Source organism: Salmo salar, chromosome 17 (assembly GCF_965601325.2).
Source record: "Salmo salar chromosome 17, fSalSal1, whole genome shotgun sequence".
NCBI lineage: Eukaryota > Metazoa > Chordata > Actinopteri > Salmoniformes > Salmonidae > Salmo > Salmo salar.
The window spans coordinates 30827268-30899356 of record NC_138307.1 but is presented as its reverse complement, the minus strand read 5'-3'; the positions used below and the strand labels follow the sequence as shown (position 1 = coordinate 30899356).

The following is a 72089-nucleotide window of genomic DNA, read 5'->3' as shown; positions in this document are numbered from 1 at the left end:
TATTGACTTTGGGGTATGGTTCAAAATAACAAAATTTAGCATCTTCAAAGTGGTAGGCATGTTGTATAAATCCAATGATACAAACCCCCAAAAAATATATTTTAATTCCAGGTTGTAAGGCAACAAAATAGAAAAAATGCCAAGGGGGGGTGAATACTTCCGCAAGCCACTGTACACATGGATTTTGTACTGTAGATATGTGGTGGTGTAGGGGCCTGAGGGTACAGAGTGTGTTGTTTTTGGGGGGGGGGGTTGGACCCCAGGAAGAGTAGCTGCAGCCTTGGCAGCAGCTAATGGGGATCCATAATAAAAACAAAAATACAGATACAACATACTATAGCGATACACATCACGCGTAACCAATCCTGCCCAGGACCTCCACATCCTGCTTCTTTACCTGGGGGGTGCTGAGGAGTATTTCTGACTGTAATAAAAATAAAACATATTTTGCATCTTCAAAGTGGTAGGCATGTTGTATAAATCAACTGATACAACCCCCCCAAAAATCTATTTTAATTCCAGGTTGTAAGGCCACAAAATAGGAAAAATGCCAAGGGGGATTGAATACTTTCGCAAGCCACTATACACATGGATCTGGTTTGCACTTAGTGGGACTATCATTTGTTTTTCAACAGGACAATGACCCAAAACCCCTCCAGGCTGTGTAAGGGCTATTTGGCCAAGAATGAGAGTGATGGAGTGCTGCATCAGATGACCTGGCCCTCCACAGTCACCCGACCTAAACCTAATTGAGATGGTTTGGGATGAGTTAGACCGCAGAGTGAAGGAAAAGCAGCCAACAAGTGCTCATCATATGTGGGAACTCCTTCAAGACTGTTGGAAAAGCATTCCAGGTGAAGCTGGTTGAGAGAATGCCAAGAGTGTGCAAAGTTGTCATCAAGGCAAAGGGTGGCTACTTTGAATAATATATTTTGATTTGTTTAACTCTTTTTTTTTTTTGGTTACTACATGATTCCATGTGTTATTTCATAGTTTGTCTTCATTGTTATTCTACAATGTAGAAAATAGTAAAAAATTAAGAAAAACCCTTGAATGAGTTGGTGTGCTAGAAAACAAATCCCTAGAATGCAGGAACATAGGAAGAAACCTAGAAAGGAACCAGACTCCGAGGGGTGGCCAGTCATCTTCTGGCTGTACCAGGTGACATATGTATTCATATCAGTAGGCTGTACAATACAGGAGAATAAAACTATTCTAAAAGAGGGTAACAGCCAGGGTTGGTGTCAATTCCATTTCAATTCCAATCAATTCAGAAAGTAAACCAAATTCCATTTCCACATGCTGCTAATTGAGAAGCATTGAAGAGAATTGGAATTTCAGTGTATTTCCTGAATTATCTGGAATTGACACCAACCCTGACAACAGTCTAAGGCAAAAGGGGTGAAAATAATTATCCATAATCATCGTCCACTCACTATCACAAGGGTTAGTAACTACACAGACTAATTTCATAGAATTTTAAAACACTGGCAGATTGTCTAGTTCTCCTCTTTAGTCTCTCCTAGCGTTAGACCTCCATAACTTACGACCCAGTCTAACTTATGAGGAACCTGCTCTTACCATGAGTAAGATATTTCCCAATCTTCTCCTCCTCTTCTTCATCTTTAATGTTGACATTCAGCTCCAGTGTTTGACTACAGTCTTCCAGCTTCACTGATGTTACTGGCCTCAGAATTAATCTGAGTCGGCCTGTAGTAATAAAGAGAAACAGACACAAAATCTTGACAGTTCTGGCACATTGTTTATCCTCAAAATATATTCTCTTTTTTGTTGTTCAATTATCTCATTTCAATAGATCAGGTAGCTAAACATTGACAACAAAACATTCATTCAAATCAGACAAAATTCCCCCTTTAAATTACATTAATAAGAGATGGATCTAAATGTACAGAATGGTTACCTGGAGAAAAATGAGGGTTATGCTTTTTCAATTTCAGTCAAGGGGAGGGTTGAGTTTAAAAAAAAAAAAACTAGTCCAGAAGAGGGTCATGTCATTTGTACTTGCTGAAATTTCTATATTTCTCAGTGTTTAAGAATTAGTTGCTTATTAGGCTTTATAAACTGGGTGGTTCGAACCCTGATTGGCTATATAGCAATGTGTGCCCGATGCCGCCCCTCATCTCTGATTCGCTGCTGGGCGCGCAATATCAAGTGTGCCTATAGGCTATTTAGTGTGGTGTCAATCAAATGATCCACAGCCTATAGGCTAAAGCAGGGCTCTCCAACCCTGTTCCTGGAGAGCTGTATGTTTACACTCCAACCATGTTCCTGGAGAGCTGTATGTTTACACTCCAACCATGTTCCTGGAGAGCTGCCCTCCTGTATGTTTACACTCCAACCATGTTCCTGGAGAGCTGCACTCCTGTATGTTTACACTCCAACCATGTTCCTGGAGAGCTGCCCTCCTGTAGGTTTACACTCCAACCATGTTCCTGGAGAGCTGCCCTCCTGTAGGTTTTAACTCCAGCCCTGTTCCTGGAGAGCTACCCTCCTGTAGGTTTTTACTCCAGCCCTGTTCCTGGAGAGCTACCCTCCTGTAGGTTTTAACTCCAGCCCTGTTCCTGGAGAGCAACCCTCCTGTAGGTTTTAACTCCAGCCCTGTTCCTGGAGAGCAACCCTCCTGTAGGTTTTAACTCCAGCCCTGTTCCTGGAGAGCTACCCTCCTGTAGGTTTTAACTCCAGCCCTGTTCCTGGAGAGCAACCCTCCTGTAGGTTTTAACTCCAGCCCTGTTCCTGGAGAGCAACCCTCCTGTAGGTTTTAACTCCAGCCCTGTTCCTGGAGAGCTACCCTCCTGTAGGTTTTAACTCCAGCCCTGTTCTTGGAGAGATAGCCTCCTGTAGGTTTTAACTCCAGCCCTGTTCTTGGAGAGATTGCCTCCTGTAGGTTTTCACTCCAAGTTTTCACTGGAGCGAAAGCCTACAGGACTGTAGCTCTCCAGGAACAGGGTTGGAGAGCCCTGGCCTATAGGATACGAAGTGCATGCTAGGAGAACCACAGAGCAAAGTTATACTGTATTTCTAACATAGTTGCTGGGATGGTGTAAATACAACTAGGCTGCATTACACACTGCAAAGGTTATTCCAACCCTGAGCCCCGGCCTGCTCTGTGCTTGTTGAGCCAAAACTTGTTTAATGCTGCCTAACCAATGGCTGTGCTGTCGGCCTATCCTAACCAATGGCTGTGCTGTGTCGGCCTATCCTAACCAATGGCTGTGCTGTGTCGGCCTATCCTAACCAATGGCTGTGCTGTGTCGGCCTATCCTAACCAATGGCTGTGCTGTGTCGGCCTATCCTAACCAATGGCTGTGCTGTGTCAGCCTATGGTGGCAGTTGAGGAAGGGAGTGAAAGGTTTCTTCACATTTTGTTGTTGTTGATTAGACCTAGTCCCCCCCAAAAATACACTATCTTGCTTGCGGACTAGCCTATTCCTCCACCTACCATGCACTCTTTAAATAGTCTACCTCCATGTCAGTGAAGGGCTGTTGAGTTAAAACCCAGACTCCACTTGAGGGGGTATGAGAGGGTATGAGGAGTTATGCCATAGGCCTCTTTTATTGAAGATGTCAAAAAGCACAGGCCTACATCTTGTTAGATTAAGATTTTGAAGAAAATAAAACTGATCTGATTATATAAAGTGATATATAACAGTGTTTTGGTCCGCACTGCTTTATGCTACAAAACAAGCTGTAAAATAACCAGGAAAGACGTGACTTTGTTTCTTTGACATTCAGTGGCTGAGATATAACCTTCTATAGCTCAGGAGACAAAACAAAAAGAAATACACAAATCTCACTAATCTAATTCTGTCACTACCAATGTATTAAGCTATCCACTTTCTGTACAATAGAAGATGTTTAAACCCAGACAGCTTTTAGGGAAATACTTGTTGGGTTAAAGACACAGAATGAGAGTAGCCAGCAGTTAGAGATTTACATTTCTCTGCTAAAAGACTCTGGATGGTCCATCCGATATCTGAAGTGGCCATACAGCATTTACTGCAGATGCATCCTCCGCAGACATCAGGGCTTTCATACTTATTGCGCTTAACGGAGCAGAGCTGTTGTCAAGGAAGTGAGTTAGAGTTTATACTGGACCTCCCGCCCACCAATCATGTCAATGCGGAGCTATACAGAGCCCTTCACATTGTTACAAAACTTGAAGAGGCACAAGGCGATGCGTTAGGAGCTTGATTTGACCTCTACCTGCGTGGGTTCAGAAATTGTGTCACACCCTCCCTAAGAAGCTTCCCAACACATTTTGGGATCAAACATGAATTGGCTTTTACTCTGTCTGGAGTGGAGAGGTAGGCCTAACTATTTAAAGTACCAGGATCAGATGGTCTCACATGTAATTATTAGTAAACCGGGACAGTTTCGTTGTAAACGAGACACATTGATTTGGCATTGGAGAAATATAAGATGAACACACAGGCCTCTCTCTCTGTCCATTCTTAGCCTGTGTGGTATTAAAACATTCTGCTAATATGTAAAATGACATAGACTTGCATGAAATGTTTATAAAAGGCTATTTTTTTCTCAGACCTGCAAATACGATGATAGATTCATGGAATGATTTTACCATGAAATAGATCTATCCACCCCTACTCTTGTTCACAGTGGTCTGTGAACCCACAACCTCCTGGCCCGCAGCCCTGTATGCTATCAAAATTCCTGCGTTGCCATGCAATGCTTACAGGATGAAGAACAGTTTCTAAAATGGCATATCTAAAGGCTCTGGTCTGTCCAAGAAGTGAGGGTAAACATGTTCTCTACTATCCACTGTTTTCATAATTATTTTGGCTACAGGGGATACTTTTTACATTTTCAGCGTTCAGGGAGGGTTTATGTCCATTTTCCTTTCAGATGTCCTTATTAAAAATAATGTTCACTACCTAAGTGCAGTTAATTTATAGTAGACTTCCTAAATTCACAAATTACTAAATAAACAGGTACTTACTTCACTCACAAAAACCAATTGTATTTCCCATTCATATTATAGTAACAATTATAGATAAATATAGAAACTGAATGTGTCTGAATCAGGGGCGGAAATCCCAGGGGGGGGGGGTCGCGGGGGACACGACCCCCCCATCCTGGGAAAAATATGATTTGTCCCCCCCAATATATCACTGAAACATAACTATGTAATTTAAATAATATTAATAATATGCAATGAAAGCAATTGTGCTGATTATAGACACTTAATAGCGCATTTTTAAGTTTCAAAAGATTGCGACCCCCCCACCCTTTGCCTCACAATGGTTTGATCCACTGCCAGTTCCTTAGCTTGCTAGGTAACGTAGAGGTCGTATCTACTGTCTGAAAGGCACTCAATGCACGTAACTGACGAGAGGTTAATCCAGTCAATCGCGCACACACACACTAGCTGAATATGCAGAGCTAGCGCGCAAATATTAACTATTAAGCTAGCTAGTACCTATTCCATTTATGTGGCGTCGTCAAACATGGAATCTTTGCTATCGTCAATTTATTCCAAGATCAGCATGCATGTAAGTTAGTGCTTCAAAGTCCTTGTGATAAGGTTAGCGATAAACTGAACAGAACTACACTCTCATCTACCATTGTTTTAAATATATTTAATGGTCTCGTTGCAAAAGCTAAATTGTCGCAAGGGAACTTTGATTTATATATTTTATTTCACCTTTATTTAACCCGGGTAGCAAAGATTATAGCAAACACCACTGAATTGGTGCTCGCTAGCTTTGCACATTCAGCTATTGTTAGAAGCCAGCCAATATGAAACAAACGATTCAAATTACAAAAGGTTGCAGCATATGTTGTGTAAATGGTGAACTCATACAGCTGTCAACTCTTGTCACTGCAATCCGTTTCACATTTGCTAGCTACCTTTTAGATCGAAGCCCATATAGAATGATAGAAGATAAGATGATAGAAGCCCATCTCCTACTGTAAATAACCTACATACTGTGTGTGTGTGTAGCCAGCCAGGTAGAAAAATGGCAGAAAAAAGACGGATATCAGAGTATTTTTAGGTACACCAAAACGCAAAGTAAGAACCCTAGTAGCCTAATATCTCAGACTAGTTGATAAAATGTTCATAAGAAAGAAGTGAAATGCTAATGTAATGTTTCACAATGATGTCATTAGGCAGAGCAGGCAACAGATGGCACACAGACAGCAGAGTTGGGGACAGATATGCAGGGACAGACTGGCAGAGACAGGGAGTCTCAGGTAAGTTTGTTGAGTCTTTGTTTGGCAACATTATGAAAGGTTCTCAATTTTTTTGACTTGTAAAATAGGAACATAATTGGAAAATGCCATGGATACCCCCACTCTCAACTTAAACTGGTGACTGAACTAAGATTTGTTAAAGGCAATGGTATTGCTGTTGTGATTAGTTGTGTAGTTTTGGGTACCGGTAGTTAGGAGTACGGCAAACACCTTATTTCTTTGGTTCCTCAATATACATTTACCATATTACAATGTAGGCTATGTGTTACAGCACTACTTTTGGTGTCCCCCTCAGGAATTGCTCTTGAGAAAATGTAATGTAATTGTCCCCTCCAAAGTTGATATCAGATTTTCGCCCCTGGTCTGAATATTGTTACAGTGACATGTAGAAATCAGATGAACATGACATTCTGCTTCTAAACAGTAGAACAACCCTGAAAGTGTCTCTCTGGTGCATCCGCACTGCCTGCAAGTCTATTGACTCAGACCGAGGCGCCGCCATTTTACCAGCTCGTGAACATATGGAAATAATCATAATAAACATGTCAAACGAACTCAGAAATCTAAAATAAATTGATTCTTTATGAAATTAGATTATTTCGTCAATGTAGATTCATTCACTGATAAAGCCAAAGTCTAAACTTAGCTAGTTAGCTAAATGTGACTTCTAAAAGTATATTTAATCACGTTCTTCATTCACTCGGTTTAGCACAAAAATAACACGTCATAAAACCTTTAACAAACGCGATAATACCTTGACGGATTTGTTACCTAACATGTTACGACATGTTCTTTCGATATTAGAAAGTTTAAACGTGCTAATGCATACCTTTAGTAATACTTTTGAAACGGACACACAAGCTATCGTCTTCAGAGAACAATTGTGTCTGGAGCCTGCCCGGAACTTCCTGTTTCCCGACTATCAAAGCGCAACAGGACTTCTTCTTCTCCGGTGGGTTTAATGGTGGTTGGCATTCAATATCTTGCATTAGTTTATTGAGTCAATATTTTCTTAACAGCACCATCAACAAGGCAGGTCCTACAGGCCCTAGTTTTGTCGCACCTGGACTACAGTTCAGTCATGTGGTCAGGTGCCACAAAAAAGGACTTAGGAAAATTGCAATTGGCTCAGAACAGGGCAGCATGGCTGGCCCTTGGATGTACACAGAGAGCTATTATTAATAATATGCATGTCAATCTCTCCTGGATCAAAGTGAGAGGTATTGACATGTTGAATGCACCGAGCTGTCTGTTTGAACTACTGGCACACAGCTCGGACAACCATGCATACCCCACAAGACATGCCACAAGAGGTCTCTTCACAGTACCCAAGTCCAGAACAGACTATGGGAGGTGCACAGTACCACATAGAGCCATGACTACATGGAACTAACTCTATTCCATATCAAGTAACTGATGCAAGCAGTAAAATTAGATTTTAAAAAACGGATTAAAAAAAAACACCTTATGGAACCGCGGGGACTGTGAAGCAACACAAACATAGGCGCAGACACATGCATGCATACGTACATGATAACATACGCACTATACACACGTACAGTCCCTTTTAACAGTATTCATCCCCATTGGCGGTTTTCTTATTTTGTTGCATTACAACCTGTAATTTAAATAGATTTTTATTGGATTTAATGTAATGGATATACACAAAATAGTTTAAATTGGTGAAGTGAAATGAAAAAAATTACTTGTTTCAAAAAATTACAAACGGAAAAGTGGTGCATGCATATGTATTCACCCCCTTTGCTATGAAGCCCCAAAACGAGATCTGGTGCAACCAATTACCTTCAGAAGTCACAATAATTAGTTAAATAAAGTCCACCTGTGTGCAATCTATGTGTCACATGATCTCAGTATATTTACACCTGTTCTGAAAGGCCCCAGAGTCTGCAACAGCACTAAGCAAGAGGCACCACCAAGCAAGCGGCACCATGAAGACCAAGCAGCTCTCCAAACAGGTCAGGGACAAAGTTGTGGAGAAGTACAGATCAGGGTTGGTTATAAAAAAATATCAGAAACTTTGAACATCCCACAGAGCACCATTAAATCCATTATTAAAAAATGGAAAGAATATGGAACCACAACAAACCTGCCAAGAGAGGGCCGCCTACCAAAACTCAGACCAGGCAAGGAGGGTATTAATCAGAGGCAACAAAAAGACCAAAAATAACCCTGAAGGAGCTGCAAAGCTACACAGCGGAGATTGGAGTATCTGTCCATAGGACCACTTCAAGCCGTACACTCCACAGAGTTGGGCTTTATGGAAGAGTGGCCAGAAAAAAGCCATTGCTTAAAGAAAAAAATAAGCAAACACATTTGGTGTTTGCCAAAAGGCATGTGGGACACTCCCCAAACATATGGAAGGTACTCTGGTCAGATGAGACTAAAATTGAGCTTTCTGGTCATCAAGGAAAATGCTATTTCAGGCGCAAACACAACACCTCTCATCACCCCCACAGTGCAGCATGGTGGTGGCAGCATCATGCTGTGGGGATGTTTTTCCATCGGCAGGGACTGGGAAACTGGTCAGAATTGAAGGAATGATGGATGGCACTAAATACAGGGAAATTCTTGAGGGGAAACCTGTTTCAGTCTTCCAGAGATTTGAGACTGGGCCCGGAGGTTCACCTTCCAGCAGGACAATGACCCTAAGCATTCTGCTAAAGCAACACTCGAATGGTTTAAGGGGAAACATTTAAATGTCTTGGAATGGCCTAGTCAAAGCCCAGACCTCAATCCAATTGTGAATCTGTGGTATGACTTAAAGATTGCTGTACATCAGCGGAACCCATCCAACTTGAAGGAGCTGGAGGAGCGGTTTTCCATTGAAGAATGGGCAAAAATCCCAGTGGCTAGATGTGCCAAGCTTATAGAGACATACCCCAAGAGCTGTAATTGCTGCAAAAGGTGACTCTACAAAGTATTGACTTTGGGGTATGGTTCAAAATAACAAAATTTAGCATCTTCAAAGTGGTAGGCATGTTGTATAAATCCAATGATACAAACCCCCAAAAAATATATTTTAATTCCAGGTTGTAAGGCAACAAAATAGAAAAAATGCCAAGGGGGGGTGAATACTTCCGCAAGCCACTGTACACATGGATTTTGTACTGTAGATATGTGGTGGTGTAGGGGCCTGAGGGTACAGAGTGTGTTGTTTTTGGGGGGGGGGGTTGGACCCCAGGAAGAGTAGCTGCAGCCTTGGCAGCAGCTAATGGGGATCCATAATAAAAACAAAAATACAGATACAACATACTATAGCGATACACATCACGCGTAACCAATCCTGCCCAGGACCTCCACATCCTGCTTCTTTACCTGGGGGGTGCTGAGGAGTATTTCTGACTGTAATAAAAATAAAACATATTTTGCATCTTCAAAGTGGTAGGCATGTTGTATAAATCAACTGATACAACCCCCCCAAAAATCTATTTTAATTCCAGGTTGTAAGGCCACAAAATAGGAAAAATGCCAAGGGGGATTGAATACTTTCGCAAGCCACTATACACATGGATCTGGTTTGCACTTAGTGGGACTATCATTTGTTTTTCAACAGGACAATGACCCAAAACCCCTCCAGGCTGTGTAAGGGCTATTTGGCCAAGAATGAGAGTGATGGAGTGCTGCATCAGATGACCTGGCCCTCCACAGTCACCCGACCTAAACCTAATTGAGATGGTTTGGGATGAGTTAGACCGCAGAGTGAAGGAAAAGCAGCCAACAAGTGCTCATCATATGTGGGAACTCCTTCAAGACTGTTGGAAAAGCATTCCAGGTGAAGCTGGTTGAGAGAATGCCAAGAGTGTGCAAAGTTGTCATCAAGGCAAAGGGTGGCTACTTTGAATAATATATTTTGATTTGTTTAACTCTTTTTTTTTTTTGGTTACTACATGATTCCATGTGTTATTTCATAGTTTGTCTTCATTGTTATTCTACAATGTAGAAAATAGTAAAAAATTAAGAAAAACCCTTGAATGAGTTGGTGTGCTAGAAAACAAATCCCTAGAATGCAGGAACATAGGAAGAAACCTAGAAAGGAACCAGACTCCGAGGGGTGGCCAGTCATCTTCTGGCTGTACCAGGTGACATATGTATTCATATCAGTAGGCTGTACAATACAGGAGAATAAAACTATTCTAAAAGAGGGTAACAGCCAGGGTTGGTGTCAATTCCATTTCAATTCCAATCAATTCAGAAAGTAAACCAAATTCCATTTCCACATGCTGCTAATTGAGAAGCATTGAAGAGAATTGGAATTTCAGTGTATTTCCTGAATTATCTGGAATTGACACCAACCCTGACAACAGTCTAAGGCAAAAGGGGTGAAAATAATTATCCATAATCATCGTCCACTCACTATCACAAGGGTTAGTAACTACACAGACTAATTTCATAGAATTTTAAAACACTGGCAGATTGTCTAGTTCTCCTCTTTAGTCTCTCCTAGCGTTAGACCTCCATAACTTACGACCCAGTCTAACTTATGAGGAACCTGCTCTTACCATGAGTAAGATATTTCCCAATCTTCTCCTCCTCTTCTTCATCTTTAATGTTGACATTCAGCTCCAGTGTTTGACTACAGTCTTCCAGCTTCACTGATGTTACTGGCCTCAGAATTAATCTGAGTCGGCCTGTAGTAATAAAGAGAAACAGACACAAAATCTTGACAGTTCTGGCACATTGTTTATCCTCAAAATATATTCTCTTTTTTGTTGTTCAATTATCTCATTTCAATAGATCAGGTAGCTAAACATTGACAACAAAACATTCATTCAAATCAGACAAAATTCCCCCTTTAAATTACATTAATAAGAGATGGATCTAAATGTACAGAATGGTTACCTGGAGAAAAATGAGGGTTATGCTTTTTCAATTTCAGTCAAGGGGAGGGTTGAGTTTAAAAAAAAAAAAACTAGTCCAGAAGAGGGTCATGTCATTTGTACTTGCTGAAATTTCTATATTTCTCAGTGTTTAAGAATTAGTTGCTTATTAGGCTTTATAAACTGGGTGGTTCGAACCCTGATTGGCTATATAGCAATGTGTGCCCGATGCCGCCCCTCATCTCTGATTCGCTGCTGGGCGCGCAATATCAAGTGTGCCTATAGGCTATTTAGTGTGGTGTCAATCAAATGATCCACAGCCTATAGGCTAAAGCAGGGCTCTCCAACCCTGTTCCTGGAGAGCTGTATGTTTACACTCCAACCATGTTCCTGGAGAGCTGTATGTTTACACTCCAACCATGTTCCTGGAGAGCTGCCCTCCTGTATGTTTACACTCCAACCATGTTCCTGGAGAGCTGCACTCCTGTATGTTTACACTCCAACCATGTTCCTGGAGAGCTGCCCTCCTGTAGGTTTACACTCCAACCATGTTCCTGGAGAGCTGCCCTCCTGTAGGTTTTAACTCCAGCCCTGTTCCTGGAGAGCTACCCTCCTGTAGGTTTTTACTCCAGCCCTGTTCCTGGAGAGCTACCCTCCTGTAGGTTTTAACTCCAGCCCTGTTCCTGGAGAGCAACCCTCCTGTAGGTTTTAACTCCAGCCCTGTTCCTGGAGAGCTACCCTCCTGTAGGTTTTAACTCCAGCCCTGTTCTTGGAGAGATAGCCTCCTGTAGGTTTTAACTCCAGCCCTGTTCTTGGAGAGATTGCCTCCTGTAGGTTTTCACTCCAAGTTTTCACTGGAGCGAAAGCCTACAGGACTGTAGCTCTCCAGGAACAGGGTTGGAGAGCCCTGGCCTATAGGATACGAAGTGCATGCTAGGAGAACCACAGAGCAAAGTTATACTGTATTTCTAACATAGTTGCTGGGATGGTGTAAATACAACTAGGCTGCATTACACACTGCAAAGGTTATTCCAACCCTGAGCCCCGGCCTGCTCTGTGCTTGTTGAGCCAAAACTTGTTTAATGCTGCCTAACCAATGGCTGTGCTGTCGGCCTATCCTAACCAATGGCTGTGCTGTGTCGGCCTATCCTAACCAATGGCTGTGCTGTGTCGGCCTATCCTAACCAATGGCTGTGCTGTGTCAGCCTATGGTGGCAGTTGAGGAAGGGAGTGAAAGGTTTCTTCACATTTTGTTGTTGTTGATTAGACCTAGTCCCCCCCAAAAATACACTATCTTGCTTGCGGACTAGCCTATTCCTCCACCTACCATGCACTCTTTAAATAGTCTACCTCCATGTCAGTGAAGGGCTGTTGAGTTAAAACCCAGACTCCACTTGAGGGGGTATGAGAGGGTATGAGGAGTTATGCCATAGGCCTCTTTTATTGAAGATGTCAAAAAGCACAGGCCTACATCTTGTTAGATTAAGATTTTGAAGAAAATAAAACTGATCTGATTATATAAAGTGATATATAACAGTGTTTTGGTCCGCACTGCTTTATGCTACAAAACAAGCTGTAAAATAACCAGGAAAGACGTGACTTTGTTTCTTTGACATTCAGTGGCTGAGATATAACCTTCTATAGCTCAGGAGACAAAACAAAAAGAAATACACAAATCTCACTAATCTAATTCTGTCACTACCAATGTATTAAGCTATCCACTTTCTGTACAATAGAAGATGTTTAAACCCAGACAGCTTTTAGGGAAATACTTGTTGGGTTAAAGACACAGAATGAGAGTAGCCAGCAGTTAGAGATTTACATTTCTCTGCTAAAAGACTCTGGATGGTCCATCCGATATCTGAAGTGGCCATACAGCATTTACTGCAGATGCATCCTCCGCAGACATCAGGGCTTTCATACTTATTGCGCTTAACGGAGCAGAGCTGTTGTCAAGGAAGTGAGTTAGAGTTTATACTGGACCTCCCGCCCACCAATCATGTCAATGCGGAGCTATACAGAGCCCTTCACATTGTTACAAAACTTGAAGAGGCACAAGGCGATGCGTTAGGAGCTTGATTTGACCTCTACCTGCGTGGGTTCAGAAATTGTGTCACACCCTCCCTAAGAAGCTTCCCAACACATTTTGGGATCAAACATGAATTGGCTTTTACTCTGTCTGGAGTGGAGAGGTAGGCCTAACTATTTAAAGTACCAGGATCAGATGGTCTCACATGTAATTATTAGTAAACCGGGACAGTTTCGTTGTAAACGAGACACATTGATTTGGCATTGGAGAAATATAAGATGAACACACAGGCCTCTCTCTCTGTCCATTCTTAGCCTGTGTGGTATTAAAACATTCTGCTAATATGTAAAATGACATAGACTTGCATGAAATGTTTATAAAAGGCAATTTTTTTCTCAGACCTGCAAATACGATGATAGATTCATGGAATGATTTTACCATGAAATAGATCTATCCACCCCTACTCTTGTTCACAGTGGTCTGTGAACCCACAACCTCCTGGCCCGCAGCCCTGTATGCTATCAAAATTCCTGCGTTGCCATGCAATGCTTACAGGATGAAGAACAGTTTCTAAAATGGCATATCTAAAGGCTCTGGTCTGTCCAAGAAGTGAGGGTAAACATGTTCTCTACTATCCACTGTTTTCATAATTATTTTGGCTACAGGGGATACTTTTTACATTTTCAGCGTTCAGGGAGGGTTTATGTCCATTTTCCTTTCAGATGTCCTTTTAAAAATAATGTTCACTACCTAAGTGCAGTTAATCTATAGTAGACTTCCTAAATTCACAAATTACTAAATAAACAGGTACTTACTTCACTCACAAAAAACGATTGTATTTCCCATTCACACCATACTAACAATTATAGATAAATATAGAAACTGAATGTGTCTGAATATTGTTACAGTGACATGTAGAAATCAGATGAACATGACATTCTGCTTCTAAACAGTAGAACAACCCTGAAAGTGTCTCTCTGGTGCATCCGCACTGCCTGCAAGTCTATTGACTCAGACCGAGAGGCGCCGCCATTTTACCAGCTCGTGAACATATATCAAATAAAATACATGTCAAATCAATTGATTCTTTATGAAATTACATTGACGATATAATGTACATTCATTCACTCTGACAAACCCAAAGTCTAAACTTAGCTAGCTAGATAAAATCGATTTTAATCACGTTCTTCACTCACTCGGTTTAGCACACAAATAACACGTCATAAACCTTTAACAAACGTGAAAATACCTTGACGGATTTGTTACTTAACATGTTACGACATGTTCTTTCGATATTAGAAAGTTTAAACGTGCTAATGCATACCTTTAGTAATACTTTTGAAACGAACACACAAGCTATCGTCTTCAGAGCACAGTTTCGCAGACTTCATTGTGTCTGGAGCCTGCCCGGAACTTCCTGTTTCCCGACTATATATACACAGTTGAAGTCGGAAGTTTACATACACCTTAGCCAAATACATTTGAACTCAGTTTTTCACAATTCCTGACATTTAATCCTGGTAAAAAATTCCCTGTCTTAGGTCAGTTAGGATCACCACTTTATTTTAAGAATGTGAAATGTCAGAATAATAGCAGAGATAATGATTTATTTCAGCTTTTATTTCTTTCATCACATTCCCAGTGGGTCAGAAGTTTACATACACTCAATTAGTATTTGGTAGCATTGCCTTTAAATTGTTTAATTTGGGTCAAACGTTTTGGGTAGCCTTCCACAAGCTTGCCACAATACGTTTTGTGGGAAGCTTTTGGCCCATTCCTCCTGACAGAGCTGGTGTAACTGAGTCAGGTTTGTAGGCCTCCTTGCTCGCACACGCTTTTTCAGTTCTGCCCACAAATGTTCCATAGGATAGAGGTCAGGGCTTTGTGATGGCCACTCCAATACCTTACCTTTGTTGTACTTAAGCCATTTTGCCACAACTTTGGAAGTATGCTTGGGGTCATTGTCCATTTGGAAGACCCATTTGCGACCAAGCTTTAACTTCCTGACTGATTTCTTGAGATGTTGCTTAAATATATCCACATAATTTTCCTTCCTCATGATGCCATCTATTTTGTGAAGTGCACCAGTCCCTCCTGCAGCAAAGCACCCCCACATCATGATGCTGCCACCCCCGTGCTTCACGTTTGGGATGGTGTTTTTCGGCTTGCAACCACCCCCCATTTTTCCTCCAAACATAACGACGGTAATTATGGCAAACAGTTCTATTTTTGTTTCATCAGACCAGAGGACATTTCTCCAAAAAGTACAATCTTTGTCCCCATTTGCAGTTGCAAATCGTAGTCTGGCTTTTATATGGTGGTTTTGGAGCAGTGGCTTCTTCCTTGCTGAGCGGCCTTTCAGGTTATGTTGATATAGGTCTCGTTTTACTGTGGAAATACTTTTGTACCTGTTTCCTCCAGGATCTTCACAAGGTCCTTTGCTGTTGTTCTGGGATTGATTTGCACTTTTCGCACCAAAGTACGTTTATCTCTAGGAAACAGAACGCATCTCCTTCCTGAGCGGTATGACAGCTGCGTAGTCCCATGGTGTTTAAACTTGCATACTATTGTTTGTACACATGAACGTGGTACATTCAGGCGTTTGGAAATTGCTCCCAAGGATGAACCAGACTTGTGGAGATCTACAATTTTTTTATGAAGTCCTGGCTGATTTCTTTTGATTTTCCTGTAATGTTAAGCAAAGAGGCACTGAGTTTGAAGGTAGGCCTTGAAATACATCCACAGGTACACCTCCAATTGACTCAAATGATGTCAAACCAGCCTATCAGAAGCTTCTAAAGCCATGACATAATTTTCTGGAATTTTCCAAGCTGTTTAAAGGCACAGTCAACTTAGGGTATGTAAACTTCTGACCCACTGGAATTATGAGACAGTGAATTTTAAGTGAAATAATCTGTCTGTAAACAATTGTTGGAAAAATGACTTGTGTCATGCACAAAGTAGATGTCCTAACCGACTTGCCAAAACTATAGATTGTTAACAAGACATTTGTAGATAGGTTGAAAAACGAGTTTTATTGACTCCAACCAAAGTGTATGTAAACTTCCAACTGTATATATATATATACATGAACTCTGCAAAAAAAGAAACGTCCTCACTGTCAACTGTGTTTATTTTCAGCAAAATTAACATGTGTAAATATTTGTATGAACATAAGTTTCAACTGAGACATAAACTGAACAAGTTCCACAGACATGTGACTAACATGAATGGAATAATGTGTCCCTGAACAAAGGGGGGTGTCAAAATCAAAAGTAAGTCAGTATCTGGTGTGGCCACCAGCTGCATTAAGTACTGCAGTGCATCTCCTCCTCATGGACTGCACCAGATTTGCCAGTTCTTGCTGTGAGATGTTACCTCACTCTTCCACCAAGGCACCTGCAAGTTCCCAGACATTTCTGGGGGAATGGCCCTAGCCCTCACCCTCCAATCCAACAGGTCCCAGACGTGCTCAATGGGATTGAGATCCGGGCTCTTCGCTGGCCATGGCAGAACACTGACATTCCTGTACTTGCAGGAAATCACAAACAGAACAAGCAGTATGGCTGGTGGCATTGTCATGCTGGAGGGTCATGTCAGGGTGAGCCTGCAGGAAGGATACCACATGAGGGAGAAGGATGTCTTCCCTGTAACGCACAGCATTGAGACTGCCTGCAATGACAACAAGCTCAGTCCGATGATGCTGTGACACAGCGCCCCAGACCATGACGGACCTTCCACCTCCAAATGGATCCCGCTCCAGAGTACAGGCCTCAGTGTAACGCTAATTCCTTTGACGATAAACGCGAATCCGACCATCACCCCTGGTGAGACAAAACTGCGACTTGTCAGTGAAGAGCACTTTTTGCCAGTCCTGTCTGGTCCAGCAACGGTGGGTTTGTGCACATAGGCAACGTTGTTGCCAGTGATGTCTGGTGAGGACCTGCCTTACAACAGGCCTACAAGCCCTCAGTCCAGCCTCTCTCAGCATTTTGCGGACAGTCTGAGCACTGATGGAGGGATTTTGCGTTCCTGGTGTAACTCGGGCAGTTGTTGTTGCCATCCTGTACCTGTCCCGTAGGTGTGATGTTCGGATGTACCGATCCTGTACAGGTGTTGTTACACGTGGTCTGCCACTGCGAGGACGATCAGCTGCCCGTCCTGTCTCCCTGTAGCGCTGTCTTAGGCGTCTCACAGTACGGACATTGCGATTTATTGCCGTGGCCACATCTGTAGTCCTCATGCCTCCTTTCACCATGCCTAAGGCACGTTCATGCAGATGAGCAGGGACCCTGGGCATCTTTCTTTTGGTGTTTTTCAGAGTCAGTAGAAAGGCCTCAGTGTACTAAGCTTTCATAAATGTGACCTTAATTGCCTACCGTCTGTAAGCTGTTAGTGTCTTAACGACCGTTCCACAGGTGCATGTTCATTAATTGTTTATGGTTCATTGAACAAGCATTGGAAACAGTGTTTAAACCCTTTACAATGAAGATCTGTGATGTTATTTGGATTTGTACAAATTACCTTTGAAAGACAGGGTCCTGAAAAAGGAACGTTTCTTTTTTTCCCGAGTTAATATATATGGAAATCAGTCCATTTAAATGTAATTAATTAGGCCCTAATCTATCGATTTCACATGATTGGGCAGGGATGCAGCCATGGGAGCCTTGGAGGGCAAAGGCCCACCCACTTGGGAGCCAGGCCCAGTCAATCAGAATAAGATTTTCCCCACAAAATTGCTTTATTACAGACAGAAATACTCCTCAGCAACCCCCTCAAACAATCCCGTAGGTGAAGAAGCCGGATGTGGAGGTTGTGGGCTGGCATGGTTACATGTGGTCTGCGCTTGTGAGGCCGGTTGGACAAACTGCCAAATCCTCTGAAAATGACGTTGGAGGCAGCTTATGGTAGAGAAATTAACATTAAAATATCTGGAAATAGCTCTGGTGGACATTCTTGCAGTCAGCAAGCCAACCACAAACCTTGAGACATCTGTGGCATTGTGACAAAACTTCACATTTTAATAAAGTGGCCTTTTATTGTCCAAAGCACAAGGTGCACCAGTGTAATGATCATGCTGTTTAATCAGCTTCTTGATATGCCACACCTGTGGATGGATTATCATGGCAAAGACGTAAACAAATTTGTGCACAACATTTGAGAGAAATAAGTTTTTTTTTTTTTCAGCTCATGAAACATGGGACCAACACTTTACATGTTGCATTTTATATTTTTGTTCAGTGTAGTGAGACAACCTGAACCTGTCAGTCGATAATGGGTTGCTAAAAATCAACATTCACTACAACAGTTTAAACTATTCAACAACTTACGTGCAAATGGGACATCCTGTACATTAGTCCTCCCTCTGTATCATGTGAAAGAAAACTCCTATTTCCAGGTCTGAATACATTGTATTATCCTTTTCTCCTGATTCACTACCTTTTTTAACAGCTGGTTCAAGGTTTGGTAGTGGTGGTGGATGGATGAGGCGCTTTCCTGGTGACTGGCCAGTTTTTTCCCCCTCATCAATCAACACACAATGCCCCATAATGACAAAGCAAAAACAGGTTTTTAGATATATTTTTGTTTAAAAACTCTAATATTACATTTACATAAGTATTCAGACCCTTAGTACTTTGTTGAAGCACGTTTGGCAGTGATTACAGTCTTCTTGGGTATGATGCTACAAGCTTGGCAAACCTGTATTTGAGGAGTTTCTCCCATTCTTCTCTGCAGATCCTCTCAAACTCTGTCAGGTTGGATGGGGAGCGTCACTACACAGCTATTTTCAGGTCTCTCCAGAGATGTTCAATCGGGTTCAAGTCCAGGCTCTGGCTGGGCCACACAAGGACATTCAGAGACTTGTCCTGAAGTCACTCCTGCATTGTCTTGGCTGTGTGCTTAGGGTCGTTGTGGTCCTCAGTGCTCTGGAGCAGGTTTTCATCAAGGATCTCTCTGCAATTTGCTCCGTTCACCTTTCCCTCAATCTTGACTAGTCTCCCAGTCCCTGCCGCTGAAAAACATCCCCACAGCATGATACGATCACCACCATGCTTCACCATAGGGGTGGTGACAGGTTTCCTCCAGACGTGACACTTGGCATTCAGGCCAAAGAGTACAATCTTGGTTTCATCAGACCAGAGAATCTTGTTTCTCATGGTCTGAGAGTCCTTTAGGTGCCTTTTGGCAAACTCCAAGCAGGCTGTCATGTGCCTTTTACTGAAGAGTGGCTTCCGTCTGGCCACTCTACCATAAAGGCCTGAATGGTGGAGTGCTGCAGAGATGGTTGTCCTTCTGGAAGATTCTCCCATCTCCACAGAGGAACTCTGGAGCTCTGTCAGAGTACCCACCGGTTCTTGCTCACCTTCCTGACCAAGGCCCTTCTCCCCGATTGTTCAATTTGGACGGGTGGCCAACTCTAGGAAGAGTCTTGGTGGTTCCAAACTTCTTCCATTGAAGAATGATGAAGGCCACTGTGTTCTTGGTTACCTTCTAACCTGCAGAGAGGTTTTGGTACCCTTCCCCAGATCTATGCCTCAACGCAATCCTGTTTCAGGATCTACTGACAATTCATTTGACCTCATGGCTTGATTTTTGCTCTGACATGCACTGTCAACTGTGGGACCAATATAGACAGGTGTGTGCATTTCCAAATCATGTCTGATCAATTGATTTTACCACAGGTGGCCTCCAATCATCTCAAAGATGACCAACGGAAAAGGGATGCACCTGAGCTCAATTTCAAGTCTCATAGAAAAGGGTCTGAATACTTATGTAAATAAGGTTTCTGTTTTGTATTTTTAATAAATTTGCAAAAATGTCACTATACATTTTTGAATAAGGATGTTAAAAAAAAATTGAAAAAGGGAAGGGGTCTGAATACTTTACGGATGCACCTTTTTTACCATCCAAAGTTTGGGACTGGACCTAAAACATCCGGGGCTGAAGCCCCGAAAGCCCAGGACTAGTAACGCCACTGGATGCAATTATCCAAACCCATTGATGATGAATAACTTCAATATCTAATCTAGTTTTGAAAGACAACTTAATAAACACATGTAGTTGTTTCAGAGACTGTGTATCATTAAACAAATAACTATGTAGTAAAAACCAATCCCCCCCCAAACTAATAGTGAAAACTGATCATCACACCATCTCTATCTGATGCATGTTGTGTCTACTAACTCATTCCCACAGAGAACTGATCATCACATCATCTCTATCTGATACATGTTGTGTCTACTAACTCATTCCCACAGAAAACTGATCATCACACCATCTCTATCTGATGCATGTTGTGTCTACTAACTCATTCCCACAGAGAACTGATCATCACACCATCTCTATCTGATACATGTTGTGAGTACCGGCGCTTGACTTGGGCAGGAACTTACCGGAGCGGAGTACCAGGACCTCAAGTGTTCTACTGCTTGAGCTCCTGTTCCTGTTATAGATTAGCTCAAAAATATGGTGGAGGTCCTGAAGCTAAATATAAACAGTACCGGCACCCAAAATAAGTACCGGCACATATTTCAGTTCAAGTCAAGCAATGAGATTAAAATCACTCCATCACTTAATTTTAATCTCAGCTGGTCTGAGAGAACTGACGAGGCTTCTCTCCTTTATGTATACCTTGGTGTGTTTTTAATCGGTTCTGTAGAGAAATTCTTCCCACCGACAGAGCAGTAGTAAGGCTTCTCTCCTTTATGTTTACGTTGGTGTGTTTTTAAGTTGCTCTCTTGAGAGAAACTCTTCCCACAGTCAGAGCAGTAGTAAGGCTTCTCTCCTGTGTGTATACGTCGGTGTGTTTTTAAGTTGCTCTGTTGAGAGAAACTCTTCCCACAGTCAGAGCAAGAGTATGGCTTCTCTCCTGTGTGTATACGTTGGTGTGCTTTAAAGCTACCCTGGTGAGAAAAACTCTTCCTACAGTCAGAACAGGAGTAAGGCTTCTTTCCTGTATGGGTACGTTCATGTGATTTTAAGGTATACAATCGGGAGAAATTCTTCCCACAGTCAGAGCAGGAGTATGGCTTCTCTCCTGAATGTATACGGTGGTGTGCTTTAAAGTTACACAGGTGGGAGAAACTCTTCCCACAGTCAGAGCAGATGTAAGGCTTTTCTCCAGTGTGTGTTCTCTGATGAACTGTTAGCTCAGATGATGTTGTAAAGCATTTTCCACAGTCACAGCAGGAGTAAGGCTTCTCTCCTGTGTGTAGACGTTGGTGTTTTTTGAAGTTGCTCTGTTGAGAGTAACTCTCCCCACAGTACGAGCAGTAGTAAGGTTTCTCTCCAGTGTGCACTCTCTGATGAAGTTTCAGAGCCCTTGATGTTGTGAATCTCTTCCCACAGTCAGTACAGGAATACAGATTCTCTCCTGTGTGTATTTTTAGGTGTAATTTTAGCTTTGATATAATTGGGAAAATCGCCTCACAATGTGGGCAGTGGTGAGACCTCTTAGCTCTGTGATCTTCCTGCTGTTGCTCTCTGGATGTAGAGAATGTCTCAACATGGTGTCCTGTGTGAACATCAGAAGAACCAGACAGTCGATGTGATATTCATGTCAAATGTATTTTATGAAGCTACATCTGCATTGCTTGCTCTTTGGGGATTTTAGGCTGGGTTTCTGTTAAAGCACTTTGTGACAACTGCTGATGCAAAAAGGGTTTCATAAAATAAATGTATAAGTGCTTTACAGAAACCCAGCCTAAAACCCCAAACAGCAAGCAATGCAGATGTAGAAGCACAGTGGCTAGAAAAAAACTCCCTAGAAGGCAGAAACCTAGAAAGGAACCAGGCTCTGAGCCGTGGCCAGTCATCTTCTGGGTGTACTGGGTGACATATATACTCATATCAGTAGGCTGTAAAATACAGGGGAATAAAACTATTCCAAAAGTGGGTAACAGCCAGGGTTGGGGTAAATTCCATTTAAACAAAAGTCAATTCAGAAAGTAAACCAAATTCCAATTCCACATTTTCCTAAATGAAAAGCATTGAAGAGAATTGGAATTTCTGTGTATTTCCCAAAATATCTGGAATTGCCCCGAACCCTGGTAACAGTTGAAGGCAAAAGGGTCCAAAAGGATTAAAATAATTATCCATAATCATCGTCCACTCACTATCACAAGGGTTAGTAACTACACAGACTCATTTCATAGAACTTTAAAACACTGGCAGTTTGTCTACTCACTCCACTTCTTTAGTCTACTCTCTGATCACTCCAGATAACCCAGTTGTTCAGGGATGTGTGATGTCAGAATTACAGAATTCAACCTAGCAATAGACTGGGTCATAACTTACAGACGTTTTAACTTACGAAGATAACTTACAGATAGATAGAACCAGCTCTTACCATGATTAACAGTTGTCCTAATCTTCTCCTCCTCTTCTTCATCTTTAATGTTGACATTCAGCTCCAGTGTTTGACTGCAGTCTTCCAGCTTCACTGATGCCATCTCTGGATCCTGCAGTGCAAACCTGGCTCCACTGTCACAATCAGGACCCAGTAACTGTAGGTTTGGACTCAGTGTGGAAGGAGAGAGGCAGGCTGGGTTTGTCCTCACTGTTGATGTTACCGGCCTCAGACTTAATCTGAGTCGGCCAGTCGTAATAAAGAGACACGGACACAAAAAATTATTCTCTTGACAGTTCTGGCACTTTCTTTATTCTCTAAAAATAGATGTTTTTCTTGTTCAATTATCTCATTTCAACAGATCAGGTAGCTAAACATTGACAACAAAATATTAATTCACATTAGACAAAGTTCACACTTTAAATGACCCAACGTAAGAGATGGATCTAAATGTACAGAATGGTTACCTGGAGAAAAATGAGGGTTATGCTTTTTCAATTTCAGTCAAGGGGAGGGTTTAGTATTGTTTTAATCTAGTCCAGAAGAGGGTCATGTCATTTATAATTGATGAAATGTCAATATTTCTCAGTGTTTTAGAATTAGTTGCTTATTAGGCTTTATAAACTGGGTGGATCGAACCCTGAACGCTGATTGGCTGACAGCCGTGGTATATCACACCATATACCACGGGTATGACAAAACATTACTTTTTACTGTTCTAATTACATTGGTAACCAGTTTATAATAGCAATAAGGCACCTCAAGGGTTTGTGGTGTATGTCCAATATATCAGGGATAAGGGCTGTATCCAGGCACTCCACAACAGCCCTTAGCCATGGTATATTGGACATATAACAAACCCCCTCTGGCCTTAACGCTTAAATATATCAATGTGTGGCCGATACCGCCCCTCATCTCTGATTCTCTGCTGGGCTCACAATATCAGGTGTGACTATAGGCTATTTAGTGTGATGTCAATCAAGTGATCCGTAGCCTATAGGATACGAAGTGCATGCTGGGAGAAGCACAGAGCAAAGTTATACTGTATTTCTTAGATAGTTGCTGGGATGGTGTAAATACAACTAGGCTGCATTACACACAGCAAAGGTTATTCCAACCCTGAGCCCCGGCCTGCTCTGTGTGTGTTAATCCCAAACGTGTTTAATGCTGCATAACCAATGGCTGTGCTGTGATTTTGTTGTTGATTAGGCCTAGTCCAAAAAAAATACTATTCCTCCACCCACCAGGCCTCTTTTACTGAAGAAAATGTCCAAAAGCAAGCATTCAGGGAGGGTTTAGGTCAAATATATTTTGTTGATGGGACGGCCATCCATTTTCCTTTCAGAGGTCCTTAATTGTAAATAGTGTTCACCCCCTAAGTGCACTCAATATAAAGTAGACTACCTAAATTTACGTAAATGCATAAATTACTAAATAAACAATTAATACAAGTTTGCAGTTTGTTTGAAGCAGAACTATGTACTATTTTCTACTTATTTCACTCACAAAAACCGATTGTATTTCTCATTCACACCATAGTAACAATTATAGATAAATATAGAAACTGAACGTGTCTGAATATTGTTACAGTGACATGTAGAAATCAGATGAACATGACATTCTGCTTCTAAACAGTAGAACAACCCTGAAATTGTCTCTCTGGTGCATCCGCACTGCCTGCAAGTCTATTGACTCAGACCGAGAGGCTCCGCCATTTTACCAGCTCGTGAACATATGGAAATAATAATGTAATGAAACAGCAGGGAGCAGGTCTCGAACCCTCGACCTTCTAGCCCGAAGTCCCGCGCGCTATCGACTGTTCCGCAAAAGCACGCTCGTACTGGAGAGTCGATTTCCGCGCTAATAAACCCAGGGTCGTTACAATAATAATAAACATGTCAAACGAACTCATAAATCTCAAATCAATTGATTCTTTATAAAATTACATTGACGAAATAATGTAAATTAATTCACTCTGGAAAACCCCCAAAGTCTAACGTCAGCTAGCTAACTATATGACTAACAATATTTTTTTACACGTTCTTCACTCGGTTTAACACAGAAATAACACGTCATAAAACCTTTATTAACAAACGCGATAATACCTTGACGGATTTGTGACCCGACATGTTCTATCGATATTATAAAGTTTAAACGTGCAATGACATACCTTTTAGTAATATATTTGAAACGGATATTAAAGCTATCGTCTTCAGAGAACAGTTCTGGCGCTTTCATTACGGCTTACGCCTGCCCGGAACTTCCTGTTCAGCGACGACCACAGCGCAACAGGACTTGTCCTTGTTCTTGTTCGGTGGGGTTTAATGGCGGTTGGTCGATATGCTGCAATACCACCCCCAACTGGACTTTAGTATAAACCAGGTTCCCCCCGAGCGGCACACGGGTGGTTTTATTTGGCCCCCCAAGTTTTAATGAGAAAAACAAATAAACATAATAGACTGTAAAAACACCAGGAAATCAGCTCCAAGTGATTTTAAATAGCAGTATAATAATTTGTATTTATTTACTTTTATTTAACCTTTATTTCACTAGGCAAGTCAGTTAAGAACGAATTCTTATTTACAATGAAGGCCTATGGGGGAACAGTGGGTTAACTGCCTTGTTCAGGGGCAGAATTTTTACCTTTTCAGCTCCAGTAACCTTTCGGTTACTGGCCCAAGTGGTGGAAAAAGTACCTAATTGTCATACTTGAGTAAATGTAAAGATACCTTAATAGAACATTTCTCAAGTGGAAGTCACCCAGTAAAATACTACTTGAGTAAAAGTCTAAAAGTGTTTGGTTTGAAATATACTTAAGTATCAAAAGTAAATGTAATTGATAAAATATACTTAAGTATAGAAAGTAAAAGTATAAATCATTTCAAATTCCACATATTAAACAAACCAGGCGGCACCATTTTCTTGTTTTTTAAATTTACAGATAGCCAGGGACATGCTCCAACACTCAGACATGATTTACAAACGAAACATTTGTGTTTATTGAGTCCGCCAGATCAGAGGCAATAGGGATGACCAGGAATTTTCTCATGATAAGTATGTGAATTGGACCATTTTTCTGTCCTGCTAAGCATTCAAAATGTACAAAGTACTTTTGGGTGTCAGGGAAAATGTATGGAGTAAAAAGTACATTACTTTCTTTAGGAATGTAGTGAAATAAAAGTAAAAGTTGTCAAAAATAGAAATAGTCAAGTAAAGTACAGATACCCCAAAACACTACTTAAGTAGTATTTAAAAGTATTTTTACTCAAGTACTTTACTTAAGTACTTTACCCTACACTCATTAAAACCCACTACCCTATTCCAGGTCGCAATTGTAAATGAGAACTTGTTCTCAACTTGCCTACCTGGTTAAATAAAGGTGAAATAAATAAATAAATAAATAAAAATTCCACCATTAGACCTCTATCTGGTTCTACACCAGGCCAATGGCCTGGGAGGACAGGACACGGCCACTCAACACACCTTGTAACTCTTCTGAAGTTAAATCTCATACACCCAAGTATTTCTCTGAAACTGCCACCACGACATCTATGTTCTGTGATTTACATTCCATTTCTGCTGTACATTTGATAACCATTGCTATGAACGCTAGAAGACCATCTTACTGAAGCATATTACCTATTGGCCTACAGTATCCCTCTGTATTGGTAGAGATCTACTACTCACAGGGATCCTCTCAGAATCCCTCACCCTTGATACATCCTCCTCTACTTTATTCACTGTCTCAGCATATGGCACCTTCTGCACTACTCTGACCCTGGACTGATGCACTAACTTCTTCTTCTCTGGTAAAATGACGTTCACACAAAATGTAATGTGTATGCTGCCACCTACTGTACAGTTAGTGAACTGGATAAAAAATAAACATCCATTGTCGAAAGGGGGGGGGGGGGGGGGGGATGACTTCAGACAAAATACAACAACGTGTAAATCCAACAACCATCCCACAGTGACAGTCCAATCGAGATCACATCCCTACACAGGCTCAGGGGCCTGGGAGTGGGGAACGTCTTCGGTCAGTATTCCCTGCAATGCTTCGGCTGTAAATTCCTGGTTTGTGGAAGAACTTGACAGGCCTGCACAGAGCCCTGACCTCAACCTTATCAAACACAATTGGGATGAATTGGAACGCCGACTGCAAGCCAGGCCTAAACACCCAACATCAGTTCCCGACTTTACTAATGCTCTTGTGGCTGAATGGACACAAGTCCCCGCAACAATGATCCAACATCTAGTGGAAAGCCTTCCCAGAAGAGTGGAGGCTGTTATAGCAGCAGAACCAACTTTGACTGGTTCTGCTGCTATAAATGTAGTGTATAATATATATATATATATATATATGTGTGTATACATAAATACATATATACAGTACCAGTCAAAAGTTTTTTACTATTTTGTACTTTGTAGAATAATAGTGAAGACATCATAACTAGGAAATAACACATGCAGTAACAAAAAAAGTGTTAAACAAATCAAAATATATTTTAGATTTTAGATTCTTCTGCCTTGAGGACTGCTTTGCTCACTCTTGACATTCTCTCAACCAGCTTCATGAGGAATGCTTTTCCAACAGTCTTGAATGAGTTCCCACATATGCTGAGCACTTGTTGGCTGCTTTTCCTTCACTCTGCGGTCCAACTCATCCCAAACCATCTCAATTGGGTTGAGGTCGGGTGATTGTGGAGGCCAGGTCATCTGATGCAGCACTCCATCACTCTCCTTCTTGGTCAAATCGCCCTTACACAGCCTGGAGGTGTGTTTTGGGTCATTGTCCTGTTGAAAAATAAATGATAGTCCCACTAAGCGCAAATCAAATAGATTGGTGTATCACTGCAGAATGCTGTGGTAGCCATGCTGGTTAAGTGTGCCTTGAATTCTAAATAAATCAGTGTCACCTGCAAAGCACTCCCACACCATCACACCTCCTCCTCCATGCTTCACGGTGGGAACCACGGAGATCATCCATTCACCTACTCTTCGTCTCACAAAGACGCAGTGGTTGGAAGCAAAAATCAGAAATTTGGACTCATCAGACCAAAGGACGTTATTTCCACCAGTCTAATGTCCATTGCTCGTGTCACTTGGCCCAATCAAGTCTCTTCTTATTATTGGTGTCCTTTAGTAGTGGTTTCTTTGCAGCAATTCTACCATGAAAGCCTGATTCACGCAGTCTCCTCTGAACATTTGATGTTGAGATGTGTCTGTTACTTGAACTCGGTGAAACATTTATTTGGACTGCAATCTGAGGTGCAGTTATTCTAATGAACTTATCCTATGCAGCAGAGGTAACTCTGGGTCTTCCTTTCCTGTGGCGGTCATCATGAGAAACAGTTTCATCATAGCACTTGATGGATTTTGCCACTGCACTTGAAGAAACTAACATTTCTTGAAAGGTTCTGGATTGACTGACCTTCATGTCTAAAAGCAATGATGGACTGTCATTTCGCTTTACTTATTTGAGCTGTTCTCGTCATAGTATGGACTTGGTCTTTTACCAAATAGGGATATCTTCTGTATACACCCCTACTTTGTCACAACACAACTGATTGACTCAAATGCATTAAGAAGGAAAGAAATTCCACAAGTTAACTTTTAACAAGGCACACCTGTTACCGTAATTTCCGGACTATTAAGCGCAACTGAATATAAGCCGCACCCACTGAATTTTTTATTTTTTATTATTTTGAACATAAATAAGCCGCACATGTCTATAAGCCGCAGGTGCGTACCGGTACATTGAAACAAATGAACTTTACACAGGCTTTAACGAAACACGGCTTGTAACAAAAATAAATAGTAGGGTGACCATATTTTAGTTTTCAAAAAAGAGGACATGTCCGGGAAAAAGAGGACGTATGGTCACCCTAGTATCAGCTGTCTCATTTGGAGTGTTTTTAACTTCGACTAATTTACTTTGCACACCACCATTCTTCCAATCAAAATACTGAATAAGCAGAGGGAATATTTTCACAGCACCGTGTTTGCTCCCATCAGTAGAAACACCACAGTAACGTATGTCTTCTAGTGCTTTCTGAGCTATGTCGACAGAATGTGGTGCTATCACAGCGTTAACAATTGCTTCGGTCTTAGTACGAGCGCTTGAAAATGTTCGCGCAGTCTCGGAATCAGGGAATACCTTTTTAACAAGGCAGACATGCAGTCCATTGATCTGTAGCTATTGCAGGGGCGGAAATCCCGGGGGGGACGGGGGGGACACGACCCCCCCATCCTGGGAAAAATATGATTTGTCCCCCCCAATATATCACTGAAACATAACTATGTAATTTAAATAATATTAATAATACGCAATGAAAGCAATTGTGCTGATTATAGACACTTAATAGCGTGTTTTTAAGTTTCAGAAGATTGCGACACCCCCACCCTTTGCCTCACAATGGTTTGATCCACTGCCAGTTCCTTAGCTTGCTCCGTAACAGAGAGGTCGTATCTACTGTCTGAAAGGCACTCAATGAACGTAACTGACGTGAGGTTAGCCAGTCAATCGCGCACACACACTAGCTGAATATGCAGAGGTAGCGCGCAAATATTAACTATTAAGCTAGCTAGTACCTATTCCATTTATGTGGCCTCGTCAAAGATGGAATCTTTGCTATCGTCAATTTATTCCGAAATCAGCATGCAGATGATGTAAGTTAGTGCTTCAAAGTCCCTGTGATAAGGTTAGCGATAAACTGAAATCCAAACTGAACAGGTTCTAATTTTAAGACAATGGTCTTAAATATATTTAATGGTCTCGTTGCAAAAGCTAAATTGTCGCAAGGGAACTTTTATTTATTTTATTTCAACTTTATTTAACTCGGGTAACAAAGATTATAGCAAACACCACTGAAACGGAATTGGCGCTCACTAGCTTTGCACATTCAGCTATTGTTGGAAGCCAGCCAATATGAAACAAACTATTAAAATTACAAAAGGTTGCAGCATATGTTGTGTAAATGGTGAACTCATACAGCTGTCAACTCTTGTCATTTTAATCCGTTTCACATTTGCTAGCTACCTTTTAGATCGAAGTCCATATAGAATGATAGAAGATAAGATGATAGAAGCCCATCTCCTACTGTAAATAACCTACACACTGTGTGTGTGTGTAGCCAGCCAGGTAGAAAAATGGCAGAAAAAAGAAAAAAGACGGACATCAGAGTATTTTTCAGTACACCAAAACGCAAAGTAAGAACCCTAGTAGCCTAATATCTCAAAGACTAGTTGATAAAATGTTCATAAGAAAGAAGTGAAATGCTAATAGAAATGTTTCACATTGATGTCATTAGGCAGAGCAGGCAACAGATGGCACACAGACAGCAGAGTTGGGGACAGATATGCAGGGACAGACTGGCAGAGACAGGGAGTCTCAGGTAAGTTTGTTGAGTCTTTGTTTGGCAACATTATGAAAGGTTCTAATTTTTTTGTTATCTTGTAAAATAGGGACATAATTGGAAAATGCCATAGATACCCCCACTCTCAACTTAAACTGGTGACTGAACTAAGATTTGTTAAAGGCAATGGTATTGCTGTTTTAATTAATTGTGTAGTTTTGGGTACCGGTAGTTAGGAGTACAGAATGAAATTCTGAACATCATGGCCAATACAGTCATTCAAGGCATTGCAGCTGAGATTAGGTCTCTTCCGATTGTACAATTTTCAGTAATTGTTGATGGTACTCAAGATGTCTCTGGTGCTGAACAGGAGAGTGTCTCCGTTATGTTGACCATGACCTTGTCCCTCACAAGAAGTTTATTGGGCTATACAGGGTGTCGGAGACAACAGGCGAGGGCATTGCGAAAGTGGCAACTGATGTGTTGTTGAGGCTCAATTTGCCCATGTCTGGCTTACGTGGGCAGAGCTACGATGGTGACTCTAAACATGGCAGGAAAATACACAGGTGCACAGGCAATTGTGAGGAGGCAGCAGCCATTAGCCCTCTATGTGCATTGTGGAGCACACTGTGTAATCTGATTACACAGGCTGGCTGCACAGCCTCCCCACTGATCCGGGATTCCCTTTCTTGGGTCCATCAGTTAGGTGTCCTCTATGGCCAGTCAGGAAAGTTTAAGAGCATGTTTGAATCAATTGCCACGTCCAAAGATACAAATCTGACCACCCTGAAACCCCTATGTCCAACGAGGTGGACTGTGCGGAATACTGCTATTAGAGCTGTGCTAGGGCAGTATGAGCGGGAACTAAGCAGCCTAGAGGAGATGGCAACAACTGCATCCAAGACAGCTTCAACCGCCAGTGGCTTATTCGAGCACTTCAGCAAAGGCAAGACTGTGTTGGGCCTCACACTTGCCTCTGCTGTTCTTGGAGAGCTTGAATGTCTAAACATTTCACTGCAGAAGAAAACTCAGACTGTCTCTGGTATGCAGGCTGCAGTCGAGTGTGTGCGGTCATCTCTTAGGGGCAAGAGAAATGACGAAAGCTACCTTGCACTGTATGAGAAAGCAACAACATTGATTGACTCTATTGAATCCATTGAGACACACTCAAGACGATTTGCTGGCAAAGCAGTGGATCACTATAGGGCAGAATTTTTTTGTGTTGGATGGTGTGGAGGTTCAGTTTGGCGACCGTTCTGACCAGGACAGTCTAAACGTCCTGCAAAAGTTGGAAAGAGCGCTTCTCACGGGGGAGTTGGATGAGTCTCTAGATCAGTACCCAGAGCTAAACATAGATTATCTTTCAGTGCAGATCCCTCTCTTTCACAACAAATACCCCTGTAGCAGCAGTGGAGAGGCAGCAGAGGTCCTCAGGAGGCTTTAGTACATGACAGTACACTTACTAATTATTTATTTCATGTTATTTTATTTAAAATGTCATACTTTGTGTGACATACTTGTCCATAGCTGCTGTTTGAAGAGTTGAGACACAGACTGAAGGATATTTTGGTTGATTTATTTGGGTTATTCATTGAAGTAGTTATTTTGCTTTTAGAACTGTACTTATTTTTAGCTTTTTGTTCTTGTAAAGCTATTGTAGTAGACTCAGGCCAGTGGCACATATTTAATGACTTTATAAATGTATCAGAAAAAGTAAAATTAAAAGGTCAATTCAATACGGAGAACAACTTTGTGATGTTACTCAATGGAGATTATTTTAGACGAGATCACACCATGTTCATTGTATTTACGAAAACTGCACCCATACAGTGTACAGTACCATTGCCACCTACTGGCTTTTCTTGGTATTGCTGGTTGTAAATACAAATACCTGCGGACATACTGGACTGATAAGGAACACTGCTATAACTATTATTAGTAGTAGTATTATGATGATTTAAACATTTGAACAAGTTGGGACAACCCTTCTGTTAACTACTGTACCTATCAATTATCCAGTAGTAGTAAGTATGGTTCCTCAATATACATTTAACATATTACAACGTAGGCTATGTGTTACAGCACTACTTTTGGTGTCCCCCTCAAGAATTGCTCTTGAGAAAATTTAATGTAATTGTCCCCTCCAAAGTTGATGTCAGATTTTCGCCCCTGAGCTATTGTGGTGCTTCGTGTTGTGGAATGCAAAAACTCCCTCCGCAGCAGTAACAGCATCTTCTGTTTTACCTGCTCTCACAAAATAGTCAATGAATTTACCTGACGAACTCTCTCCTTTAGCTGCAATTTAGTGTTTTGCGGAGCTTATGTGGGTTTCTAGGTCGCTAGCACCTTTATTTGACACTGACACGTACGTGCCAGCTTTGCAGGTCAAGCATTCTGCTTCACACGGATCCCGACCAAGACGAAAACACAGGAATTTTCTCTGTAAATCGTCTGTGAATTTACATATCCGTTTGGGCATTTTTGCGCTGTTCTGGAGCCATGTGTCACTGTTGACAAGCAAGCTGTTGCTCTATCTCTTGGCTGTTGCCATGGTGAGGGTAATGATTGAGATGCAGTTTGACCAATGTTTGCGTAGGCCTACATGACCCACCAATGGTGGCGTGTGAGAAGGCGGGACCTAAAGAGAAAGGTCAAAGCAATACAAAACCCCCAAAACGCACACATTGAATGGGACTGTAGAAAGCAAAAGCCGAATCCCGGACATTTTGGGCGATTTAGAAATCCCGGCCGGACGCATTTTTTTTAGGTCCAAAAAGAGGACATGTCCGGGAAAAAGAGGACGTATGGTCACCCTATAAATAGGCAATAACGAAACACGGCTTGTAACAAAAATAAATAGGCTTTAACGAAACACGACTTGTAACAAAAATAAATAGGTTTTAACGAAACACGGCTTGTAACAAAAATAAATAGGTTTTAACGAAACACGGCTTGTAACAAAAAATAAAAAATTAGCAGTAAACAGTAGCCTACCAAGAAAGTCATTGGTCACTATCTTCCTCCTCCTGTGCACTGAAGTCATCTCCTTCGGTGTCGGAGTTGAATAGCCTCAGAATTGCTTCATCCGATATTGGATCGTTTTCATTGTCGCTCTCGTCACTTTCATCCGGAGGCAAATCCCCCGCTGAGCCCTCTTCAACACGCAGCAGTCCAGCCTTTCGAAACCCGTTGATGATAGTGGATTTTTTGACAATGCTCCACGCTGTCAGGACCTACTGGCAGACTTGACCATAAGTTGCTCTTCGCATGCGGCCCGTTTTAGTGAAGGATTTTTAAAAAAAAGGGTTTCCCCCAAAAAAATTGAAAGCGGGAAAAAACCATATATTAGCCGCGTCATTGTTTAAGCCGCGAGGTTCATAGCTTGGAAAAAAAGTTGCGGCTTATAGTCCGGAAATTACGGTAATTGAAATGCATTCTAGGTGACTTCCTCAAGAAGCTGGTTGAGAGAATGCCAAGAGTGTGCAATGCTGTCATCAAGGCAAAGGGTGGCTACTTTAAAGAATCTCAAATCTCAAATATATTTTGATTTGTTTAACACTTTTTTGGTTACTTCATGATTCCATATGTGTTATTTCATCATTTTGATGTCTTCACTATTATCCTATAATGTAGAAAATAGTAAAAATTAAAAAAAAACCTTGAATGAGTAAGTGTTCTAAAACGTTTGACTGGTACTGTATATCCACAGTGTTCTGTCATCAGTCTTGCTCTGTGGAGGAACTCGTGGCTTCAGGCAACCCTACAGCTACAGCCACACATGTCAGTACAGACCTGAGTACAGTCTGAACAGCCTGTTGTCATAGCAGACATACCATCAGTAGATCAAGATTTCAGGAAATTTAAACTGCAGCCCCCTCCCCCCCTGCCCCTTAGCCCCGCCCTCTTCTATCAGTTCACAGATCTGAAAGGACAGGATAGGTGTAAACAACAACCAATAGGCTGTGTGGTGTGTGGAACCTCAAATATATATTGTTCAAAGTAAGTGACCAAACTATATCTCTACTTCTGGGACACATTGGGTTAGGCTACTAGTTCAAGAGCAATAAGAGAATTGCTCAAGAAGGGAACAGTGAAGACAGAGTTGTGTAAGTTGGCCTCCCGAGTGGCGCGGTGGTCTAAGGCACTGCATCACAGTGCTAGCTGTGCTACTAGAGATTCTGGGTTTGAGTCCAGGCTCTGTCTCAGTGGTCTAAGGCACTGCATCACAGTGCTAGCTGTGCTACTAGAGATTCTGGGTTTGAGTCCAGGCTCTGTCTCAGTGGTCTAAGACACTGCATCACTGTGCTACTAGAGATTCTGGGTTTGAGTCCAGGCTCTGTCTCAGTGGTCTAAGGCACTGCATCACAGTGCTAGCTGTGCTACTAGAGATTCTGGGTTTGAGTCCAGGCTCTGTCTCAGTGGTCTAAGGCACTGCATCACAGTGCTAGCTATGCTACTAGAGATTCTGGGTTTGAGTCCAGGCTCTGTCTCAGTGGTCTAAGACACTGCATCACAGTGCTAGCTGTGCTACTAGAGATTCTGGGTTTGAGTCCAGGCTCTGTCTCAGTGGTCTAAGACACTGCATGACTGTGCTACTAGAGATTCTGGGTTTGAGTCCAGGCTCTGTCTCAGTGGTCTAAGGCACTGCATCACAGTGCTAGCTGTGCTACTAGAGATTCTGGGTTCGAGTCCAGGCTCTGTCGCAGCTGGCCACGACTGGAAGACCCATGGGGCGGTGCACAATTGGCCCAGCGTCGTTCGGGTTAGGGGAGGGATGTCCTTGTCCCATTGCGCACTAGTGACTACCGTTGCGGGCCGGGTGCAGTGCATGCTGACACAGTTGCCAGGTGTATGGTGTTTCCTCCGACACATTGGTGTCAAGAAGTAGTGTGGCTTGGTTGGGTTGTGTTTCGGAGGACGCACTGCTCTCGACCTTCGCCTCTCCCGAGTCCGTACGGGAGTTGCAGTGATGGGACAAGACTGTAAAAAAAGCCTGGGCTATTAATAATAGACAATTCGTATGCTAGCCTACAGTGGATTTAGGTGGTCTGTGCTATGTACGCCAGAGACAAAACAATATTTTAGTCTGACGCAGGATTTTTCCTGTGAGTGGAGTGGTGTACCCAGGGAGAAAACTAAACAAATCTTCTGTCATTTCATTTGTGGCCTTATGCTGCCATCTATTGGAATTATTTAGCAACTGCTGTAGTACTGAATAAAAGTAATAATTACTCAGAATTGCAAAAGATTCAATTTCATGGAAAATTGTATGACTTATAACCATAAAAAAAACAATTTATAGCATAAAAAACTATTAAACTGACATAAACCAAAAACACCATACATTTAGTTAATTTAAACAATGTTTTTGTCTGACGCACGTTTGGTGCCTGTGAATTGAAGTTGAAAACTGGCAAATGTGTCGGTTTAATTACATTTTAAATAAAAAAGTATAGTGCCTATGTCACGGGTGTCGTTGGGTAGCGATGACCAAAACGCAGCAGGAATGTGGATGCTCATCTTGATATTTATTAAATAAAGTGAACACCAACAAAAAAAACAAAGACCGACAGAAGACAGTTTAACAGGCTATAATAACAACAACAGCAGTGCTAAAGACTACTACCCACACAGCCCCCAGGTGAAAACAAGCAACTAATATATGACTCCCAATCAGGAACAACGACGTACAGCTGTTCCTGATCGGGAGCCACACCGACCACACAGAAATAGACAAACTAGAAAACCATACAAAACACAAACCCTTCTGCCACGTCCTGACCAAATACTAATACAATTACTCCCTCTGCTGGTCAGGACGTGACAGCCTAGGCCTATTTAATGAAACCCTGGCTGTTGACCTAGGCAACAGATCGCAAAGCAGACTCCCCATTCCCCACTGAGCTTATTTTTGGAAATGGCAAGAACACTTTTTTATCCATAAACACATACAGTATCAAGTGCAACTACACTGTCCTCTGCAGCTCACACCAGCAGGATGTGGAGTCTTTTCATTAGAAGGGATGTCTACCGTGGAGGCTCAAAACAATTATTAGGATCACATTTCCTCAATTAAAATGTTAGATCTATGGGGACACCTATACATTTGGCACGGGTGATCATTGAAGCCTTTTATGATCTGGACATGATGTTGAAATATCTTTACGCCAGGCTTCCGTCATAGACTCAACTGAATGAAACCAAATTAAGAATTACAGGGGGCAGTTTAGAAAAAACGTTAAGATTGCTGAAAGGCCAGTCTCTTTGGCAATGACAAGGAGTGGCAAGGAGTGGATTGTTAAAGAGACTCGTACTCAAGCTAATTGAGCCCTGCCAACAGACAGAATAGAAAGAGAGAGAGACAGACAGAATAGAAAGAGAGAGAGAGCCCTACAGACAGATAGAATAGAGAGAGACAGAGCCCTACAGACAGACAGAATATATATAGAGCGAGAGTCCTACAGACAGACAGAATAGATAGAAAGAGCCCTACACACAGACAGAATAGAGAGAGAGCGAGCCCTACACACACAGAATAGAGAGAGAGAGAGCCCTACAGACAGACAGAATAGAGAGAGCCCTACAGACAGACAGAATAGAGAGTGAGAGAGCCCTACAGACAGAATAGAGAGTGAGAGAGCCCTACAGACAGAATAGAGAGAGAGAGAGCCCTACAGACAGAATAGAGAGAGAGAGAGCCCTACATACAGACAGAATAGAGAGAGAGAGCCCTACAGACAGACAGAATAGAGAGAGAGAGAGAGCCCTACAGACAGACAGAATAGAGAGAGAGAGAGAGAGAGCCCTACAGACAGACAGAATAGAGAGAGAGAGCCCTACAGAGACAGAATAGAGAGAGAGCCCTACAGACAGACAGAATAGAGAGAGAGAGAGCCCTACAGACAGACAGAATATATATATATATAGAGAGAGAGCCCTACAGACAGACAGAATATATATATAGAGAGAGAGAGAGCCCTACAGACAGACAGAATAGAGAGAGAGAGCCCTACAGACAGAATAGAGAGAGAGAGCCCTACAGACAGACAGAATAGATAGAAAGAGCCCTACACACAGACGGAATAGAGAGAGAGCGAGCCCTACACACACAGAATAGAGAGAGAGAGAGCCCTACAGACAGACAGAATAGAGAGAGCCCTACAGACAGACAGAATAGAGAGTGAGAGAGCCCTACAGACAGAATAGAGAGTGAGAGAGCCCTACAGACAGAATAGAGAGAGAGAGAGCCCTACAGACAGAATAGAGAGAGAGCCCTACAGACAGAATAGAGAGTGAGAGAGCCCTACAGACAGAATAGAGAGAGAGAGAGCCCTACAGACAGAATAGAGAGAGAGAGCCCTACAGACAGACAGAATAGAGAGAGAGCCCTACAGACAGACAGAATAGAGAGTGAGAGAGCCCTACAGACAGACAGAATAGAGAGTGAGAGAGCCCTACAGACAGAATAGAGAGTGAGAGAGCCCTACAGACAGAATAGAGAGAGAGAGAGCCCTACAGACAGAATAGAGAGAGAGAGCCCTACAGACAGACAGAATAGAGAGAGAGAGAGAGAGAGAGCCCTACAGACAGACAGAATAGAGAGAGAGAGAGAGAGAGAGCCCTACAGACAGACAGAATAGAGAGAGAGAGCCCTACAGAGACAGAATAGAGAGAGAGCCCTACAGACAGACAGAATAGAGAGAGAGAGAGCCCTACACACAGACAGAATAGAGAGAGAGAGAGCCCTACAGACAGACAGAATATATATATATAGAGAGAGAGAGCCCTACAGACAGACAGAATAGAGAGAGAGAGCCCTACAGACAGACAGAATAGAGAGAGAGAGCCCTACAGACAGAATAGAGAGAGCCCTACAGACAGACAGAATAGAGAGAGAGAGAGCCCTACAGACAGACAGAATAGAGAGAGAGAGCCCTACAGACAGAATAGAGAGAGAGAGAGCCCTACAGACAGACAGAATAGAGAGTGAGAGCCCTACAGACAGAATAGATAGTGGGAGAGCCCTACAGACAGAATAGAGAGAGAGAGAGCCCTACAGACAGAATAGAGAGAGAGAGAGCCCTACAGACAGAATAGAGAGAGAGAGCCCTACAGACAGACAGAATAGAGAGAGAGCCCTACAGACAGACCAAATAGAGAGAGAGAGAGAGCCCTACAGACAGACAGAATAGAGAGAGAGACAGCCCTACAGACAGACAGAATAGAGAGAGAGAGAGAGAGAGAGAGAGAGAGAGACAGCCCTACAGACAGACAGAATAGAGAGAGAGAGAGAGAGAGTGAGAGAGAGAGCCCTACAGACAGAATAGAGAGAGAGAGCCCTACAGAGACAGAATAGAGAGAGAGCCCTACAGACAGACAGAATAGAGAGAGAGAGAGCCCTACACACAGACAGAATAGAGAGAGAGAGAGCCCTACAGACAGACAGAATATATATATATATAGAGAGAGAGCCCTACAGACAGACAGAATATATATATAGAGAGAGAGAGAGCCCTACAGACAGACAGAATAGAGAGAGAGAGCCCTACAGACAGAATAGAGAGAGAGAGCCCTACAGACAGACAGAATAGAGAGAGAGAGAGCCCTACAGACAGACATAATAGAGAGAGAGAGCCCTACAGACAGACAGAATAGAGAGAGAGAGCCCTACAGACAGAATAGAGAGAGAGAGCCCTACAGACAGACAGAATAGATAGTGAGAGAGCCCTACAGACAGAATAGAGAGTGAGAGAGCCCTACAGACAGAATAGAGAGAGAGAGAGCCCTACAGACAGAATAGAGAGAGAGAGAGCCCTACAGACAGAATAGAGAGAGAGAGAGAGCCCTACAGACAGACAGAATAGAGAGAGAGCCCTACAGACAGACCAAATAGAGAGAGAGAGAGAGCCCTACAGACAGACAGAATAGAGAGAGAGAGAGAGAGAGAGAGAGAGAGAGAGCCCTACAGACAGACAGAATAGAGTGAGAGAGAGAGCCCTACAGACAGAATAGAGAGAGAGAGAGAGAGCCCTACAGACAGACAGAATAGAGAGAGAGAGAGCCATACAGAATAGAGAGAGAGAGAGAGAGAGAGAGAGAGAGAGAGAGCCATACAGAGAGAGAGAGAGAGAGAGAGAGCCATACAGAGAGAGAGAGAGAGAGAGAGAGAGAGAGAGAGAGAGAGAGAGGGAGAGAGAGAGAGAGAGAGAGAGAGAGAGAGAGAGCCATACAGACAGACAGAATAGAGAGAGAGAGAGAGAGAGAGAGAGAGAGAGAGAGAGAGAGAGAGAGAGCCATACAAACAGACAGAATAGAGAGAGAGAGAGAGAGAAGAGAGAGAGAGAGAGAGAGAGAGAGAGCCATACAAACAGACAGAAGGAGAAATGATCTAGTGAATGATTAGCTTTTAGCTGATATCTGCATTGTAAAGCTGTACAGCGGGCAGGAAGTTAGCCAGGCAGGCCCTGGGCTAGGGGTGTAAAGTTCACCACACCTTAGCCATTGTAGCGGTGGGTAGCAGCATTCTCTCTCTGTGGTTCCCTCTCTCAGTCACAACAAGACAACATCTATTGATCCTGTTCCTGATCCGTGTTAGGAGGAGGAGGAGTGGGTTCTGAGACGTCCAACTGAAAGGTAAGACTTTTGTTTCATCTGATGGGTTTTGATTGGATACAGGGCATTGTAGTGTATCTCAAATAGCTGAATTCTAAGTGGTTGCTCATGGTCAGTAAGCACTATGCTATCTTATAAAGAACACACCCACCTTATCCTGGACACACCCACCTTATCCTGGACACACCCACCTTATCCTGGACACACCCACCTTATCCTGGCAAGTACTACTAACTGCATGTACACTACAAATAGCCTATTGGATGTATAGTAACTCAGTAACTCACTGGATGTATAGTAACTCAGTAACTCACTGGATGTATAGTAACTTAGTAACTCACTGGATGTATAGTAACTTAGTAACTCACTGGATGTATAGGAACTCAGTAACTCACTGGATGTATAGTAACTCAGTAACTCACTGGATGTATAGTAACTCAGTAACTCACTGGATGTATAGTAACTCAGTAACTCACTGGATGTATAGTAACTTAGTAACTCACTGGATGTATAGGAACTCAGTAACTCACTGGATGTATAGTAACTCAGTAACTCACTGGATGTATAGTAACTCAGTAACTCACTGGATGTATAGTAACTTAGTAACTCACTGGATGTATAGGAACTCAGTAACTCACTGGATGTATAGTAACTCAGTAACTCACTGGATGTATAGTAACTCAGTAACTCACTGGATGTATAGCAACTCACTGGATGTATAGTAACTCAGTAACTCAGTGGATGTATAGTAACTCAGTAACTCACTATAGTATAGTAACTCAAAATAGCACCAGAATGACATATACTGTATACATTGTGGTGTATTTAGTCACCAAGTCATTTTATTTCTATCTTATCTACTGCTTAAGTTGTGTTGTGATGCACTTTCTATATAACCCTGCTGTTATATTAGTATTCAATTCCCCCAACCCATTCTCTCTCTCTCTCCCTCACTCTCTTTTTCCTCCCCCTTCTCATTCACCTCCACTCTCTCTCTCTCTCCCTCACTCTCTTTTTCCTCCCCCTTCTCATTCACCTCCACCCTCTCTCTCTCTCTCTCTCCCTCTCTCTTTTTCCTCCCCCTTCTCATTCACCTCCACCCTCTCTCTCTCTCTCCCTCGCTCTCTTTTTCCTCCCCCTTCTCATTCACCTCCACCCTCTCTCTCTCTCTCCCTCACTCTCTTTTTCCTCCCCCTTCTCATTCACCTCTACCTCTCTCTCTCTCTCCCTCGCTCTCTTTTTCCTCCCCCTTCTCATTCACCTCCACCTCTCTCTCTCTCTCTCTCTCTCTCTCCCTCCCTCTCTTTTTCCTCCACCTTCTCATTCACCTCCACCCTCTCTCTCTCTCCCTCCCTCTCTTTCACCTGAGGTTTTGTAAGTGTTATTCTTTGTAATTCACAGATCACAAACAGCCATACATTACCATTATTCTCTGGGTGCTGTTGGCAACACCAATACAATGATAACAAAAGGTGAGCTCTCTCATGCGAGAGAAAAAGAGAAAATTGAGATTCCAGATTCCATTTCCTCCTCCAAATTGTTAGTTTCTAGTGTCCCTCACTCTCAACCCCTCTCTGAGTTACCCTAACCCAATTATGGCTGTGTGAACAGAATAGAACAGAACAGCACCTGAATGTTTGCATAATGATATACTGGGCCTGTTCTGTAACTCTGCAGCTGGAATACACAAACACAGGACAGTGTCCCAAATGGCACCCTGTTCCCTATGTAGTGCACTACTTTGGACCAGAGGCCTATGGGGGAATAGGGAGCCATTTCAGATGCAGTCATACTGTAGGTTTAAAAAAGAGGAAGTTGTGTGCAACTGGTATTAATTAGGACATTTGATAACCTTTATTATCTCATTGGAGGACATTCATGTGGTCACATGCTTTAAAAATCACTCCCATCATTCAGAAAACACTGTCAATCATTAAAGAAATATCTTTTGGTATTTGTTTCATTAGTCCATTGTTGATATAGTCCCCAAAAAGTCAGATCAGCAGTCAAATTTTCATGATATAGAACTTTCAAAATACAGAAATACAGCCGGTATGATGCATTTTGGTCCCTTTATTTTGATCTTTTAGATTTTTTTCAGTAGAATGGAAAATGTTTCCCATTACATTTGAGCTACTTAACCGACCTATCAAAATGCCTGGAAGGAATGTTCTGTGCTACATTCATCTCTTTTGATTCTATAGATTTGCCGTCGGATCACATCTATGCGTACGCTCTGTCCAAGACTCTGATTAAAGTGTCCTCTCCTGCCACGGTGGGCCTCTACTCATCATGTCAGAACCGCATCAACATGATCCTCAGATATATAGAGGGTAGGTAGACACAACATGATCCTGTCTCATAGAGGGTAGGTAGACACAACATGATCCTCAGATATATAGAGGGTAGGTAGACACAACATGATCCTGTCTTATAGAGGGTAGGTAGACACAACATGATCCTGTCTCATAGAGGGTAGGTAGACACAACATGATCCTGTCTTATAGAGGGTAGGTAGACACAACATGATCCTGTCTCATAGAGGGTAGGTAGACAAAACATGATCCTGTCTTATAAAGGGTAGGTAGACACAACATGATCCTCAGATATATAGAGGGTAGGTTGACACAACATGATCCTGTCTTATAGAGGGTAGGTAGACACAACATGATCCTGTCTCATAGAGGGTAGGTAGACAAAACATGATCCTGTCTTATAAAGGGTAGGTAGACACAACATGATCCTCAGATATATAGAGGGTAGGTTGACACAACATGATCCTGTCTTATAGAGGGTAGGTAGACACAACATGATCCTCAGATATATAGAGGGTAGGTAGACACAACATGATCCTGTCTTATAGAGGGTAGGTAGACACAACATGATCCTCAGATATATAGAGGGTAGGTAGACACAACATGATCCTGTCTTATAGAGGGGAGGTAGACACAACATGATCCTCAGATATATAGAGGGTAGGTAGACACAACATGATCCTGTCTCATAGAGGGTAGGTAGATAAAACATGATCCTGTCTCATAGAGGGTAGTTACACATCGCATGATCCTGTCTCATAGATGGTAGTTACACACAACATGATCCTGCCTCATAGAGCATAGGTAAACACAACATGATCCTCAGATATATAGAGGGTAGGTAAACACAACATGATCCTGTATTATAGAGGGTAGGTAGACACCACATGATCCTCAGATATATAGAGGGTAGGTAGACACAACATGATCCTGTCTCATAGAGGGTAGGTAGACACAACATGATCCTCAGATATATAGAGGGTAGTTACACACAACATGATCCTGTAATATAGAGGGTAGGTGGACACAACATGATCCTGTCTCATAGAGGGTAGGTACACAAAACATGATCCTGTCTTATAGTGGGTAGGTACACACAACATGATCCTGTCTTATAGAGGGTAGGTACAATATGATCCTGTCATATAGAGGGTAGATACAACATGATCCTGTCATATAGAGTGTTGCCAATATTCATCCACTCAGGATGCTCAGCGTTAGAAAGTAGCCCTAATGCCCAGAGCTAGAAGGAACATATCCTTATCTCACTGTTCTCTTTCTCTCTCTTTCTCTCTTGCTCGCTCGCTCGCTCCTTGACTAGTCCACATGGAGCAGGAGGCAGAGAGGAGGGAGCAGAGTTACCAGGGCAGGTCCAAGCCTTGTTCCGTCAAAACCTCTATCACTGGTCTCCTAGCTCTGATCTGCAGGCTGCTGTTCTACAGACCCGTCTGGACCGAGGAGAACCAGCGACGGAAGAATGTCCGGTTCATCTATGTTCGGTTCTCCGCATGGCACTTCGCCGGGAGTGACCTCCTCTGGGCAGGGCTGGTGATGAGACTGTGCCTGGCACTGCAGGAGAGCTTCGGGAAACTTCAGGTGGGTTACCCTAGAGGTTAGAGGTTAACTTCAGGTAGGTAGCCTAGAGGTTAGAGGTCAGAGCCCAGCTAGCACATTTGGTTCCTTGGAGGTTGTGAGAACGTATGTTTTTGGTTTCCCATTGGTTCTGGGAATGAAGCCATAAGTTTCCCGACCTGTAAAACTTAACCTTTTTTTTTTTGTTACGTTCTGAGAATGGAAGTGAATGTTTTGCCTGTTCTGGGAATGTACCTTTTTAGGTTGCGGGGAGGTTCTGAGAACGCTTTACTATGGTTCCCTAAACGTTTACCTGGAAGGTTTTATTAAAGTTCTGAAAACAAAAATTATAGTTTATTTGAAGATGATGAGTTAATGTTCTGAGAACATTTCAATAAGACTTTTGATTACACTGTTAGCTTAGTTGGGGTTAACTGTTTTGCTTAGGTATCAAACACATTTATGTTTTATTGTGGCACGGCGTCAGTGAGATTCAAAGCTATGAAATTAGTCCACTGCGGTACAAGGATGGAGCTAGCATGCCATGTTGTTTTTTTATTCATACAAAGCTGTTCATTTTAGTCTGTTCTAACAGACCCCGTTTCAAAGTAAACAAGCACTCATTAAGATCAGGCGTGACTAATTTACTGGGCTCAGCCAACACAGCTGAGCACACTTAACAAGATAGAGAATAAATAGAGTCTAGTTGATGCTGAGAACAAAATGTATATGTTTCTAAATTACATTCTTAGAACGTATTTTGAACATTACTAATGTTTTTCTATGTCTTTTATGAAATTTCTTCTTAATGTTATTATAACATGACTTTAAATAGAACCATGAGGAAACCTGCAGAAAACGTTATGCTGAAGTACTGAAATTCCCACAGAAGGTTGTTTCTTAACGTTCTCGAAACAATTTGAGAACATTACTTTAAATAGAACAATGAGGAAACCTGAAGGAAATGTTATGCTGAAGTACTGAAATTCCCACCTAAGAAACATATGGTTCTCAGAACATTATGTGCTAGCTGGGTATCCTGCACCATTCCCAGATCGTTGTGGGAAGGATGTATGCAAAATAACTATAGGACGACCACACTCTCACCAAGCTCTAAGAAACATATGGTTCTCAGAACGTTAGGTGCTAGCTGGAAGGTTAGAGATAAGGATCAGAGGTTAACTTCAGGTAGGTAACCTAGAGGTTAGAGGTTGACTTCAGGTAGGTAGCCTAGAGGTTAGAGGTTAGAGGTTAACTTCAGGTAGGTAACCTAGAGGTTGACTTCAGGTAGGTAGCCTAGAGGTTAGAGGCTAACTTCAGGTAGGTGACCTCGAGGTTAGAGGTTGACTTCAGGTAGGTAACCTAGAGGTTGACTTCAGGTAGGTAACCTAGAGGTTGACTTCAGGTAGGTAGCCTAGAGTTTAGAGGTTGACTTCAGGTAGGTAACCTAGAGGTTGACTTCAGGTAGGTAACCTAGAGGTTAGAGGTTGACTTCAGGTAGGTAGCCTAGAGGTTAGAGGCTAACTTCAGGTAGGTGACCTAGAGGTTAGAGGTTAACTTCAGGTAGGTAACCTAGAGGTTGACTTCAGGTAAGTGACCTAGAGGTTAGGGGTTAACTTCAGGTAGGTAGCCTAGATGTTAGAGGTTGACTTCAGGTAGGTAACCTAGAGGTTGACTTCAGGTAGGTAACCTAGAGGTTGACTTCAGGTAGGTAACCTAGAGGTTGACTTCAGGTAGGTAACTTAGAGGTTGACTTCTGGTAGGTAACCTAGAGGTTAGAGGTTGACTTCAGGTAGGTAGCCTAGATGTTAGAGGTTTACTTCAGGTAGGTAACCTAGAAGTTGACTTCAGGTAGGTAACTTAGAGGTTGACTTCAGGTAGGTAACCCAGAGGTTAGAGGTTGACTTCAGGTTGGTAGCCTAGAGGTTGACTTCAGGTAGGTAACCTAGAGGTTCACTTCAAGTAAGTGACCTAGAGGTTAGGGGTTAACTTCAGGTAGGTAGCCTAGATGTTAGAGGTTGACTTCAGGTAGGTAACCTAGAGGTTGACTTCAGGTAGGTAACCCAGAGGTTAGAGGTTGACTTCAGGTAGGTAACATAGAGGTTAGAGGTTAACTTCAGGTAGGTAGCCTAGAGGTTAGAGGTTTACTTCAGGTAGGTAACCTAGAGGTTGACTTCAGGTAGGTAACTTAGAGGTTTACTTCAGGTAGGCAACCCAGAGGTTAGAGATTGACTTCAGGTAGGTAACCTAGAGGCTAGAGGTTGACTTCAGGTAGGTAACCTAGAGGTTAGAGGTTAACTTCAGGTAGGTAACCTAGAGGTTGACTTCAGGTAGGTAACCTAGAGGTTAGAGGTTAGAGGTTGACTTCAGGTAGGTGACCTAGAGGTTAGAGGTTAACTTCAGGTAGGTGACTTAGAGGTTAGTGGTTAACTTCAGGTAGGTAACCTAGAGGTTGACTTCTGGTAGGTAACCTAGAGGTTAGCGGTCTCCCTCATAAAATAGAACCCAGTTCTGACTGGAAACATCAAGATAATGGACAATAAAGTCTTCTTCTTGTTCTTCAGCTGGGCCTGTACCGCGTGGCGCAGCACAACGAGGAGGATGAGGTGAGGAAGAAGGTGATTGAAAACACATCGTCAGAGTGGAGATCTAAGAAGTTCTGCTGTTTCCCTACCTGGTCCCTGGTCCTGGCCTTGCTGCTGGCTGCTCTCATAGTCCTCGTCTTCCTGGTGAGGATCAGAAGGTTGTTAGAGGCTGCTTCCTAAATGGCTCCCTTTTGCCTTCAAAGTGCACTACCTTGGAGTAAAAGTAGTGCACTATGTAGGGAACAGGGTTCCAATCTGGGATAGATCCATAGTAACAAGGTCCATTCATGTTCTAGTATCCCATAATATGTTTAGCATAAATGAGGAAGAATTGTAAACAAAGGGACCAGTGAAGCAAGGTGATACAATATGACTACGAGTGAGGGAATCTTTGGCAGCATGAAAATTTCACCCATCAGCATTAAGATGGAAAATATATTTATTGTGAATTTCAGCGAACTAGTCAGTGAACACTGAATAGGACGTTGTCCTGACCTTGTGTTCCTGCACCTATAGATGAAGTATGGCTTCCCGGAGGTTCCAGAAGCACCAGAGCTGGACGGACTGGGATCAGGAAATGGAACAGGAGAAGAAGGTCAGAGTGAAGCCCAAAGAGGGGCCGGGGTGTTGGAGGGCCTGACGTTCGCTGTCTTCGGGGTTCCTGCAGCAGCAGCTATACGATTTATCTTCCAGATGGGAAAGAACCTGATCTTCAACCAGGACCTGAACGTCCGTAATGCGCTGGACAACGAGAGGGTCAGCGGCCAACTGGGGTTCATGAACGAGGTGAGAAAGGATATAATGGCACCCTATTCCCTACAGAGTGCACTACTTTAGACCAGGGCCCTATGGCACCCTATTCCCTATATAGTGAACTACTTTAGATCAATTCACCAACTTTTGACCAATGAATCAGTTCCTTAACCTGCTTTTTCCAACTTTTCTCTCTCTCCCTTCCTCCCCCCTTTCTCTCCCAGGTGAGGAAGGAGATGTGGCTGTTATCCAGGTTCATCCAGTTCATGGAGGTGTTTGAGCAGAGGAGGATCCGCGTGGTTCTGGAGATCACTAACCTGGACCGATGTGCTCCTAAGAAGATCGTTGGTGTCCTGGATGCTATCAGTATACTGCTCTCTGATGAGGAGTCCCCCTTTATCTCTCTGCTGGCAGTCAACCCTGAGGTCCTTGTTCAACAGGTACATATTGTTCCATCAGTCAACCCTGAGGTCCTGGTTCAACAGGTACATATTGTTACATCAGTCAAACCTGAGGTCCTGGTTCAACAGGTACATATTGTTCCATCAGTCAACCCTGAGGTCTTGGTTCAACAGGTACATATTGTTACATCAGTCAACCCTGAGGTCCTGGTTCAACAGGTACATATTGTATTACCAGTCAACCCTGAGGTCCTGGTTCAACAGGTACATATTATATAATCAGTCAACCCTGAGGTCCTGGTTCAACAGGTACATATTGTATTACCAGTCAACCCTGAGGTCCTGGTTCAACAGGTACATATTGTTCCATCAGTCAACCCTGAGGTCCTGGTTCAACAGGTACATATTGTATTACCAGTCAACCCTGAGGTCCTGGTTCAACAGGTACATATTTTATTATCAGTCAACCCTGAGGTCCTAGTTCAACAGGTACATATTGTATTACCAGTCAACCCTGAGGTCCTTGTTCAACAGGTACATATTGTTCTATCAGTCAACCCTGAGGTCCTAGTTCAACAGGTACATATTGTTCCATCAGTCAACCCTGAGGTCCTGGTTCAACAGGTACATATTGTTACATCAGTCAACCCTGAGGTCCTGGTTCAACAGGTACATATTTTAATATCAGTCAACCCTGAGGTCCTGGTTCAACAGGTACATATTTTAATATCAGTAAACCCTGAGGTCCTGGTTCAACAGGTACATATTTTAATATCAGTCAACCCTGAGGTCCTGGTTCAACAGGTACATATTTTAATATCAGTCAACCCTGAGGTCCTGGTTCAACAGGTACATATTGTATTATCAGTCAACCCCGAGGTCCTAGTTCAACAGGTACATATTTTAATATCAGTCAACCCTGAGGTCCTGGTTCAACAGGTACATATTTTAATATCAGTCAACCCTGAGGTCCTGGTTCAACAGGTACATATTTTAATATCAGTCAACCCTGAGGTCCTGGTTCAACAGGTACATATTGTAATACCAGTCAACCCTGAGGTCCTGGTTCAACAGGTACATATTGTATTATCAGTCAACCCTGAGGTCCTGGTTCAACAGGTACATATTGTTCCACCAGTCAACCCTGAGGTCCTGGTTCAACAGGTACATATTGTTACATCAGTCAACCCTGAGGTCCTAGTTCAACAGGTACATATTGTATTAGCAGTCAACCCTGAGGTCCTGGTTCAACAGGTATATATTGTATTACCAGTCAACCCTGAGGTCCTGGTTCAACAGGTACATATTGTTCCATCAGTCAACCCTGAGGTCCTGGTTCAACAGGTACATATTGTATTACCAGTCAACCCTGAGGTCCTGGTTCAACAGGTACATATTTTATTATCAGTCAACCCTGAGGTCCTAGTTCAACAGGTACATATTGTATTACCAGTCAACCCTGAGGTCCTTGTTCAACAGGTACATATTGTTCTATCAGTCAACCCTGAGGTCCTAGTTCAACAGGTACATATTGTTCCATCAGTCAACCCTGAGGTCCTGGTTCAACAGGTACATATTGTTACATCAGTCAACCCTGAGGTCCTGGTTCAACAGGTACATATTTTAATATCAGTCAACCCTGAGGTCCTGGTTCAACAGGTACATATTTTAATATCAGTCAACCCTGAGGTCCTGGTTCAACAGGTACATATTTTAATATCAGTCAACCCTGAGGTCCTGGTTCAACAGGTACATATTTTAATATCAGTCAACCCTGAGGTCCTGGTTCAACAGGTACATATTGTATTATCAGTCAACCCCGAGGTCCTAGTTCAACAGGTACATATTTTAATATCAGTCAACCCTGAGGTCCTGGTTCAACAGGTACATATTTTAATATCAGTCAACCCTGAGGTCCTGGTTCAACAGGTACATATTTTAATATCAGTCAACCCTGAGGTCCTGGTTCAACAGGTACATATTGTAATACCAGTCAACCCTGAGGTCCTGGTTCAACAGGTACATATTGTATTATCAGTCAACCCTGAGGTCCTGGTTCAACAGGTACATATTGTTCCACCAGTCAACCCTGAGGTCCTGGTTCAACAGGTACATATTGTTACATCAGTCGTCAACCCTGAGGTCCTAGTTCAACAGGTACATATTGTATTAGCAGTCAACCCTGAGGTCCTGGTTCAACAGGTATATATTGTTACATCAGTCAACCCTGAGGTCCTAGTTCAACAGGTACATATTGTATTATCAGTCAACCCCGAGGTCCTAGTTCAACAGGTACATATTTTAATAACAGTCAACCCTGAAGTCCTGGTTCAACAGGTACATATTTTAATATCAGTCAACCCTGAGGTCCTGGTTCAACAGGTACATATTTTAATATCAGTCAACCCTGAGGTCCTGGTTCAACAGGTACATATTGTATTATCAGTCAACCCCGAGGTCCTAGTTCAACAGGTACATATTGTAATACCAGTCAACCCTGAGGTCCTGGTTCAACAGGTACATATTGTATTATCAGTCAACCCTGAGGTCCTGGTTCAACAGGTACATATTGTTCCACCAGTCAACCCTGAGGTCCTGGTTCAACAGGTACATATTGTTACATCAGTCAACCCTGAGGTCCTAGTTCAACAGGTACATATTGTATTAGCAGTCAACCCTGAGGTCCTGGTTCAACAGGTACATATTGTTCCACCAGTCAACCCTGAGGTCCTGGTTCAACAGGTACATATTGTTACATCAGTCAACCCTGAGGTCCTAGTTCAACAGGTACATATTGTATTACCAGTCAACCCTGAGGTCCTGGTTCAACAGGTACATATTGTATAACCAGTCAACCCTGACGTCCTGGTTCAACAGGTACATATTGTTACATCAGTCAACCCTGAGGTCCTGGTTCAACAGGTACATATTGTATTATCAGTCAACCCTGAGGTCCTAGTTCAACAGGTACATATTGTATTACCAGTCAACCCTGAGGTCCTGGTTCAACAGGTACATATTGTTACATCAGTCAACCCTGAGGTCCTGGTTCAACAGGTAGATATTGTTACATCAGTCAACCCTGAGGTCCTAGTTCAACAGGTACATATTGTATTACCTCCCTAATCTTACTACATTTGCACACACTGTATATAGACTTTTCTATTGTGTTATTGACTGTACGCTTGTTTATTCCATGTGTAACTCTGTGTTATTGTTTGTGTCGCACTGCTTTGCTTTATCTTGGCCAGGTCTCAGTTGTAAATGAGAACTTGTTCTGAACTGTTCTACCTGGTTAAATAAAGGTGAAATAAAACATTTAAATAATAAAAGAGCTGAAACGTTGACTATTTAAATGATTTACAGTGGAAGAATGTGAATAGGGCAATAATGGCTTTCATTATTAACTAACACAGTTTGTTTCTCTCCAACAGGTGAACTATGCAGACGGGTGCTTCAGTCAAGAAGACAGAGCCTATGCCTTCTTGAACCGCATCGTGACCCTGGCCTTCACCATACCGCCACTCTGCCACACCTCCAAGCACAAGGTGTTCTATATGAAATGGATACATTGCATCAAATAACTCTGCCACACCTCCAAGCACAAGGTGTTCTATATGAAATGGATACATTGTATCAAATAAGTCAGCCTTTGCTGCCATTCATAATCTGTAATGCTTCCAAACTGTGTAAAAAAAACAATTCTCTCTCTCTCTCTCTCTCTCTCTTCCGCTCTCTGTTTCTCTCCGTCTCTCTCCCAAGGTGTTCTACAATATCGTTAGCGGCCAATCAGAGATCACGGAAGAAGTCAAGGGTCATGGGTCAAAGGGGATCGAGCTGAGAGAGCTGGACCTGGGCAGCCCGAAGTCATCCCTCTCCTGGATCGAGAGCACCTCCCAAACAAAGGAGACGTCAAGTTTTCTGAAGGAGGCCAGTATTCCTTTGATAGACAACAACCACATCAAGGCGGCGCACGTGGTGTTTGCGCTGAGTGAGGACGAGGTGGACAAGGCAATAGAATCTGCGTTGGAGAGCATCCTGTCCAGTAACAGAGGGAACCTCCACCACTACATCTCTGATGACACCATGTCCATGAGACGGGTCATCAACTCCATCAGGGTGACCGTGGTGCTCATGGAGGCTCTGAAGACTGAGCTGCCCCTGCCAGAGAACATCGCTGCCTGGGTACTGTAACACCCCCCTTTATGTTGTGGAGGGAGGGAGAATGAGGGAGCGAGGGAGAATGAGGGAGCGAGGGAGAATGAGGGAGCGAGGGAGAATGAGGGAGCGAGGGAGAATGAGGGAGCGAGGGGAGAGAGAGGGAGGGAGTCATACAAACGATACGATTAGAAAAACGTAAGTCGGTTGGGGCATCTGATATGTTTGTTGAACTTTACTGAAGGCATTGTGGGGATAGCTACATACATTGTTGTTCACTAGTTCTCTTGCTCAACTACTGCCTGAGTAAAACATGGAATGGAATTCTGAGTGTCAGTCTGTAATGTAATGAAAACATGGACTGGACTAACAGTAATGTTCACTACATTAGACTAAAACATGGAATGGCATTCTAAGCGACAGTTTGTAGTAGAATGAAAACATGGACTGGACTAACAGTAATGTTCACTACATTAGACTAAAACATGGAATGGCATTCTAAGCGACAGTTTGTAGTAGAATGAAAACATGGACTGGACTAACAGTAATGTTCACTACATTAGAGTAAAACATGGAATGGCATTCTAAGCGACAGTTTGTAGTAGAATGAAAACATGGACTGGACTAACAGTAATGTTCACTACATTAGACTAAAACATGGAATGGCATTCTAAGCGAGTTTGTAGTAGAATGAAAACATGGACTGGACAAACAGTAATGTTCACTACATTAGAGTAAAACATGGAATGGCATTCTAAGCGACAGTTTGTAGTAGAATGAAGACATGGACTGGACTAACAGTAATGTTCACTACATTAGAGTAAAACATGGAATGTCATTCTAAGCGACAGTTTGTAGTAGAATGAAAACATGGACTGGATTAACAGTAATGATCACTTCATTACAGGTCGTTCTTGCCAACCATTGGCCCTGTCGTCTCAGCTGGATACTACAGTGTCTGGAGGACGAGCAGCAGAGAGCAGAGATCGATGACGCTGTCGGGACGGCGACACTCGTCGACGAGTCGAAGACTTTGTGGGAGGTCTGCTAAATGGCATATATTATTATAATTAAATTCTATATTATTATTTTATATACTATTAATACATTATTATATATATTATAATAGGTGTTCAGCGATTCGAGGATGGAGCTTCACATGATGAGGGAGGAGATCGAAGACCTGCTGGAACAGGACGGAGATCCAGAGATGTTTGAGATGTTCCTCAAGGTGTGTGTCCCTTTTACGCTCCTTCGAGACAGATTTGAACCAGCGACCTGTGTGTGTGTTTGTTTGTGTGCGCGCGCATCTCTCCAACACTCAATCTTCATCTTCCAATCCTCCAGGTGCATTTCCAGTTCAGGGTGAGAGACGCGGAGAGGTTGAAGCTGACCACGGTTAACCTGGATCATTCTATCAGGAGGCAGCTGGCCCGGATCAGAGGGACCACCAGACTGAAGAATTCTGGGTGGGGGAGGAACCTGGCTCCTCTCAACATCAGGACTGTTATCAACATGACCTCTGAGGATGTCTGCAAAGCGGTAGGGGGTTGGCTGTGTCCCACATGGCACCCTATTCCCTATATAGTGCACTCCATTAGACCAGGGTCCATAGCCACCTTTAGACCTCAGATAAATCCAATAAAGATGTTTTATTTTTTTTATTTAACCAGGCAAGTCAGTTAAAAACAAATTCTTATTTACAATGAATCTCTAGGAACAGTGGGTTAACTGCCTTGTTCAGAGGTAGAACAACAGATTTTTACCTTGTCCGCTCGGGGATATGATCGAGCAACATTTCGGTTACTGGCCCAACGCTCTAGCCACTAGGTTACCTTCCTCCCCAAACATGTAAACTGAAATCTTCTTTCTATGTTCTGCATCTTTCCAAATTCCCCAAAAGCTGGCAAGGATGAATCTCCCTAAGAAGTACGCAGACATCGTCCGTAGCAATGACCTCACCGGCCAGGCGCTGGTCTTCGGTGATCCTGACGACCTCAAACAGCTGCTCCAGATGACCTTCGGGGAGTGGACAACCTTCAGACTCCACTTCCTGGGTATCGGTGGGAGGCCCCAAGGTGGAGCCAAGGCCACGTCCCTAAACCTAAACCCCAAACAACTGACCAATCAGCAGTCCAAACAACCCCAGTTCAGTTCCCATAGCCACGGGTCAACATTAAATCTGTCTTTTTCTTGATGCCGTGGCGAGATAGAGATGCATGAAAACGGATGAAATCTGATACATATACAGACAGATGATCTGTGAGAATGGCCTGTGTATTGATGTGTAGTACCCATGAGAACCTACTTACCTATTGTGTAATAACAGTGAACTGCATTCCTCTACCAGCTCCTGTTGGATCTATAGAGCTTTCAGTTGCTCAAACCAGACACTAGGTGGCGCTGCCACTGGATACATGTCAAAGGGACTTACTGTCAACCAACAAAATAAAATAACACACACAAAAATGTAAAAATGTAACAAAAAGGGTCTCTAGTTGAATACTACTCATATTACAGAGTGGTAAAACTTCGTATGACACCAAGTTTAACTTTGTAGCACCTACAGAGGAAATATAGTCTCAGAGGAGGCCTGGGTAAGGCTGAAATGTCATAAATATACAGACTTCTTTCAATTATTTATCAATTCTGCTTTTAGATACAAATGTCAATAATATGTCAACAATCCACCAGTGGAGGCTGCTGAGGGGAGGACAGCTCATAATCATGGCTGGAACGGAGAAAATGGAACGGCATCAAACATCTGGAAACCATGGAAACCATGTGTTTGGTGTATTTGATACCATTCCACTCATTCCGCTCCAGTCATTACTATGAGCCTGTCCTCCCCAATTAAGGTGCCGTCAACCTCCTGTGAAATCCATCCCCTATTCAATTTCATGAAAATCCCCAAAGTCATGGACTCATTTTTGTCCTGGTTTCATTGGTAAGAAGAAGGCCCCTCTCCCCACAGGTGTGATTACTACCGCTAAGGGTTTAGAGCTTGAGGTAGTCACCTCATACAAGTACTTGGGAGTATGGCTAGAGGTACACTGTCCTTCTCTCAGCACATATCAAAGCTGCAGGCCAAGGTTAAATCTAGACCTGGTTTCCTCTATCGTAATCGCTCCTCTTTCACCCCAGCTGCCAAACTAACCCTGATTCAGATGACCATCCTGCCCATGCTAGATTATGGAGATGTAATTTATAGATCGGCCATCAGATTTGCCACCAATGTTCCTCATAGGACACATCACTGTACTCTATAGTCTTCTGTAAACTGGTCATCTCTGTATACCTGTCGCAAGACCCACTGGTTGATGCTTATTTATAAAAACCTCTTAGGCCTCACTCCCCCCTATCTGACATATCTACAGCAGCCCTCATCCTCCGCATACAACACCAGCTCTGCCAGTCACATTCTGTTAAAGGTCCCCAAAGCGCACACATCCCTGGGTCGCTCCTCTTTTCAGTTTGCTGCAGCTAGCGACTGGAACGAGCTGCAACAAACACTCAAACTGGACAGTTTAATCTTAATCTCTTCATTCAAAGACTAAATCATGGACACTCTTACTGACAGTTGTGGCTGCTTTGTGTGATGTATTGTTGTCTCTACCTTCTTTCCCTTTGTGCTGTTGTCTGTGCCCAACAATGTTTTATACCCTGTTTTGTGCTGCTACCATGTTGTGCTTCTGCTGTGTTGTGTTGCTACCATGTTGTCATGTTGTGTTGCTACCATCCTGTGTTGTCATGGGTTGCTGCCTTGCTATGTTGATGCCTTAGGTCTCTTTATGTAGTGTTGTGTTATCTCTCTTGTCGTGATGTGTGTTTTGTCCTATTTTTTTTATTTTTAATCCCAGCCCCCATCCCTGCAGGAGGCCTTTGCCTTTTGGTAGGCCGTCATTGTAAATAAGAATTTGTTCTTAACTGACTTGCCTTGTTAAATAAAGGAACAATTAAATAAATAAATGTGGAATCACTCCAAGGCATTATGAACTTTACCCTGGTTTCATGTGGAATCACTCCAAGGACATTATGAACTTTACCCTGGTTTCATGTGGAATCACTCCAAGGACATTATAAACTTTACCCTGGTTTCATGTGGAATCACTCCAAGGACATTATGAACTTTACCCTGGTTTCATGTGGAATCACTCCAAGGACATTATGAACTTTACCCTGGTTTCATGTGGAATCACTCCAAGGCATTATGAACTTTACCCTGGTTTCATGTGGAATCACTCCAAGGACATTATGAACTTTACCCTGGTTTCATGTGGAATCACTCCAAGGACATTATGAACTTTACCCTGGTTTCATGTGGAATCACTCCAACTATACCACAATGCAACATGTTTTAGTGAGACAACCAATGCTAATTCTCTTGGGCTTGAGTTCTGAATAGCTCCCTATTCCCTAAAGAATATATTTTGATTTGTTTAACACTTGTTTGGTTACTACATGATTCCATATGTGTTATTTCATAGTTTTGATGTCTTCACTATTATTCTACAATGTATAAAATAGTCAAAATAAAGAAAAACCCTTGAATGAGTAGGTGTGTCCAAACTTTTGACTGGTACTGTATATCTCTAACAATAGGGTGTGGAAAAGGTCTGTTGAAATGAATACTGTAGTGGTGTGAGAAAGGTAACACAAGCTTCCTCTGGTTCCATTCCCCAATAGTAACTGGGTCATTATTGGATTGTGGTGGTAATGCTGTCCCTGGACTTTGGCACCATATAAAAAATGACAAATACATTTATTTAACAATAAACATATGTAAATCCTTTATACTGATAAACATATATTTGTATGCATTGTAGAAAATACTGGTGCCTAGATAATGGGCTTGCTCCAGTGGTGATGTGTAGAGATGTAGTAACATGTTTTGACTAGATAAATAGAAACATATTATTTTGAATGACATGAATTAAACAAAGACATTGTATTTTCTGTATAGATACACCCCCCCAAAACAAGGTTACATTTTTAATTAGCAGATCAATTCAGTTCATTAAAGTTATCCAAATACATGAATCATCAATGGCTAACATAATGAATCTAGTTTAAAAACACATGCAGTCATTTCATAGCCTGTGTATCATTAAACAAAAGTCATTTAGTAGTAAAAAAAAGATCCACCCAGGACCAAGTTTAGAAAACCCTGATTTAGCAGACACTCCCATCCAGAGCTACCTACAGCTTGTGGATTCATCTTAACATAGCCAGGAGAGACAACCACACATCAGTCGTATCCCAACCATGTATCATAATACAATACAAAATACCATATACAGTGCATTCGGAAAGTATTCAGACTCCTTGACTTTTTCCACATTTTGTTACGTTACAGCCTTATCTAAAACTGGATAAATCGTTTTTCCCCCCCTCACCAATCTACACACAATAATACATAATGACAAGACAAAAACATCACACTTACATAAGTATTCAGACCCTTTACGCCGTACTTTGTTGTAGCACCTTTGGCAGCGATTACAGCCTCATGTCTTCTTGGGTATGACACTACAAGCTTGGCACACACTTTTTGGGGAGTTTCTCCCATTCTTCTCTGCAGATGCGCTCAAGTTTTGTCAGGTTGGATGGGGAACATCGCTGCACAGCTATTTTCAGGTCTCTCCAGAGATGTTCGATCAGGTTCAAGTCCGGCTCTGGCTGGGCCACCCAATGACATTCAGAGAATTGTCCCAAAGCCACTTCTGCATTGTCTTGGCTGTGTGTTTAGGGTCGTTGTCCTGTTGGAAGGTGAACCTTCGCCCCAGTCTGAGGTCCTGAGTGCTCTAGACCAGGTTCTCATCAAGGATCTCTCTGTACTTTGCTCCATTCATCTTTCCCTAGATCCTGACTAATTTCATAGTCCCTGCCGCTGAAATACATCCCCACAGCATGATGCTGCTACCACCATGCTTCACCATAGGAATGGTGCCAGGTTTGCTCCAGACGTGACACTTGGCATTCAGGCCAAAGAGTTCAATCTTGGTTTTATCAGACCAGAGAATCTTGTTTCTCATGGTCAGAGTCCTTTAGGTGCCTTTTGGCAAACTCCAAGCTGGCTGTCATGTGCCTTTTACTGAGGAGTGGCTTCCATCGGCCACTCTACCATAAAGGCCTGATTGGTGGAGTTCTGCAGAAAAGGTTGTCCTTCTGGAAGGTTCTTCCATCTCCACAGAGAAACTCTGAAGCTCTGTCAGAGTGACCAAGGCCCTTCTCTCCCAATTTCTCAGTTTGGCCGGGCGGCCAGCTCCAGGAAGTCTTGGTTCTTCGAAACTTCTTCCATCGACACAATCCTTTCTCGGCGCTCTATGGACAATTCCTTTAACCTCATGGCTTGGTTTTTGCTCTGACATGCACTGTCAACTGTGGGACCTTATATAGACAGGTGTGTGCCTTTCCAGATTATGTCCAATCAATTTAATTTACCACAGATGGACTCCAATGAAGTTGTAGAAACATCACAAGGATGATCAATGGAAACAGGATGTACCTGAGCTCAATTTCTAGTCTCATAGCAAAGTGTCTGAATACTTATGTAAACAATGTATGTTCTATATATATCAATTGGAAAAATTTTGTAAAACCTGTTTTTGCTTTGTCATTAAGGGGGACTGTATGTAGACTGATGAGTAAAAAAAGCAATTTAATCAATTTTAGAATAAGGCTGTACCGTAACAAAATGTGGAAAAAAGGAAGGGGCCTGAATACTTCCCAATGCACAGTTTGTTTATCGATCAGCGTTTTTAATATTAAGTACATTGCTTCGCTTTACAACAGGAGTAGCATACACGGCTTGCATGAAAATAAACCGCGGGAAAAACATGACATATAATTCAGACATATTATTTAGTATATGTAAAGACAAGATTAACTTCATTACATTTCTATTGGTTGACAATATTGTCACTTGTGAATGATGTATTATCACTCGTGAATGTTGTCCAGCGTATGCAGTCTAAAGCAAGAAACAGCACATGCCTTTTTCCAAATCATAGTCACACGCATCATGTAGCATAACTCATAGCCCTATGTTTTAATAAGGTTTATATCACAACTAAAAATGTCCAAATAACACGAAACGTAGCCTATAGACTAGGACCCCTGGAACACAGAGAGCACAGAACCTAGTGAAAACGTGTTCTTTAAAGCCCAGTCATTGATCCTACAGAGCCTAGTGAAAACATGTTCTTTAAAGCCCAGTCATTGATCCTACAGAGCCTAGTGAAAACGTGTTCTTTAAAGCCCAGTCATTGATCCTACAGAGCCTAGTGAAAACGTGTTCTTTAAAGCCCAGTCATTGATCCTACAGAACCTAGTGAAAACGTGTTCTTTAAAGCCCAGTCATTGATCCTACAGAGCCTAGTGAAAACGTGTTCTTTAAAGCCCAGTCATTGATCCTACAGAGCCTAGTGAAAACGTGTTCTTTAAAGCCCAGTCATTGATCCTACAGAGCCTAGTGAAAACGTGTTCTTTAAAGCCCAGTCATTGATCCTACAGAACCTAGTGAAAACATGTTCTTTAAAGCCCAGTCATTGATCCTACAGAGCCTAGTGAAAACGTGTTCTTTAAAGCCCAGTCATTGATCCTACAGAACCTAGTGAAAACGTGTTCTTTAAAGCCCAGTCATTGATCCTACAGAGCCTAGTGAAAACGTGTTCTTTAAAGCCCAGTCATTGATCCTACAGAGCCTAGTGAAAACGTGTTCTTTAAAGCCCAGTCATTGATCCTACAGAGCCTAGTGAAAACGTGTTCTTTAAAGCCCAGTCATTGATCCTACAGAACCTAGTGAAAACATGTTCTTTAAAGCCCAGTCATTGATCCTACAGAGCCTAGTGAAAACGTGTTCTTTAAAGCCCAGTCATTGATCCTACAGAGCCTAGTGAAAACGTGTTCTTTAAAGCCCAGTCATTGATCCTACAGAACCTAGTGAAAACGTGTTCTTTAAAGCCCAGTCATTGATCCTACAGAACCTAGTGAAAACGTGTTCTTTAAAGCCCAGTCATTGATCCTACAGAACCTAGTGAAAACGTGTTCTTTAAAGCCCAGTCATTGATCCTACAGAGCCTAGTGAAAACATGTTCTTTAAAGCCCAGTCATTGATCCTACAGAGCCTAGTGAAAACGTGTTCTTTAAAGCCCAGTCATTGATCCTACAGAGCCTAGTGAAAACGTGTTCTTTAAAGCCCAGTCATTGATCCTACAGAACCTAGTGAAAACGTGTTCTTTAAAGCCCAGTCATTGATCCTACAGAACCTAGTGAAAACGTGTTCTTTAAAGCCCAGTCATTGATCCTACAGAGCCTAGTGAAAACGTGTTCTTTAAAGCCCAGTCATTGATCCTACAGAACCTAGTGAAAACGTGTTCTTTAAAGCCCAGTCATTGATCCTACAGAACCTAGTGAAAACGTGTTCTTTAAAGCCCAGTCATTGATCCTACAGAGCCTAGTGAAAACATGTTCTTATTTTCACCATAAAAATGCATTATTACATTTGTAGACTTATGTAAAATAGTTTATTATTTATAATGCTATGAGTAGATTGGATAGTCATAATTCTGACTAATAATATCACTCAATCACTGTTTGCAAAAAAGACCATTCAATGCATGACTGAGCGCGTATAGCAGGCCTGGGCTATAATAGGTACGGCCTGGGTTATTTCAGATACTGTCTGGGCTATAACAGATACGGCCCGGGTTATATATCACATACGGCCTGGGTTATTTTAGATACTGTCTGGGTTATAACAGATACGGCCCGGGTTATATATCACATACGGCCTGGGTTATTTTAGATACTGTCTGGGTTATAACAGATACGGCCCGGGTTATATATCACATACGGCCTGGGTTATAACAGATACGGCCCGGGTAACATATCACATACGGCCTGGGTTATAACAGATACTGCCTGGGATATAACAGAAATTGCCCGGGTTATATATCACATACGGCCTGGGTTATTTCAGATACTGCCTGGGTTATAACAGATATGGCCCGGGTTACATATCACATACGGCCTGGGTTATTTCAGATACTGCCTGGGCTATAACAGATACGGCGCGGGTTATATATCACATACGTCGTGGGTTATATATCACATATATTATATCAGATACGGGTTATATCAGATACGAGAGAGCTGCCCCGGCCAACTGGAAGTGCTGTTATTGTGAAGTGCAAACGTCTAGGAGCAACAACGGGTCAGAAGCGAAGTGGTAGGCCACACAAGCTCAAGGAACAGGACCACCGAGTGCTGAAGCGTGCAACACTCACCACCGAGTTCCAAACTGTCTCTGGAACCAACTTCAACACAAGAACTGTTCGTCGGGAGCTTCATGAAATGGGTTTCCTTGGCCGAGAAGCCGCACACAAGCCAAAGATCCCCATGCGCAATGCTAAGCGTCAGCTGGTGTGGTGTAAAGCTTGCCACCATTAGACACCGTGTTCTCTGGAATGATGAATCACACTTCATCATCTGGCAGTCCGACGGACAAATCAGGGTTTGGTGGATTCCAGGAGAACACTACCTGTCCCAATGCATAGGGCCAACTGCAAAGTTTGGTGGAGGAGGAATAATGGTCTGGGGCTGTTTTTCATGGTTTGGGCTAGGCCCCTTAGTTTCAGTGAAGGGAAATCTTAATGCTACAGCATACAATGACATTCTAGACAATTCTGTGCTTCCAACTTTGGCGCAACAGTTTGGGAAGGCCCTTTCTTGTTTCAACATGACAATGCCCCCGTGCACAAAGCGAGGTCCATACTGAAATGGTTTGTCGAGATCGGTGAGGAAGAACTTGACTGACCTACACAGAGCCCTGAACTCAACCCCATCGAACACCTTTGGGATGAATTGGAACGCCGACAGTGAGCCAGGTCTAATCACCTAACATCAGTGCCTGACCTCACTAATGCTCTCGTGGCTGAATGGAAGTAAGTCCCCACAACAATGTTCCAACATCTAGTAGAAATCCTTCCCAGAAGAGTAGAGGCTGTTATAACAGCAAAGGGGGGACCAACTCCATATTAATGGCCACGATTTTGAAATGAGATGCTCGATGAGTCCGTGTCCACATACTTTTGACCATGTAGTGTATGTATTCCCCACGATTGTATTTTGAAAATATTGTGATATGTCTGGCTTGGCCTCTCTACTTGTCAGACAGTCTCAACTCAACAATAATCTGCCAAAATTGTGCACGATGCCTTTCCTTCCGACTGTAGACAATTCAATTTAAAACAATCCACAACTTATTTATATTTTAAAGAAGGTAACGATCCTCTGAGGCCAAATCATACTTTAGTAGCCTATTTGGAAGGATTTTATTTATTTCTGTATAGACAGGAGTAGGCTAATTAGGCTATACAATTTTGGCAATTTAATTCAATTAACTTTAGTGAAAGCTTAGCTTCCTCTAGCCTTATAGACACGCTGTAACCTCCATTCGCTATGCGAGTGCATGCTACGGATGACATGGGTTTTTTTAATTGAAAAAGATGTCTACACATATATTAGTAGGCTGTATGTAAAGACGAGATTAAATTATGAACAGTCTGATGGTTGAGAATATGATCAAGTGCTTGTCAAATTGTGAATGAGAGACTGATGAAGTGTGTGCAGCCTGTGTAAGAAACAATGCAGAGCTCAGGCCTTTCATCCAACTTTTTTTCAAATCATCATTAGACTTGCATCATGCAGCCTTAGAATGTATTAAACATCTAAACATACATTTAAATCCCAACTAAAGTTGCACAAATAAATCTAAAGTAAGCAGATAGGAGGACCTGTTAACACAGAACACAGAATAGTGCACACTTCCTCTGAAATTCTTGGGGGAATCATTTCTTTATTTCAGCTATGCTCAATCGTGTGCTAAATGAACTAGTGTTGCCCACAGCCATATGGCCAAGCCAGATCAGGACCTAACATACTGTAAGGACTGTCTGCTAAATGAACTAGTGTTGCCCACAGCCATATAGCCAAGCCAGATCAGGACCTAACATACTGTAAGGACTGTCTGCTAAATGAACTAATGTTGCCCACAGCCATATGGCCAAGCCAGATCAGGACCTAACATACTGTAAGGATAACTCAGAATATGCTATTTTGTTCTTCTGAAATAGGCTACATTTTCTTTATATCATGTTTCTTTAGACCTGTATAAAATAAATAATGGATTTATTGTGAAGGTGTAGACTATATTAAATGGATGTATTATACTTTTTACAATGTAGATGTTTCAAAAGGTCCGCATCAGTGGCTTGTAGGCTATGCGTGGAAGCCAGGACATGCTAAACATGTTTAGGTTAATTACCGGTTAATTACCATGAGACCGGTAATTATTTATATGACAATCACCGGCTGACACAATGTCATGGCCGCCACAGCCCTAGTAATAAGGCTTCTCTCCTGTGTGTATACGTTCATGTGTTTTTAAGTTGCCCAGTCGAAAGAAACTTGCCCCACAGGCAAGAGCATGTTTAAGGCTTCTCTCGTATGTATACGTTCATGTGTTTTTAAGTGTCCCAGTCGAGAGAAACTCACACCACAGTGAGAGCAGGTGTAAGGCTTCTCTCCTGTGTGTGTTCTCTGATGAACTTTTAGCCCAGTTGATGTTTTAAAACATTTTCTACAGTCAGAGCAGTAATAAGGCTTCTCTCCTGTATGTATACGTTCATGTGTTTTTAAGTTGCCCAGTTGCGAGAAACTCGCCCCGCAATCAGAGCAGGTGTAAGGCTTCTCTCCTGTGTGTGTTCTCTGATGAACTTTTAGCTCAGTTGATGTTGTGAAGAATTTCACACAGTCAGAGCAGTAGTAAGGCTTCTCTCCTGTATGTATACTTTCATGAGTTTTTAAGTGGCCCAGTCGAGAGAAACTCACCCCACAGTCAGAGCAGGAGTAAGGCTTCTCTCCTGTGTGTGTTCTCTGATGAACTTTTAGCTCAGTTGATGTTGTGAAGCATTTTCCACAATGAGAGCAGGAGTAAAGCTTCTCTCCTGTATGTATACGTTCATGTGTTTTTAAGGTATCCAATCGGGAGAAATTCTTCCCACAGTCAGAACAGAAGTAAGGCTTCTCTCCTGTGTGAATACGTTGGTGTTTTTTTAAAGTCCCCAGTTGAGCAAAACTCTCCCCACAGTCAGAACAGGAGTAAGGCTTCTCTCCTTTATGTATACTTTGGTGTCTTTTTAAATGGCTCAGTCGAGAGAAACTCTTCCCACAGTCAGAGCAGGAGAAAGGCTTTTCTCCAGAGTGCACACTCTGATGATCTGTCAGAGAATGTGATGTTGTGAATCTCTTCCCACAGTCAGTGTGGGAATAAGGATTATCTCCTGTGTGTATTTTTAGGTGTATTTTTAGCCCTGATAGAAACGGGAAAATCTCCTCACAATGTGGGCAGTGGTGAGACCTCTTAGCTCTGTGATCTTCCTGCTGTTGCTCTCTGGATGTAGAGAATGTCTCAACATGGTCCCCTGTGTGAACAACAACAGAAAAACCAGTCAGGTGGTGTGATAAACATATGACATATCCTCTTCTGCCTGTACCGGGCGACATACGTACACTACCGGTCAACAGTTTTAGAACACCTACTCATTCAAAGGTTTCTTTAATTTTACTATTTTCTACATTGTAGAATAATAGTGAAGACATCAAAACTATGAAATAACACATATGGAATCATGCAGTAACCAAAAAAAAAAGTGTTAAACAAATCAAAATATAATTTATATTTGAGATTCTTCAAATAGCCACCTTTTGCCTTGATGACAGCTTTACATACTCTTGTAGGCATTCTAAAACTTTTGACCAGTAGTGTATCAGTAGGCTGTACAATACATAGGAGAATACAACTATTCTAAAACTGGGTAAGAGTTGAAATCTAAAAAGGGGCAAAAGTTTGACAATTATGAGCCATATCATCCTCCACTCACTATCACAAGGGTTATAAACGACACAGACTTATTTCATAAAACTTTATAACACTGGCAGATTGTCTACTTCACTTCTTTAGTCTACTCTCTGAGCACTCCAGATAACCCAGTGAATAAAACATATGCTGGCAATACTGGTGTCAAACCCCAAGACTCAGTATCATGAAATAATATCTACCTTCTCATAAAAGAGTTAATCATAAAACAGGACAGAAACTTTTCATGCACAGTGGAAAGTTATAACGATCAACACAAACTTTGCAGGGGTCAAGTTAACGCAGAATTCTGGATTTTTCACGCAGAAAATAAAATGATAAAAACGCAGAACAAATTTCTTGCTGTAAACGCATATCTAAAATGCTTCTTACTGTAATTTCTGCATCAAAGATGACATCATGTTCTTCAGTTGCACTTCTCCATTCGGATGAGAATTCACAAACGGGCATTCTATCAGCAGACAGCACTCTGACTGATGTGGAGCTACTGTTCTCCATCATTCTATCAGCAGACAGCACTCTGACTGATGTGGAGCTACTGTTCTCCATCATTCTATCAGCAGACAGCACTCTGACTGATGTGGAGCTACTGTTCTCCATCATTCTATCAGCAGACAGCGCTCTGACTGATGTGGAGCTACTGTTCTCCATCATTCTATCAGCAGACAGCGCTCTGACTGATGTGGAGCTACTGTTCTCCATCATTCTATCAGCAGACAGCGCTCTGACTAATGTGGAGCTACTGTTCTCCATCATTCTATCAGCAGACAGCTCTCTGACTGATGTGGAGCTACTTTCTCTGGTACTTTTCTTGATGTAGCCAGACTACTTTTCTACAGTAAAATGCCAGATTCACTTCAAGCAACACATTAGATCAGGAAATGTAGCTGGCTACATTCTTTCTATGATAAACACTAGAAATATGATGACCATGCATCGTTTTAGCAAAAAAAAATACCCTGATTTTCATTGTAAGCTCATTTACTTGAGTGGCCGCTAGCCAATTGGTGTTGCAGTTCTGTTGCCATCTGATGAAAATGAAGCTATTTTCTGCCTAATGTGTTACACTAATGTATTTTCTGTGAAGGAAAACAAAGTATAGTTGCACATCCCTGGTCATTCTATTGAAGCAAGAAACACTTTACTTTCAATATAAAATGCAGGTGAAATTGTTTAAAATTCAGATTTTTTGATAGTCCACCTTTTGACCCCTGGATCGAACCTGTGCTTACCATCACAAACAGATTTCCCAATCTCCTCCTCCTCTTCTTCATCTTTAATGTTGACATTCAGCTCCAGTGTTTGACTGCAGTCTTCCAGCTTCACTGATGCCATCTCTGGATCCTGCAGTGCAAACTGGGCTCCACTGTCACAATCAGGACCCAGTGACTGAAGGTTTGGACTCAGTGTGGAAGGAGAGTGGCAGGCTGGGTTCATCCTCACTGTTGATGTTACCGGCCTCAGACTTAATCGGAGTCGGCCTGTAGTAATAAAGAGAAACGTACCAAAAAAGTTAGTCTTGAAAGTTCTGGCGCTTTCTTTATTCTCTAAAAATATATTTGTTCTTGTTCAATTATCTAATTTCAATAGATCAGTTAGCTAAGCTTCGACAACAAAACATTCATTGATTCACATTAGACAACTGCAAACTAAGTGCACATAAACTATAATACATTTCTGAAAATGAAATAAATGCATAAATGACAAAAAAAAAATTCAGTCCAAGGTTGCAGTATGTTTTAGGCAGTACTATGTACTATTTACCCGAATATCAATCAAATGTATTATTTATAAAGCCCTTTTTACATCAGCCGATGTTACAAGGTGCTGTACAGAAACCCAGCCTAAAACTCCAAACAGCAAGCAATGCAGGTGTAGAAGCACGGTGGGAAAACTCCTTAGCACAGGTTCTCCTTGTCTTCACATCAAAAAACAATAGTATTTCCTGTTCACACTATAATAACATGTATAGATAAACATAGAAACAACTGAATGTCTCTGAATATTACTACACATGATAATCATTACATTCAGCTTCAAAACAGTAGTGCAACTGTGAAAATTGACTCTCTGAAGCACCGGGCACTGATAGCCTCTTCGCTCCGGGAGACCTGTGATTGGTTCTGACTCTAAACTTGTTCATATTGTTCATTATCAGGTATCCTATTGAAATATTGAGTGCCATATTCTGTTTTATACACCAGAAGTTCATGGTTATCTGTAGGAGGAATTTATATGGTGGAGGGCAATTAAGCTTGGAATGTACTGAGTAAAGGAAAGGCAATCACATGGTTGCAGTCTCTGATAAGGGTGGAGAGAGGTGGTTTAGTGAGGAATGGAGGTCAGGTCAGATTAAGGGAGAAGGAACAGTTTATTACCCGCATCACATAACTTCCTGCCTAACAATAAAGATGTCATGTTTAGAGGGAAGGAGGACCCTCCACCCAAATTGGGGTATATATTAAAGGTCGACCGATTAATCGGACTGGCCGATTAATTAGGGCCGATTTCAAGTTTTCATAACAATCGGTAATCGGCATTTTTGGACACCGATCATGGCCGATTACATTGCACTCCACGAGGAGACTGCGTGGCAGGCTGACTACCTGTTACGCGAGTGTAGCAAGGAGCCAAGGTAAGGTGCTAGCTAGCATTAAACGTATCTTATAAAAAAACAATCAATTTGAACATGATCACTAGTTAACTACACATGGTTGATGATATTACTAGTTTATCTAGCTTGTCCTGCGTTGCATATAATCGATGCGGTGCCTGTTAATTTATCATTGAATCACAGCCGACTTCGCCAAACGGGTGATTTAACAAGCGCATTTGCGAAAAAAGCACTGTTGTTGCACCAATGTGTACCTAACCATAAACATCAACGCCTTAAAATCAATACACAAGTATATATTTTTAAACCTGCATATTTAGTTAATATTGCCCGCTAACATGAATTTCTTTTAAGTAGGGAAATTGTGTCACTTCTCTTGCGTTCTGTGCAACAGAGTCAGGGTATATGCAGCAGTTTGGGCCGCCTGGCTCGTTGCGAACTGTGTGAAGACTATTTCTTCCTAACAAAGACAGCCAACTTCGCCAAACGGGGGATGATTTAACAAAAGCGCATTTGCGAAAAAAGCACAATCGTTGCACGACTGTACCTAACCATAAACATCAATGCCTTTCTTAAAATCAATACACAGAAGTATATTTTTTTAAACCTGCATGTTTAGTTAAAAGAAATTCATGTTAGCAGGCAATATTAAACTAGGGAAATTGTGTCACTTCTCTTGCGTTCATTGCACGCAGAGTCAGGGGATATGCAAAAGTTTGGGCCGCTTGGTTCGTTGCGAACTTATTTACCAGAATTGTACGTAATTATGGCATAACATTGAAGGTTGTGCAATGTAACAGCAATATTTAGACTTATGGATGCCACCCGTTAGATAAAATACAGAACAGTTCCGTATTTCACTGAAAGAATAAACGTTTTGTTTTCGGAATGATAGTTTCCGGATTTGACCATATTATGACCCAAGTCTCATATTTCTGTGTGTTATTATATTATAATTAAGTCTATGATTTGATAGAGCAGTCTGAGCAGTGGTAGGCAGCAGCAGGCTCGTAAGCATTCATTCAAACAGCACTTTACTGCGTTTGCCAGCAGCTCTTCGCAATGCTTCATGCATTGCGCTGTTTATGACTTCAAGCCAATCAACTCCCGAGATTAGGCTGGCAGTACTAAAGTACCTATTAGAACATCCAATAGTCAAAGGTAAATGAAATACAAAGGGTATAGAGAGAAATAGCCCTATAATAACTACAACCAAAAACGTCTTACCTTGGAATATTGAAGACTCATGTTAAAAGGAACCACCAGCTTTCATATGTTCTCATGTTCTGAGCAAGGCACTTAAACGTTAGCTTTTTTACATGGCACATATTGCACTTTTACTTTCTTCTCCAACACTGTGTTTTTGCATTATTTAAACCAAATTGAACATGTTTCATTATTTATTTGAGACTAAATTGATTTTATTGATGTATTATTTTAAGTTAAAATAAGTGTTCATTGTTCATTCAATATTGCTGTAATTGTCATTATTACAAACAAATAAATAAATAAATAAATATATATATATAAATAAATATATAAATATATATATATATATATATATAACATTTTAAAGTAAAAACCTACAGGAGGGTATCTCTCCAGGAACAGGGTTGGAGTTAAAACCTACAGGAGGGTATCTCTCCAGGAACAGGGTTGGAGTTAAAACCTACAGGAGGGTATCTCTCCAGGAACAGGGTTGGAGTTAAAACCTACAGGAGGGTATCTCTCCAGGAACAGGGTTGGAGTTAAAACCTACAGGAGGGTATCTCTCCAGGAACAGGGTTGGAGTTAAAACCTACAGGAGGGTATCTCTCCAGGAACAGGGTTGGAGTTAAAACCTACAGGAGGGTATCTCTCCAGGAACAGGGTTGGAGTTAAAACCTACAGGAGGGTATCTCTCCAGGAACAGGGTTGGAGTTAAACCTACAGGAGGGTATCTCTCCAGGAACAGGGTTGGTGTTAAAACCTACAGGAGGGTATCTCTCCAGGAACAGGGTTGGAGTTAAAACCTACAGGACATAGCCTTCCAGGAACAGGGCTGGAGAGCCATGATCTAAAATGTGTGGAATGGTGAACACATTCTCACGTCAAGTTCAGTTTTTATAAGTGCCAACTTTTGAGTGAAAATTGGCTCACGCGTGTTTTGTGGTATATTTTGTATGTATGCAGTTTATCAACGAGGCCCCAAGACTTCGGGGTCATGGCTAGAAGGGATCCAGCTTTTGTCAAATGACCGTCAAAAGGTTGATTTTCTTTGCATTTTAGCTAACCCTAACACTTTTCCAAACCGAATTATCCTAACCTGCTATGCTAATTATCCTAACCTGCTACTAAAAGTCAAATATGACGTTCATTTGACAAAAGCTGTATCCCTTCTGGACTACCCATTACCGTCTCCCAGAGCGAAGAGGCTACGGCACTGCCTGCACTTTAGTCTGTTGACCGAGTGGGCGACGCCATTTTACCAGCTTGTGAACAACATTTTACAGAAAATCAATAACATATAAAACGAACTCAAAAATCTCAAATGAATGGAATCTTTATGAAATTACCTTGACGAACTGTATATTAATTAAATCAAACACTAAGTCTAACGTTAGCTATGTTTTTAGCACGTTCTTCACACACTCGATTTGACACATAAATAACACGTCATAAAACCTTCACAGGTTTGTTACCTAAAATGTTATGATATGTTCTTTCGATAATAGAAAGTTTAAACGTGCTATTACATACCTGTAGTAATACATTTGAAACGGACACAAAGGTTATCCCTTTGACAGCACAGTAGTGGGTCGTCGTTCTTCTTCTTCTTCCGTGGGGTTTAATGGCGGTTGGCATACAATATGTTGCATTACCACCCCCAACTGGACTATCGTATAAATCCATTATACTTTGTGATACAAAACGGGACAATGGGAAAGGGGAAAAAAACACCATTAAAACTAACCTTACACTTATTAAAAACCCACTACTGTGCCCCTATCTACTCCTGCATCATACTACGGTGGCCCTATCTACTCCTGCATCAAGCTACTGTGCCCCTGTCTACTCCTGTACCATGTTACTGTGCCCCTATCTACTCCTGCATCATGCTACCGTGCCCCGATCTACTCCTGCCTCATGCTACTGTGCCCCTTTCTACTCCTGCATTATGCTACTGTGCCCCTATCTACTCCTGTCCCATGCTAACGTGCCCCTATCTTCTCCTGCATCATACTACTGTGCCCCTATCTACTCCTGCATCATACTACTGTGACCCCTATCTACTCCTGTACCATACTACTGTGCCCCTATCTACTCCTGCATCATGCTACTGTGCCCCTATCTACTCCTGCATCATGCTACTGTGCCCATATCTACTCCTGCATTATACTACTGTGCCCCGATCTACTCCTGCATCATACTACTGTGCCCCTATCTACTCCTACATCATGCTACTGTGCCCCTATCTACTCCTGCATCATGCTACTGTGCCCCTATCTACTCCTGCAAAATGCTACTGTGCCCATATCTACTCCGGCATCAAGCTACTGTGCCCCTATCTACTCCTGCATCATGCTAATGTGCCACTATCTCTCCTGTACCATGCTACTGTGCCCCTATCTACTCCTGTCCCATGCTACTGTGCCCATTTCTACTCCTGCATCATGCTACTGTGCCCCTATCTCTCCTGTCCCATGCTACTGTGCCCCCATCTACTCCTGCATCATGCTACGGTGCCCCTATCTACTCCTGCATCATGCTACTGTGCCCCTATCTCTCCTGTCCCATGCTACTGTGCCCCTTTCTACTCCTGCATCATGCTACTGTGCCCCTTTCTACTCCTGCATCATGCTACTGTGCCCCTATCTACTCCTGTCCCATGCTAACGTGCCCCTATCTACTCCTGCATCATACTACTGTGCCCCTATCTACTCCTGCGTCATACTACTGTGACCCCTATCTACTCCTGTACCATACTACTGTGCCCCTATCTACTCCTGCATCATGCTACTGTGCCCCCATCTCTCCTGTACCATGCTACTGTGCCCATTTCTACTCCTGCATCATGCTACTGTGCCCCTATCTACTCCTGTCCCATGCTACTGTGCCCCCATCTACTCCTGCATCTGCTACCGTGGCCCTATCTACTCCTGCATCATGCTACTGTGCCCCTATCTCTCCTGTCCCATGCTACTGTGCCCCCATCTACTCCTGCATCATGCTACTGTGCCCCTTTCTACTCCTGCATCATGCTACTGTGCCCCTATCTACTCCTGTCCCATGCTAACGTGCCCCTATCTACTCCTGCATCATACTATTGTGCCCCTATCTACTCCTGCATCATACTATTGTGACCCCTATCTACTCCTGTACCATACTACTGTGCCCCTATCTACTCCTGCATCATGCTACTGTGCCCCTATCTACTCCTGCATCATGCTACTGTGCCCCTATCTACTCCTGCATCATACTACTGTGATCCTATCTACTCCTGCATCATACTACTGTGACCCTATCTACTCCTGCATCATGCTACTGTGCCCCTATCTACTCCTGCATCATGCTACTGTGCCCATATCTACTCCTGCATCATGCTACTGTGCCCCTATCTACTCCTGCATCATGCTACTGTGCCCCCATCTCTCCTGTACCATGCTACTGTGCCCATTTCTACTCCTGCATCATGCTACTGTGCCCCTATCTCTCCTGTCCCATGCTACTGTGCCCCCATCTACTCCTGCATCTTGCTATCGTGCCCCTATCTACTCCTGCATCATGCTACTGTGCCCCTATCTCTCCTGTCCCATGCTACTGTGCCCCCATCTACTCCTGCATCATGCTACTGTGCCCCTACCTCTCCTGTCCCATGCTACTGTGCCCCTTTCTACTCCTGCATCATACTACTGTGACCCTATCTCTCCTGTCCCATGCTACTGTGACCCTATTTACTCCTGCATCATGCTACTGTGCCCCTTTCTACTCCCTCATCATACTACTGTGCCCCTATCTACTCCTGCATCATGCTACTGTGCCCCTATCTACTCCTGTCCAATGCTACTGTGCCCCCATCTACTCCTGCATTATGCTACTGTGCCCCTATCTCTCCTGTCCCATGCTACTGTGCCCCTATCTATCCTGTCCCATGCTAATGTCCCCCTATCTACTCATGCATCATGCTACTGTGCCCCTTTCTACTCCTGCATCATACTACTGTGCCCCTATCTACTCCTGCATCATGCTACTGTGCCCCTATCTACTCCTGCATCATGCTACTGTGCCCCTATCTCTTCCTGTCCCATGCTAACGTTCCCCTATCTACTCCTATATCATACTACTGTGCCC

The 72089-nt window shown here is 42.4% G+C and overlaps 4 protein-coding genes across 12 annotated transcripts in view; 1 reads left to right on the top strand and 3 right to left on the bottom strand.

Annotated features, from left to right (window-relative positions):
* The window catches only part of LOC106594540 (uncharacterized), a 27763-nt gene extending 13259 nt beyond the window's left edge, over positions 1 to 14504 (bottom strand). For 6 of the 8 annotated variants that reach the window (XR_014381271.1, XR_014381272.1, XR_014381273.1 and 3 more), the window contains exons 1-3: positions 14426 to 14504; positions 10755 to 10883; positions 1582 to 1710 (exon numbers count right to left, since the gene is read on the bottom strand). Coding sequence is in view for 3 of the 8 variants with exons in the window: in XM_082964387.1 (XP_082820513.1) it covers positions 1582 to 1710; positions 10755 to 10883; positions 14426 to 14492 (325 nt within the window). In the remaining 5 variants the exon portion in view is untranslated. The other 2 variants (XM_082964388.1, XM_082964390.1) reach the window with 2 other exon arrangements.
* A 1712-nt stretch (positions 14505 to 16216) lies between these two features.
* On the bottom strand, positions 16217 to 24775 carry LOC106593524 (uncharacterized). The gene is made up of 3 exons (XM_045698584.2): positions 24621 to 24775; positions 22451 to 22689; positions 16217 to 21616 (listed from the first exon to the last, which is right to left on the bottom strand). Exons 1-3 carry the CDS (start codon positions 24686 to 24688, stop codon positions 20724 to 20726), a joined length of 1200 nt encoding a protein of 399 aa, XP_045554540.2. The 5' UTR covers positions 24689 to 24775; the 3' UTR covers positions 16217 to 20723.
* A 14448-nt stretch (positions 24776 to 39223) lies between these two features.
* nkpd1 (NTPase, KAP family P-loop domain containing 1) lies at positions 39224 to 55756 on the top strand. 2 transcript variants are annotated; one of them, XM_082964384.1, is made up of 13 exons: positions 39224 to 39438; positions 40819 to 40889; positions 41622 to 41750; positions 43054 to 43328; positions 45869 to 46033; positions 46406 to 46675; positions 46867 to 47082; positions 50478 to 50591; positions 50806 to 51228; positions 52109 to 52243; positions 52331 to 52432; positions 52549 to 52743; positions 53105 to 55756. In XM_082964384.1, exons 2-13 carry the CDS (start codon positions 40877 to 40879, stop codon positions 53396 to 53398), a joined length of 2331 nt encoding a protein of 776 aa, XP_082820510.1. In that variant the 5' UTR covers positions 39224 to 39438; positions 40819 to 40876; the 3' UTR covers positions 53399 to 55756. The 2 variants fall into 2 exon arrangements, with proteins under 2 accessions (XP_082820510.1, XP_045554472.2); XM_045698516.2 differs by lacking the exons at positions 39224 to 39438; positions 40819 to 40889; positions 41622 to 41750 and adding an exon at positions 42694 to 42713.
* Positions 55757 to 56180: 424 nt separating this feature from the next.
* LOC106595447 (uncharacterized) lies at positions 56181 to 69595 on the bottom strand. Its single transcript, XM_082964422.1, has 3 exons — positions 69498 to 69595; positions 65377 to 65625; positions 56181 to 63689 (listed from the first exon to the last, which is right to left on the bottom strand). Exons 2-3 carry the CDS (start codon positions 65579 to 65581, stop codon positions 62650 to 62652), a joined length of 1245 nt encoding a protein of 414 aa, XP_082820548.1. The 5' UTR covers positions 65582 to 65625; positions 69498 to 69595; the 3' UTR covers positions 56181 to 62649.
* Positions 69596 to 72089: the final 2494 nt, after the last annotated feature.

Coding starts and splice junctions, on each gene's coding strand:
- LOC106593524 (XM_045698584.2), bottom strand. CDS start 24,688: ATGAAAGCGCCAGAACTGTTCTCTGAAGACGATAGCTTTAATATCCGT. Junction 22,690..24,620: donor TTCAAATATATTACTAAAAG/GTATGTCATTGC, acceptor TGGCCGACTCAG/ATTAAGTCTGAGGCCGGTAA. Junction 21,617..22,450: donor TAGGACAACTGTTAATCATG/GTAAGAGCTGGT, acceptor ATGTTCACACAG/GACACCATGTTGAGACATTC.
- LOC106595447 (XM_082964422.1), bottom strand. CDS start 65,581: ATGAACCCAGCCTGCCACTCTCCTTCCACACTGAGTCCAAACCTTCAG. Junction 63,690..65,376: donor TGGGAAATCTGTTTGTGATG/GTAAGCACAGGT, acceptor TTGTTCACACAG/GGGACCATGTTGAGACATTC.
- nkpd1 (XM_082964384.1), top strand. Junction 41,751..43,053: donor GATCCTCAGATATATAGAGG/GTAGGTAGACAC, acceptor CTCCTTGACTAG/TCCACATGGAGCAGGAGGCA. Junction 51,229..52,108: donor CAGAGAACATCGCTGCCTGG/GTACTGTAACAC, acceptor ACTTCATTACAG/GTCGTTCTTGCCAACCATTG.